This window comes from Oreochromis aureus, linkage group 7, assembly GCF_013358895.1.
Source record: "Oreochromis aureus strain Israel breed Guangdong linkage group 7, ZZ_aureus, whole genome shotgun sequence".
In the NCBI taxonomy this organism is placed as follows: domain Eukaryota; kingdom Metazoa; phylum Chordata; class Actinopteri; order Cichliformes; family Cichlidae; genus Oreochromis; species Oreochromis aureus.
In genome coordinates, this window is record NC_052948.1 from 64,189,414 (window position 1) to 64,261,502 (window position 72,089).

General features: G+C 41.7%; 3 protein-coding genes across 3 annotated transcripts in view; 1 reads left to right on the forward strand and 2 right to left on the reverse strand.

Annotated features, from left to right (window-relative positions):
* Positions 1-722: 722 nt before the first annotated feature.
* Positions 723-7,853, reverse strand: tmed6 (transmembrane p24 trafficking protein 6). The gene is made up of 4 exons (XM_039614201.1): positions 7,587-7,853; positions 7,239-7,365; positions 5,529-5,704; positions 723-1,102 (listed from the first exon to the last, which is right to left on the reverse strand). Exons 1-4 carry the CDS (start codon positions 7,797-7,799, stop codon positions 869-871), a joined length of 750 nt encoding a protein of 249 aa, XP_039470135.1. The 5' UTR covers positions 7,800-7,853; the 3' UTR covers positions 723-868.
* Positions 7,854-41,269: 33,416 nt separating this feature from the next.
* LOC120441003 lies at positions 41,270-48,761 on the forward strand. The gene is made up of 5 exons (XM_039614585.1): positions 41,270-41,531; positions 43,346-44,019; positions 44,222-44,267; positions 44,342-44,433; positions 48,571-48,761. The coding sequence occupies exons 1-5, from the start codon at positions 41,502-41,504 to the stop codon at positions 48,734-48,736; spliced, it is 1,008 nt and encodes a 335-aa protein (XP_039470519.1). The 5' UTR covers positions 41,270-41,501; the 3' UTR covers positions 48,737-48,761.
* Positions 48,762-66,911: 18,150 nt separating this feature from the next.
* LOC116315093 (mixed lineage kinase domain-like protein) overlaps positions 66,912-72,089 on the reverse strand; it is an 8,622-nt gene continuing 3,444 nt past the window's right edge. Inside the window, exons 6-11 of the mRNA XM_031733261.2 lie at positions 69,790-69,925; positions 68,825-68,909; positions 68,603-68,745; positions 68,273-68,322; positions 68,036-68,176; positions 66,912-67,935 (exon numbers count right to left, since the gene is read on the reverse strand). Of these exons, the coding sequence (XP_031589121.2) occupies positions 67,880-67,935; positions 68,036-68,176; positions 68,273-68,322; positions 68,603-68,745; positions 68,825-68,909; positions 69,790-69,925 (611 nt within the window). The 3' untranslated portion in view covers positions 66,912-67,879. The remainder of the gene's footprint in view (positions 67,936-68,035; positions 68,177-68,272; positions 68,323-68,602; positions 68,746-68,824; positions 68,910-69,789; positions 69,926-72,089) is intronic.

Sequence of the window (72,089 nt, forward strand, 5' to 3'; positions counted from 1 at the left end):
TTTTGTTTTGTTAACATTTAAAGACTAACCACCCCTGCATTTTGAATACATGCTGTCAGGTTTATTATACTTGGCTTCTAGTCTACTTCCTTAAGCAACATCTGCCTTTAGGTGAACTTCTGCTTCTCTGTCTTTCCCATCATATATTTTGTGTTCTGGTGGTGGATGTTCATGTGAAACATGGTTTAACATTTTTTATTTTACATTTTTAATAATAATGCCAGTGTATGTACGCTAAAAGCTCAGGCTTCAGACTGCTCGAAACACTCAATTTTGCAGTTTTTTTTTTGTTTTTGTTTTTTTTTGTCCTTGGAGTTTAATGTCATACAGAGCAGATGTGAACAGAGAAGTCCCATAACCTACTTGCGACACAATCTACTCATATTGTGTCACAAAGGCCCAGAGACCTGTAGGAAACCATCTAACCACCAACCATTCCCAACCTGTTGTAATTCCTTGGTGATTAGCTGCTATTGCCCAGTCATGCTCGCCTAGAGACCGGTCATTAACCCCTCGGCAACCACCCATTGCTATGCCAACGTGATGAATGGTTTCTGGAGAGTACTGGTAGCTATCAGTATAATATGTTTCCATATTTTAAAATCACCATCACATATATGTTATTGTTTTTATTTGTTATCAAACTGTATCAATGCAGTATACTGTGAAAAAAACGTGTTAAGATAACTGATCGAGTCTGTTTGGAAAAGCATCACAAAGTCTTAACATGATTATTTCTAATATTTATTCATTCAAGGAGAAGGAATCATCACTGCTTTTGAATTCGTTCGTGTCTGCTGTTCCTCCACACAAATCCAGACATTTTTATTTTTTTAATTCTTTTTCTTTTGGTTTTCGTTTGAGTCTATCAGCATCGAGGTTTCTCACCCTCTGTGCCGGTATTGCTGACAAAGAGGCTTTTGAGGAAGAGTAGCTGCAGGTACCCAGAGGTGACGATGAGGAGGCTGAGGGCCATCGACCACCAGGTGATGTACTTTGAGTTGGACTGCAGCAGGAAGTAGTCGACGCTCTTTCTCATTCGGCTGAAGCCGTAGTACCGGAACATGTGAAAGACGTAGGTCTCCACTTTGTGGGTCGTAATCTGACACAGCAGAACAGACGCAGGTATAAAAATCTGTTTATTCACTTTTGATGTGTCAAACTCCAACAATCCCGCCTCTGCTACCAGTTACTGTACTGTTTTTAATTTATTTTGTGAACCACTTTGAACTTAAGTGTGTGTGTGTGTGTGTGTGTGTGTGTGTGTGTGTGTGTGTGTGTGTGTGTGTGTGTGTGTGTGTGTGTTTAAATACATTTGACTTGTTTTGGCTCACCAACTGCTGTCAGTACTGCCACCGATACCACAATAAAGTTAGAAATATCCTGTCTCAGAGTGACGCTGAAAAACTAGTTCATGCATTTATTACTTCCAGGCTGGACTACTGTAATTCTTTATTATCAGGATGTCCTAAAAACTCACTGAAAAGTCTTCAGCTGATCCAAAATGCTGCAGCAAGAGTCCTGACAGGGACTAGAAAGAGAGAGCAGATTTCTCCTGTTTTGGCTTCCCTTCATTGGCTTCCTGTTAAATCCAGAATTGAATTCAAAATCCTGCTCCTCACATACAAGGTCTTAAATAATCAGGCCCCATCTTATCTTACAGTTTTTTCTGAATGCTTAAACCCTAACTGTGATTCTTATGGCACAATTTCTAAAACTATTAATACTTATAGCAAAACCACTCACTGAGTTTGCAAAACTAAAAGCACAAACACTGCTTTGCACTCAGTTTGCCATTTTGTAACACACACTTTGCAAAACTGTAGGCACAATTCACTGCACAACACTCTTTTTGCAGAACTTCAAACACAACTCACTGCTTACACTCAATTACCAAATTTCCAACACACTCCTAGCAAAATTATACACATGTATGGCTATCATTAACACTATTTTGCCAACTGTCTGGCACACTTTCACATGTGAAAACTGTTTTAGATAATTAGTCCACTTTGCAATCAGCCTAAGCACTATAAACAGGCCACAGGGAAGCTGTCTATGTGGAGTACAATGGAAGGAGCAGCAAGAGTGAGAAGAGTGAGAATCAGAGGAGGCCGAGGGAGAGGACGTGGAGGTGAAGAAGTTGGAGGAAGAGGACGTGGAGGAGCAAGAAGAGGACGAGGAGGGGAAAGAGGAAGGGTAAGAAGAGTAAGGAACAGAATAACTGATGACATCAGAGCTACAATAGTGGACCATGTCCAGTGTTGGGGAGTAACGGAATACATGTACCGCCGTTACGTATTCAGAATACAAAATATGAGTAACTGTATTCCGTTACAGTTACCGTTTAAAAAGGTGGTATTCAGAATACAGTTACTTTGTTGAAATAAATGGATTACACGGCGGTACTTCCCTGTTTCATATTATCGAGGGTCAGGACTGTTTGGGTTTGTTTGACAGCTACGTTCTGTTGTTCCAGGCGGCAGCGTTACGGTTGCCATGGTTACAGGGTGACGCTCTCTCTGCGTGTTTCCTGGGTGAGAGAGCGCCTTTTTGTTGTTGTTGTTGTGCTAAGCTAATAGGCAGAATGCTACAGGCATGGCCCTAAAGACTGTAGCTTCATGGGCAGTGTAGTCTGTGCTGCAGGGAGAATGGACTGCCATACCCGTTATGTGTCTGTGAGCGAGGGAGGAAGAGAAAGGAAAAGTCCGAGCTGTCACGGAGCAAAAACGGGAGCTGGAAGCATGTAAATATAATAATAACCACAGCAGCCAAGAAGAGTGCCTGAGGAGCCCATTTGTAAGTAAGCTATTAAGACTCAACTGTACACTGTGTTCGTGTTTTCCTCCGGAAAAAATAAGTTCCGTTGCAGCAGCCTTTCAACGCCTCTCTCTGTCTCCCGCAAGCAAAGTTGACCCAGACAACAAAGTAAAGCTAGTTTTCGGCTACCAGCCCGACACGAACCCGACGTATTAGCCAGAGGTCCCTTTACTACGTTTCGGAGCCGCGGACCTTCAGTAACAGTAATAAATCACAGCAATAGGACATTCATGTAGTTGTAAACAGCATGATAATATATTAAGTATTCCAAAGTATTCAGAATACGTTACTCTCATTGAGTAACGTAACGGAATACGTTACAGAATACATTTTGGGGCATGTATTCAGTATTCTGTAATGGAATACATTTTAAAAGTAACCTTCCCAACACTGACCATGTCATCAACCATGGGATGACCCTGAGGGAAGCTGGCCAACGGGTTCAGCCTAAACTGAGCCGCTACACTGTGGCAGGCATCATTAGGACATTTCGAAATGAGAATCGGTAAGTACTTTGTAGCACTGCCATACTCTAATGAGAAACACAACAGTACCATACATGCAAAAATACTGAAATTGTTACTTTACAGAATTGCTAGACGTCCAGATGTTGGGGGCAGAGGCAGAATGTTCACTGCAGAGCAAGAGACCCATATAGTGAACATGGTGATTGCCAATAATGCAATAAGACTGCGCGAAATACAGCAGCGCATAATTGATAATGACACCATCTTTCAAAATATACACAGTCCAAGCATTTCTGCACTAAGTCGTGTACTTGCGCGCCACAGAACAAGAATGAAGCAAATTTACAGAGTTCCTTTCGAGAGAAACACAGAACGTGTAAAGCAACTGCGATATGACTATGTGCAGGTAAGCTAGTGTCATTGGTTCTGAATTTGGAAGTGCATACTGTAGTGCTGTGCATGGGCCTGATGTGTTGCATTTGTTTTGTCTTGTCCAGAGAGTGATGGAACTAGAAGCAGATGCAATGGGACATGAGCTACTTTTTGTGGATGAGGCCGGTTTTAACCTCAGTAAAACCAGGAGACGTGGCAGGAACATTATTGGACACCGTGCCATCATCAATGTCCCAGGACAACGTGGTGGTAACATAACCATGTGTGCAGCTATAAGCCAAAATGGTGTTGTTCACCATCATGCAACCATACGCCCATAGAACACTGCACACATATATGACATGCTCACTGTTCAGAGACCAGAGCAGACCCGATATGTCATCATATGGGACAATGTTAGTTTCCATAGGGCTGCTTTGGTCTGCAACTGGTTTACAGACCACCCATCCTTCATGGCACTCAACCTCCCTCCATACTCTCCATTCTTAAATCCCATCGAGGAGTTCTTCTCTGCCTGGTGCTGGAAAGTGTACGACCGTCATCCTCATCAACAGGTAGCTCTTTTACAGGCAATGGAGGAGGCATGTGGAGATACTGACCAGGCATCATGTCAGGCCTGGATACGGCATTCAAGGAGATATTTTCCCCGGCGCCTTGGACTGGAGGATATCGCATGCGATGTGGACGAAATTTTGTGGCCGGACCCAGAAAGACGACATGATGTAGGCTGATTGTCTTTTTTTTTTCCTTTTTGTGGAATTCCTATTTTGTGTTCTGACTTTGTCTTGGGTTTGATGAGTGTGAATAAACACCAATACTTGAAGTTTGGATCCTTGTATGTTTACATGACACTATGACAAAAGTGTGACCTCAAACTGACATCTGTACACAGAGAAAGCAAAAGCCAGATGTGTTTTGTATTCATACCATCAGTGTGCAGTTGGCGCATTGTGTGCTTAGTAGATGTGTGTGTACTGTTTGATACGAAAACACCATTTTTACGAAGGTGTGAAGAGTTAATCTAGCTGTGTTCGCTTTTGCAAGAGAACTACAATGTTTTGATAATTGGGTGACAGGTTTTCTTATTTGTGTGTAGAGTTTTGCAAAAATAGCCAATAGTTACAAAAAATGTGCTTAAGCAATCAGAAAAAACTGTAATGACCTTGTAGTACCATATCACCCCATTAGAGCACTTCGCTCTCACACTGCAGGCTTACTTGTTGTTCCTAGAGTATTTAAAAGTAGAATGGGAGACAGAGCCTTCAGTTTTCAGGCCCCTCTTCTGTGGAACCAGCTTCCAGTTTGGATTCAGGAGACAGACACTATCTCTACTTTCAAGATTAGGCTTCAAACTTTCCTTTTTGCTAAAGCATATAGTTAGGGCTGGACCAGGTGATCCTGAATCCTCCCTTAGTTATGCTGCAATAGACGTAGGCTGCCGGGGATTCCCATGATGCATTGAGTTTTTCCTTTCCAGTCACCTTTCTCACTCACTATGTGTTAATAGACCTCTCTGCATCGAATCATATCTGTTATTAATCTCTGTCTCTCTTCCACAGCATGTCTTTATCCTGTTTTCCTTCTCTCACCCCAACCGGTCGCAGCAGATGGCCCCGCCCCTCCCTGAGCCTGGTTCTGCCGGAGGTTTCTTCCTGTTAAAAGGGAGTTTTTCCTTCCCACTGTCGCCAAAGTGCTTGCTCATAGGGGGTCATATGATTGTTGGGTTTTTCTCTGTACCTATGAAGCGCCTTGAGGCGACTTTTGTTGTGATTTGGCGCTATATAAATAAAATTGAATTGAATTGAATTGAACACTATAACAACTACATCAGCAGGTAGCTGTGTGTACCTCGATGACGCTCAGTGTGTTGTTCAGCTCTTTGCTGATCTCCTCCTTCTTCTTCTTCTCCTCCTCCTCGCTCTTTGAGGGATCTTGGTAGGTGTCATAGTAAACACCAAAGCTGAGGGAAATCTGCATCGCGCCAAAGCGGTTGTGGAAGTTGCTGAAGCACATCTGATAGAAACCTGGAAGTAGACAAGTCAAGATGTTTTTCTTTTTTTTCCATATAGCACAGTTAAAAGTAACACAGCAAACACAAAATGTTTTCCAGTTAAAGCAAACGCATTACGTATCACAGAATCCAGTAAAAATTGAGTTTATCCTTAATGTTTCCATAGGAATTAAAATCAGTTGTATTTGATTGGTGTATCCAACAGCAGATGTGAGAACCTTTGAAAATGCAGACGTTTTTGCAGTTTGCTGGTCTGCAGCATTCAGTTGTGTGTTAACACAATACTGCAATCATCTCAGGAGTGGATGTTCCGTGAAATTCAACCTAAGACCATCCAAATGCTCAGAAAAACTGCAAAACCCCAAGAATTGTCATTCTCAGACTCTACAGGCCTCATGTTAAATGTTAAAGTTCATGAGAGTACAAATAGAAACAGACTGAACAAGTGTGACTTGTTTGGAAGGGTTACCAGGAGGAAGCCTCTTCTCTTTAAATGAACACTGTAGCAGGGCTCAGGTTTCTTTGGACAGACAAAACCAAAGTGGACATGTTTGTCCATAAAGGAGAAAACGAAACACATCAGACCAGCTGTCAGTACTGTGGTGGAGGGATCTGGGCTCCATGCAGTGACTCAGTAAACCATGAACTCCTCTGTATACAAATGTATTCTAGAGTCCGATGTGAGGCCATCAGCACCACAGCTAAAGCTCAGGCCAAACTGGGTCACACACAGGACAATGATACCAAGAACAGTGCCAAATCTCCAAAAGAATGGTTGAAAAAGAAAAAGAATCAAAGTGGTGCAATGCTCCAGTCAGTCCAGACCTCAGCCTGACTGAGAAGCTGTGGTGGGACCTTCAGAGAACGGTGCTGAAACTGACTGAAGAGTTGAGATGGAGGAAATTCCTCCACAATGATGAGACTAATAACATCTACAGAGCTCACGCACGAAGCATTGACCATGTCGTGACCATGAGCAGAGACAAATAAATAATGAGAGGATGAGAAACAGGTGAAAACACGGCTGGAAGTAACTAAAGAAACAGGAAGTACACTCAACCTAACGAGCACAGGACAAAAGACTATCATAATAAAACAGGAAACAGACATAGGAAAACTAAACACTGACAAAATGTCCAAACTTAAAGCACTGGGTCAACCACCCAGGCACCATTACAGAAAAACATGATGAAAATTAGAAGATTTTATTGAACATTTCTGTAAAACTCCTGCAGGGTGAGATGCAGTGGGACGACATGTATCGTGAGAATAAAAGATGAAATCTCAATGGAAATCTCAAATGCTAATCTACCAGCTAACTCTAACAAGCTGTTTTTGTGTTGTTTTTATAATGTTTTAAAATTATTTGGCTGCTCACCTTTAAAACATGTATCTCTCTGACTTTATATCCTCTACGAGAGTTTGTGTTGTATCAACATTTAATGTTAAAGTGAATTACTAGTCATAATTTTCCTACAATCTGTTCATTGCATTCAGCTGAAGTGAAACAACAGCGTGGAAGAGCTATCCATCAGACAGACAGCTACCTGATTCTGCAGCCTCAAAGTTGATCTGGCCTTTTGCATCATCAATAGTAGACAGCAACAGATCACTCGGAGCGTTGACGGTGACAGACAGGTGTCTGTCATGACCGACTCCCATCACCCACTGGACCTACAAAACCAATACAGAGTTAAAAACCATACAGAGCGTCCACACACTGCAGGAATCACGAGCAGCTCTGTCAGTGTAAAATATCCTGTTTGATGTTACCACTGTGAGCTCTTTTCAACAGATGGTACCGATGCTGGTGACCATGCTAATCTGACATTTGTGGAAAAACAGACTACATGTCAGGTGGCTTCACTTAGCTTGACACAGAGTTTTCTTCTTACCATGAAGTTCAAGTAAAATCTCTCTCCATGGTGAGCAAAGTGCCAGAAACACTCCAACCCAGCAGCAGGAAGCACTATAGCAAAGTCGTACTGGTCAGAACCCCAGAACAGCTCCTGGTCTGTGACGTCGGGGCGGGCGTTTGTCTGGGGAACCCCATGAGCTGAGCCCCAAAATAAAAAGCCCAGAAAGAAGCAGGGAATCCAGCACAGCATGTCTAAAACATGGAAAGGTGAGAGTAGAGTCTGTGCTGCAGTGTGAATAGATCAAAAATGATTAACCACCCCTGAAATGTCTCCTCCTCTGGTGGGAAAACTGGACGGGCTGCACAGATGGAAGCACTGCTGATAGAGAGGAAAACCCTGCAGGAGGGAAACTCTCCAGGTGATCCAAACAAATGAACCTTGAAACTGTTCCACAGACAGATCCTGACTGCTTAAAGGCATCCTGCGGAGGTTTGGACCACCAGTTCAGTAATATTTGACCATGTGGTGGATGTACATTTAGATTATTCTCATGGCCGTCATTCACATTTCAACATTTACATGAATCCATTGATCCACTGGTGAACAGGAAACAGCAGACATATGCCAACAGGAGAGTGGGTGTGTAGTGCTGAGAAGAAGGTCTGTTTGATACATGTTTCAGATGATAAAACTTGTTTCCATTCTAGACAAAGATAATAAAGATAATACAAAAAGTATTGTTTAAATGATGCTTTCATTTATAAAGGGAAACACTCTCCAAACCTGCCCTGTGTGCAAAAGTAACTGCCCCCTAAACCGAATCACTGGTTGTTGCACCCTCTGCAGCAGGAACTGCAGTCACGTGTTTGTGATCCTTCAGTGAGTCTTTCACATCACTGCGGAGGAATCTTGGTCCACTCTTATTTGGAGGATTGTTGGAATTCAGACACATATTTAAGGTCACGCTGACGCACCTCAGTCTGATTTCAGTCCAGGCTTTGACTCGGCCACTCCAAACACTTCATCTGTTTTTGGACTCATTGAGAAGTGGACTTGCTGCTGATCATGGTGCTGCTGCATAACTGGAGTGCTTTTGAACTTCAGGGCACAAACTGATGGTCAGACATTCAGGACTGTCAGGTAGAGAGTAGAATTCAAAAGGGCCACAGCCTCTCTTTAAGAAATGTCACCTGACATCTGCAGCACTCAGTCTGCTGCAGCAAGCGTGCTGCTGCAGTCTGTTGGGGGGCATCATCAGAAACAAGGATGCAAGGAGAGGAGACAAACTAGTGAGGAATGCTGGCTCTGTAATTGGAGCTGCCACAAACACACACACACACACAGACGCACGCACACACACACAAACGCACACACATACACACACGCACACACACACACACACACAGACTCTGTGTGAAGCCCGTCTATATTATATTTGCTGATCTATCATACAGCTTAGTTATTCCTGGTTATATTCTGAGCAGTCAAACATAATTAATCATCAATAAAATCATATATGAATTATGATTCTGTGATTAACAATGAATACACTTACAGTTTTTTCTGAATGCTTAAACCCTAACTGTGATTCTTATGGCACAATTTCTAAAACTATTAATACTTATAGCAAAACCACTCACTGAGTTTGCAAAACTAAAAGCACAAACACTGCTTTGCACTCAGTTTGCCATTTTGTAACACACACTTTGCAAACCTGTAGCTACAATCCACTGCACAACACTCTTTTTGCAGAACTGTAAACACAACTCACGGCTTTACACTCAATTTGCAAATGATCAACACACTCCTAGCAAAACTATACACATTTAAGGCCATTATTTACACTATTTTGCCAACTGTCTGGCACACTGTCACATGTGAAAACTTTTTTAGATAATTAGTTCACTTTGCAATCAGCCTACGCACTATAATACAGGTAAGCTGTGTGTGTGGAGTACAATGGAGGGAGCAGGAAGAGTGAGAAGTAGAGGAGGCCGAGGAAGAGGACGTGGAGGTGAAGAAGTAGGATGAAGAGGACGACAAGGACAAGGAGGAGCAAGAGGAGGACGAGGAGGGGGGAGAGGAGGACGAGGAGGGGGGAGAGGAAGGGTAAGAAGAGTAAGAAATAGAATTGCTGATGACATCAGAGCTACAATAGTGGACCATGTAATCAACCATGGAGTGACCCTGAGGGAAGCTGGCCAACGGGTTCAGCCTAACTCGAGCCGCTACACTGTAGCAAGCATCATAAGGACATTTTGAAATGAGAATCGGTTAGTACAGTCACTTTGTACTAAGACTTGTAGCACTGCCATGCTAATGAGAAACACAACAATACCATAAATGTAAAAATACTGAAATTTTTACTTTACAGAATTGCTAGACGACCAGATGCTGGGGGCAGAGGAAGAATGTTCACTGCAGACCAAGAAACGCATATAGTCAATATGGCGATTGCAAATAATCCTATACTTGAAATAAACACTCGTGTTTGTTTTTGATGTGTGAATAAACACCAGTACTTGAAGTTTGGATCCCTCTATGCTTACGGATCTATGACAAAAGTATGACCTTAAACTGACATAGCCTACCTTGTGCACAGAGAAAGCAAAAGCCAGATGTGTTTTTTAGTCATACCATCAGTGTGTAGTTGGTGCATTGTGTGCTTATTAATGTGATGGCTTGTGTTAACTGTTGGATACGAAAATACCATTTTTACAAAGGTGTGGAGAGTTAAGCAAAGGTTATTCGCTTTTACAAGAAAACTACAATGTTTTGCTGATTGGGTGAAGAGTTTTCTTATTTGTGTGTAGAGTTTTGCAAAAATAGCCAACAGTTACAAAAAATGTGCTCAAGCCATCAGAAAAAACTGTAATATCACTTCTCATTTTCAAAATCATGTCGTTTAGCTTTGAAATGTCTGCATTTGTGAATAAAACATTTTCTTAGTAACAACATTTGTTAAGATCCAACCAAGCAAAATATGATTTTTGTCATTTTCAAGTGGTCTTAAACCTTTAATCAGGACTGTATCTTATATCACTTCCATTTAATGTGAAAAAGCTGCATCAGTGTTTTGCTGGGATGTGTCTGCTCCTCTGGCTTTCCTGTTAGCAGTGAGTGCAACGATGTCACAGAGGTTTTAGTGCAGCATAAACTCCAGCAGATATTTTTGTCACTCTGGAGCACATTTTAGGAAAATAACAAGAAGTAAATGAAGGAAACCGACAGAAGCAGACAGGATAAGACGAGCGTCATATCTGAGACAATAACCAGGGCTGGACCGTTTCTGACACCTGCATCATTTTTATTGTGCAAAAACACGGCAGCAGAGGACGATTTGATTTTGTCTTGGGAATAAATCACTACTAGAAATCACAAGACTCAGATTGTACAAAAGGGTTAGGTTCGTGTATGGGATTTCCTATGCCCCCTGAAAGCACCATAGGTGTGCGTGTCCGCAGCTTCAGTTCAGAGACAAACGGCAGCTGAACAACGGACAGTGTGTGCGTTCATAAGACCGTGAGTTAATGTTTTACTTCACTCAGTTATGTTGGTGTTCAGACATGAGTGTATTTGATGACTTAGCAGCAGTTTCTGCTTCTGTTTAAGTGACGTTATGCATTAGTGGCAGTTCGCTAGCATAACAGATTTGTTCGCTAATTAGCTTCTAGCAGAGAGATTCGTTGTTATCGTGTTGTTGATTCTGTGCTCTGTGTAACAGATGATAAAACAATGTAAAGTTGCCTTCAGTGCATGGTTGTATGCGGTGTGTTAATGCATAATGTCTGACTTTAAGTTTATGTAACCAGTCTGAAGTATAATGTCAGCTTATTTAGTTATATACTGTACTTGAGTACACCTCAGTTGTATCTTTATGTTTATTATATAATTTGATTTCTAATTGATTTGTATCATTATGCTTTGTCTGCAGAAACCATACACACACACACACACACACTCTTTCGCCCAGCTGCGGGCACATTCTCAATTGGAAATAGAAAGAATGACAACTTTATTCCTGGACTCTGCCTGTTTGTTCCTCTCACATCTGAACATTTGCAAGTGTTCTGACCCGATACTCTGAAGTGATTGCTGCCAGCTATGAAGCGCCTTGAGGCGACTTTTGTTGTAATTTGGCGCTATATAAATAAAATTGAATTGAATTGAATTGAGCTCAGATTTCTTTCACCCTTCTAAACACAGATCAACACACGTTCTGCTCTCCAGAACCAGGACAACGTGCTGAGATCACGGAGGGCGACAAATGTTCATCAGCAGAACGATGAGACAGAAACACAGAAGAGCCGTTTGGAAAGGCAGGAGGTACGGTGTTAACAGGCTGCAAGAAATATAAATACAGACTCACATCTGTCTCTATCAGTAATTATCACACAAAAGATACAACACACATCTTAAGTCACGTCCTTAAGAAACAGGAAAAGAGTTCAGCACTGACGTGACATAATGATATATATCAGTCATGGTCTGGCATTCCCAGAGCACAAAGCTCAGCAGGACATAAACAGTGTGGAGTCATCAACATCATCAACAGAAGGCAGAAGAGCTTTGAATGTCCTTCAAGAAGTCTGGAGAAGTGTTCCTGCAGGTCCTCACAGAGACGACAGAGAGCTGCTCAGAGAGTTCAGAGTGAGCTGAAGGATGAAGGTCAGACTATAACATTCCTCCAAAAGTGCCTTCATGGACCTGCAGCCGAAAACAGAAACCGATGCAAAGTGTTTATGCAGGTGAGAGAAGTTCACCTGAGGGCTCTTTCAGCGTGCATGCCGAGCACTGAGAGGCGGAGGCTGTGCTGCAGGCAGACGTTTGGACGGCGACTCAGACTTCTCTTCTAGACGTCGTCAAATATTTGGCTATGAGATGACGACATGGACAGGTACCGTCCTCCCGAGTGCCAGAAAACACAAGTGAACACAGCAGCACACAAATCCACATGTCTGTGGACACGTCAGTGCCTGCAGACACTTTAGAAACGGCTGTGCTTCACTCCAACACTTTAACACTAAAGAACACTGAGGAAATGAACAAACTGACAGTTAACAATATGGGAAGGAAAAATGATCTCTCTGCTGCTAAAAAGTGTGAAATAGCTAAATGCCTTGGACACGTAGTGAAAACCTTAGATATTTCATGAAAACGTAATCGTGATCACCGTAACGTTAGGAGATCTGTGGCTGAGTCAGAGCACACACGGGTTCGTGCAGATAAAGGCTCAGTGAGGAAGGTTTCTGCAGGACAAATACATCCGATTAGGAGAGCAGCTGCTAAAAGGCCATTACAAAGCAGCAAACACATATTTGAAGCTGCTGGTGCCTCTGGAGCCCCACCAACATCAAGGTGTAGGATATTTTGGACAATCTATAATCTTCTAACACAAAAACATACAAGTGTTCATTGACGTAAACACACAGAGCAGTAGTGATTTTTTTAAAATTAGTTTTCTTTATTTTGATTTGTTGCTAACTGCCTTGTTTTCATTTGTAGTTTTTGTAGTAGGAAGAACTAAAAAAAAAACTACAAATAAAAAAGGCTCAGGGAGGGGCAGTCTTCTGCCATGACTGGTTGGGGGGTGAGGGGCAAAATAAAATCAAACATAAAGGAGAGCACAGTGTATTTATGACAGGTCGGTGGACTGTGGCTCGAGTTCAAAAGATGCTCGAATCCCGCCTGAGATGGTATGGACATGTGATTCGAAGCGATGACAACTCAGCAAAAACGGCTAAGAGGATCAACCCAGACGGATGCCGGCCTCGAGGCAGACCGAAAAAACGGTGGATGGACAAAATCAAGGAAGACATTAAGACCGCCAACGCGTCACCTGAGGACGCCTTGGACAGAACCAAATGGAGAAACCTTTGCTGAGAAGCGGACCCTGCTCCAGCGGGAACAACGCCAGGATGAAGGTGGACTGTGGCTGGAAAACATCATTACTGTTTTTAAAGGGTAACTGGCCCACATCCACAATTACAGTAGAGCTGTAATTGTGGATGTGGACCACAATCCACAATTGTCGATGGGACGTGTGCATGCAAGCGATCCCCCACAGAGCGGGACATTCACTTCAGCCGAAAATCTTAGAGGCGACCCAGAAAGCTGCAGGAAGAGCAATGACCCATCCAGCAATACTTAAACCCTACTTCAAGTAGGTTTACACACCACGAACCAAGGGTCTTAGCCTCATGTACCGTTGGGCGCCGAAAATTTTCCACAGTTTGTCTGAGTTCTGCGTTCTCTTGCCTGAATTGTGTGTTTTCTTGCCTGAGTTTTGTGTTTTCTTGCCTGAGTTTTGCGTTAAATTCAATGAGGTCTGCGTTTTGTCTCCTAATACTACGTAGAACTTCAACTGCCGTACGCTGCAGTGGGGCTGACTGATCTCTGCTTCCAGATAAATTATTCAATGTTCCCTGTGACATTTCTTTAAAGGTTTAAAGCTCAAAAAAAGGGTCAAAAAAGTTAAATACGTTCTCTGAAGTATTTAGATGCAAAAGTTAGCTATGTCAAAAACAACTGGCTCTTTCTGAAAATTCTCCAATGTAAACTGTTAAAAGAGCTCCCCTATTTACCCTACTGATGCGTAAGACACCGAGTGCCCTCTGCTGGCGGAACTTATATTACAGACATTAACAGTAGTCAAAGGAGTTTGCAAAGAAAAGCGTCTGGACTTCTTTAAGTTGCTTGAAGACGTTTCACCTCTCATCCGAGAAGCTTCTTCAGTTCTAAGGTCAAATGGCCGAGAGTCCCAGATTTAAACCCAGTGGGAGTGTCCCCCAAAGAGGGACAAAGGACCCCTGGTGATCCTCTAATCACATGAGCCAAGGTGTGAAAGCGGGTGTGGGACCCAGGGGGTCCTTTGTCCCTCTTTGGGGGGACACTCCCACTGGGTTTAAATCTGGGACTCTCGGCCATTTGACCTTAGAACTGAAGAAGCTTCTCGGATGAGAGGTGAAACGCCTTCAAGCAACTTAAAGAAGTCCAGACGCTTTTCTTTGCAAACTCCTTTGACTACGATGACCTGGATGACTGAGAACCTTCACAGAGACATTAACAGTAGTTTTCCCCAAAAGAAAGTGACTTGAAGCATAAAAATAAAATGGGAGGCTGCAATTTTCATGTATTCATCTATATCATAGTGCCACACAAGCCCAAAACTTAATTTATCACATTAAATAAATGTGAATGGCTAGAAAAAGTAGTTTCCTAAAGAAAACTGTGCAAAGTCAAAGTTTGACACTCCAAAATAAAATGTATTAAAAGCCACTGAGGTTACAGTGATCCTGAATTATATGTGCATGTGCTTTGCAGTACATTAGGCAGGTCAGTTCTTTGTTAACGAGGCCACATATTACTGAATAAAGTGAATAATATATGGATCCACATCCATAAGCACGTCTCCATTTGTTTTACGTTTTTAAACCAGGACATATTTTATTCTACACAATGAAACCAGAGTCTGCAAGCTTTTTGTTTTGAAAGAAGAACCCTTTAATCTGAGCGAATCCCTCCTGCCTCCCATCATCCCAGGACCTGAAGGCGTTTCACAACATCAGCTTCTCTCTGGTGCTTTCAGGGAATAAATGAGGACACTGAGCTCGAGCGCTGCTCCACCAGCTACAGGTTTAATATCAGATCAACAACAGTAGAAAAACAGAGGCAGAGACTACCAGACAAAAAGAAGAGTAGGAAATCCAACATCATCCAACAGGCTCTTTAAAATAATTCCTCTGTACAGTATTTACACACACACACAGCAGCTGCAGGCTCAGAGTGGTGAGGTGGGCGGGCTCAGAGGATCCCTTTCCAGCTGTGAGTCATGGGAGGAGGGGTCAACTTGGTTTGGGGTAACCTTCAGCACCAGGCATTACCCCGTCCTCCTCTGCTACAAATGTTTTCAGCGAGTGTATGAACACACTGCAAGGCTGACATCACACTGCAGGGCTGACATCATCTACCTGCATTTACACCTGAAACAGGTCTGTGTCTGACATCACCATGGCTGTGTGACATCACCATGGCTGTGTGGCCTGTCACTAAACTGAGCAGGTTGTCCTCCAGTCTGAGAACACCTGAGCTAAAGAGGATTTAAAGGCAGCAGGCGAGAATCACCTGAGGGGTAGGACAGGTCATACAGAGTGTTTTGGAGGAAGGAAGGCTCAGGGTTTAAGTAGTCATCATCATGGGCTCATCCGATTAGAATGAGATTAAGCAGTCATCAGTCATTTGCAGGTTGTTAGAGTGAATTGTTAAATGTTTGTCATTTTTATTCGTACCATTTGTACTTTAACTGTGTGTTGAAAGGAATTCTTTTGTTCTCCCCTCCCCAGATTCTCGAGGTTCTGAGTGGGGGGCTGTAGTGTTTTATCACAGGCAACATCCTTGTGAAGGTCTGTTTGATGTGGTAAAACTTCCTGCCCTTTGTATGGCTTCACTGTGTTATCTAGGTGAACCATAGATTGGGTGTGGGGAGGTTACCCTCTTTATGACCTAGGATGTTGTTCCTGCTGTGTGACCCTTTTTGGTCAGCAATACACACACACACACACACACACACACACACACACACACACACACACACACACTTTGCAAAACCACAGGCAAGGTACCCTTTGTGTGTATGTATACATCATATGTTAATGACCCTATGCATATTCAAGTAACCTCAATAAAAGGAGTGCTATGGGGAACCTGGCTGAGAGTCTGATGGAGGTCAAGTAGGTGGAACGACACTTGGCTCCAGGCAGGCCTCCCTCATGCATGAGTAACCCAAAGAACTTTGCCTACTTCGTGTCTTGCTTGCTGTGTTATTACATTGCCTTTAACGTTCCAGCGAATAGGTTTAAGCACAAGAACCTATCATTAATTGGTCCTTCTTGAGCCGGAGCCCTGGAGTCGGCATTCACCGAGGAGAGAACCCTGACGTCAGCGAGACGTGAGAATTTGTCATCGGGCCAGTGGATTAGCTGTCTGTTTTCTCTCCCCGACGAATGACGATCGGCGGGATCCGAGGCTGATATTACACGCTAAGCAACGCCGAGTAAGTTGAGAGAGCGACTCTATAGCCGCAGAACTGGGTTAGGGTCCCGAGAGAGAGGTTTTGGTAAAATCGCCCAAGCGTCCGGTGAGTGTCCGGTTTTGAAATCGCCCTGGGTTTGTGTCCCGAGCGTCCCTTCACTGGGTTTTGAGTCGCGCGACTGGGTTAGGGTCCCAGAGGAGTGTTGCTGTGTTTGCGTGAATGACTGCGGAGCAGGCGCGGTCTGTGACACGGGTGTTGTTGTTATCATGGGTTCCCGAGCAAGTAAGACTGCCTCACAGGGAGATGACACATTCATGCAAGAATTCACTCCCGGCAGCGCGAGCCATTTATATTCTCATAATTGTTATGAGCGTAAACTGGTCGCGGATGAGATTCAAATGTTAGAAGTTTTCAGGAAAACAGCAGCCTTGAAGAGCGTGTGGAGAAGGCCAGTCCACATCAGCAGCAGTTAAGCTATGCTCTGGTGAATGGCTTCCCCCACTCCTTGCTGACACACAATGTTTAGATGATTCTTTAGAGTGCCCTGATCAACAACAGCCTGTGCTCCAGACCATTAGTTTAACCAGTTGTTAAAAGTAACCTGCATTAAGCTTAAGGTTGCTCAAATTCAGTACAATGACATATGAGATGAAGTAAAATAGGCAAATATTTTACCTAATTACGTGCATAGAGGCACTTGACCTGTTTGAAAACTGTCATCCTAATATGAGCCATTGTTGAGATATAGAGCACACCTGTGAAAACAACTATTATGCTGAACCCTGTGTGAAACAGCTGAAAACTACATGATGGAGAAGCTGAGTTGAATATGAAAATGTAAGTCTTTATCACTGTGTGCGATAAAGCGTGTAGTCACTGTGTGCGACTATCCAAGTCTTTGCCACTGTGGGCAAAGCACGCAACCACTGTGTGAGGTTGCGTTGTGGTCTCTTCTGAGCTGATGAGCAAGCTACACATTATCAGATCAGGAGCTGGCTGAGAACTCATCAAAGAGAGAGAAACAGAACTATGATACCTCGAGTATGTAGCGTATCCGTGAGTTCAGCTTCTTCTTTCAGATGCGCAGCAGTTTTCCTGGATCTTGATTCATGTGTGTAGAGTGTTCATAGCATCAGCATCATGTTTTTGTTTATTTGTTTTGTTGGGTTGAAAAATAATTAAATAAACTTGTGATCATACTTATGGGTCACCATGGCACATATCATCAGCCATATGATTTATTTATGCAGATGGAAAAAAGTGTAGAGTAAAAAACGAGTAAAACAGAGACAAAATCTACATTGTAGGTGGAAAATAATAGGAAAAAGGTTTTGTGTTTATTAGCCAAGAACAACTACAATCTTATTTTCTGCTTTTAAGAAAGGAGAGTTCTGTGTGTTGGTTAAGCAGTGAGAATAATGATCAAAATGTCTCAGTGTGTCACTTGCAGGTGAGGAGCAGACCCGGATCAATTTCCCATATGCAGCAGTCGGAAGAAAGTTATAGTTTAACACTATTGGAAACATTCAGGCCAATTTTTGGCTAATTTCTTTACAGCACCATGTGTCCCTCATCCTCACAAGCGAGCTCTCGCTCCTCCCTGAAGACAAGGAATGCAGTTCCAAAGAGCAATAACATGGCAGATAAAGAGACAGCAGCGAATTCCTGAGCAAAGAGTCCCAGCAAGCAGCAGCAGTGTGGACAAACAGCATCGGAGAAGAAGAGCAAACCCATCATCCTGACTGATCGGATGAATGACACTGTGTTTCCAACAAGCTGCAAAGTCACTGTGCTTGTGAAAAGGACTTTTGAGGAGAACTGAGGAGACTGTTGGAGGTTGACATTTGCCACTTTCGGAGTAAAATGGCAAGAAGAGACAGTGAAACACAGGACAAAGCTGAAGAAGAACTGCCGGCTGTTGGACTGTTGAAGTGGGAGAGGACAACAGAGTGAGAGCAGGTGAGAACACAGAGAGCGCTGTTGTTTAATGTGGGAAATCAAAATTTGGGTTAGCAAACCTGGGGAAAAGAACACTGACTGCTTAAGTGGAGAATTGTGAAGGAATCTGAAACACTGCAAAAAGAAACACAAAATCACACACACAAGCAGAACATGCATTAACCCTACTAACACAAACACAAGAGAGCCCATGAAGATTAGACAACATCTTAAGCATGTGAGTCTGTTTATCATCTTGTCCAAGTCACTTCGTGTGATGAGAAGTGATGCAAAGATCAGTGGACTCATAGCACATTGGTTACAAAATGATCAATTAATAGCAGAGAAGTGTGTAGGAAAGGCAGCTTTAAGAACATGCCCTGTTGGAGATGCAACTCCACAGGCACATTGATTAAACCTGCCTAATAACACAAACATACATGCAATGAAGATCAGCTTGTTATCTCTCATCAGTGCTAAAATAATGTAAATTTAAGAGACACTTGTTATCAAATGCTGAATTTATCCAATGCTGACAGTTAACTCTCTAGGTTGCAGGACAACAGTTTAACTTTTGTGGGAAAAGAAAAGATTCTGGTTTGACCAACCAGTGATCAGACAATAAATTTAGTTGTTAATATAGTAAATTGGGAGATGCTTTCTGCCTGATTGATGCAGCACAAAATATTTTACTGTATGAGGGAAATTCTATTTTTGTGATAATATTTTGAACATGCATTTCTGTTGTCCTGTCATCTTAGTGGGTTAATAGCTGATATGCAAATTAGTTGGTTGTTCTTAGATTAATGAAAGGTGATTGAATTCTAGTACGAGTGAATGAGACGTGTTGGAGTTTGTTAGAATGGAGACTCTAAAACACTAAGTTTCCTGTTGTGATGTGCGAGTGAATCCTGCATCCAATTACACAACTCTGAATACATAAGAACAAACTTCTTTTGCGAAATGTATGACAACATGTCACATGTTTTATGATGAAGGGGAAAAAAGGAAAACTAAATAAAATCTGTGGCCTAAATGAGTAAAAAGTACAGTCCTGGGGATTAAAATTCATAGCTAATGAGACATGAGGCTTATGTTGTGTGTTGTGCGGCTGATGGTTGGTTTGGAGTTTATCTAGCTGATGATTTTTCTTTTGTTGTGAAGTTGAGCCTGCCAATTAGTATGATGGTATGATAAACCATGCTAATGGTATGATTTACCCTCCTGAGATGAGGAGTGTGTGTCATGACTTAACGAGGCCTTTTTATTTTGATACTTTCACAGTGCACTGAAAGTTGTTTGATAACCTCTGTTTGAGCAGATCTGCACGATTAGAACTGAAGCGCTATACGACACGTCGAGAAAATTGTTGCAAGTGAGTTTCTCCAAAAGATTACAATGGGCTCTGGGGAAAGCCACTTATATGGGACAATTAGAAAATAGGTCCCTACCCAAAAAAGGATTAAGCGAGATAATCCAATATAAAGTTCTTCTTTTCTTTTTGAAATGACGTCATTTTGCTGAGAAGTGGAAATGAAAATGCGACAATAATTTCCACTGTCAGCAAAGAAAGAATGAATGAAGGAGTGAGAGAAAATAAAATTGACTGACTGGTAAAAGCGGACGGAAGCTGACAGACTGACTGACATCACTGTGCGAAGTTAACCCCCACCTGACAAAGGTGCAGATGAATCTATGTGTGTCTCTTTTTTTTTTTGGAGCAGAAAGAGGACAACAACATTTGAGGTTCCGTGAGCTTTGGCTGTACCGATTTAACCTTTTAAATGCCACTTTCTGTGTCTGTGCATCTACCAGGGGTGTTATTCACTACCTTGTGTTGCTCACAGAGGTAACTGTGAGAAAGTGTGTATACACCTGCGCAGCGCTAACTTTTCTACAGCATCACAGTCTTCATGTGATTTGATCATGTGATTTATACCAGGATAGCTGGTTGATGTTTTCTACTACAGGATTTCTGGGTTCATGTGTGAAGAAAACTGTGTTTACAGGTTATGAGTTGGTGATGCTGTTACACTGTGTTGTTGGGGAAATGTAAAGGTTACTTTGATGATATGAATAACATGTGAGACATTCCCGGTGTTGAAACTAGTGTCACTTCTTTCCACGGCTATGGATGGCTAACTTTATGGTCTATTTATAGCACCTCTGGAACCTGTCAATTTGTGCCTGATCACCAGGATTGTCCATGTGTGTTGTTAATGTTTGTTTTTCTAAGAGTGCATGTAGAGGATTCAGCAGAGACGGACAAGTAACATGAGAAAGCAACTAAGAGATGCAGTGTTTGTGGAATAGTTTAAAATGGGCTCATTAGCTGGCCACTACTGAGCTCCTAGTGTTAAATACATGGAGTGACTTTGCTTAAGGGAAGTCACCGATTACATTAATATTAACTGAGTACATGGGATGATCCATGTTTGGGGCAAATTATGCCAATAATTGTAGTTTACTGATTTGAGAAAACCTGCACATGATACTTGTCCTGCTGATGCTGAGTGCTTTATTACTCTAAAGATTCAATTGTTTATAAGTGTGAAGGTTGATTTTACTTCCAGATCTTGTTTTCCAGGCCATGATGGTGTGTGTGCAGGCTCCAGGCGGAGCCAGGTTTTGAACAGACTTACTGTGCAAAACACACTAACGTCTTTTATTGCAGGGTTACGGAGCTGCTCCAGAGGAGATGCCCTGATGTTGCCTGGGACATGATCTAGCTAACCTTTTTCTTTTAGACAGGAATCTGGTTTTGATGAGTTGACTCATGGGAGTGTCCATGCGTCAAGGGGAGGGGTCCAGAATTATAGAGTTACATGAAACTATCTTTTTTATGTTTTCTAAACTATGTTTTTATGATTTTTGTGTGATTAACAGTTCATTTACGGGTATTAAACTTATGTAAAGTGGTGCATCTATGTTCAGATGAGGCTTTGATGGTCCATAGATGAAGCTCACTGAACTAAAGAATGTGGTTTGATGATAGTTTACATGCTTTCCAGAGATAGGTTTTTCCTCCTAGCAAGGAAATACAGGTGCAGCAGTCAGAGTATTGCTGAAAGGAACCTCCTGAGAAATCTTCAGAGGCCCAGTGAGAAGCAAGAACCCATTCCAGGCAGAGCTGACAGTCCAGGCAGTGGTTGAGGTCAAAGGTCGAGCTGTTTGGGGCCCATCATGAGATCAGACTTCGGAGCCACAGCAAGGACCACGAAGCTGCGTTGGAATGAGAGCTGTGCCAAGGGGGCTTTTCAGAGGCCAACAGAAGAGATTGTGGACGACAGATGGGCACCTGAAGGATGAGGGAGCGTGCCAAGCTCCAATCGACAGCGCAGAAGGAGTCCAAGGATGGCATCATGATTCTGTGAGAAGCACAGGAACCAGAAGCTATGGTGGTGATGATAGCAGTTTCCTATGAACATCACCTAATGCTGTGTCACTGTACTGTGCATACGATGGCACACTGAAGACTGCTGGGATCATAGCAGCAGTAAGATAACTGGATCCAGCACCCTTTCCACAGAGGATTTTTCCTGCAGAGGATGGACAATGGAGGAGTCATAAATATCCCCACAGGACGGAGGCCTGAAGTGAGGTGATGGGGTTGGCAGAGAGGCCATAAAACTAAAGTGTTGACGAGGTCTGCAGCTTTGAAGATGAGACCCATGTTGACAAGCAATAAAACCACCTGGTATGTTTGACTGTTTATTCTACATACATTTGGACTCTGGTCCTATGAACAGTGATGGGAACATCTGGAAGAGACAATTATGACGCCCTATAGAGCTTAAACCACTCTACAGAGAGACATGCTCTTTACATGTCTTATGGAGGAGCACCACCAAGCTGGAGTGGTTTTGAAGTGTTGCTTTCTTATTTTAACTATTAAAGTAACAATTCATTTGTTTGCTTATGTATAGGATGCATTTTACCATGTATAAGATCACGGTTAACTAAAATGATTTCTGATACATTTGTTAATTATGTACTTTTACAACAATATGAAATGACTGAAATGAATGACATGACAGAGGCCTATGTATGAATGACGCCTGCACTGAAAATGTTAAGCAAGAGGTGCATTACTGAGAATATACTACATAGGAATAATTTGGAGCATAAAAATCACAAAACAGGAGGGAAATGTTAGAGTGAATTGTTAAATGTTTGTCATTTTTATTCGTACCATTTGTACTTTAACTGTGTTGAAAGGAATTCTTTTGTTCTCCCCTCCCCAGATTCTCGAGGTTCTGAGTGGGGGGCTGTAGTGTTTTATCACAGGCAACATCCTTGTGAAGGTCTGTTTGATGTGGTAAAACTTCCTGCCCTTTGTATGGCTTCACTGTGTTATCTAGGTGAACCATAGATTGGGTGTGGGAGGTTACCCTCTTTATGACCTAGGATGTTGTTCCTGCTGTGTGACCCTTTTGGTCAGCACCACACACACACACACACACACACACACACACACACACACACACACACACACACACACTTTGCAAAACCACAGGCAAGGTACCCTTTGTGTGTATGTATACATCATATGTTAATGACCCTATGCATATTCAAGTAACCTCAATAAAAGGAGTGCTATGGGGAACCTGGCTGAGAGTCTGATGGAGGTCAAGTAGGTGGAACGACACTTGGCTCCAGGCAGGCCTCCCTCATGCATGAGTAACCCAAAGAACTTTGCCTACTTCGTGTCTTGCTTGCTGTGTTATTACATTGCCTTTAACGTTCCAGCGAATAGGTTTAAGCACAAGAACCTATCACAGGTTTTGTCCTTTTATTGGATAATGGGTAAAGGAAAGAAAGACACACAGAAAGACACACATACTTTATGTCCTTTTTAGGACATAAAGTATGATTTAAGTAACTCAAAATAATACATGAACTCAGGAGACTCAAAGAGATACTCACCTCAGCTGCCGCCCCATGTGGGAGTGAAGAAAGAGTGAGTGGTAGGTGAGTGCAGTCCTTATATAACGAGTGACAGGTGAGTGCAATTAAGAGCAAGCACCACACCCAATCAAAGGTGAGGAAAAGAAACAAGGTGCATCTGGTGAAGTGAATGTGCTGAAAGGTGAGCCTTTACAACAGCCGCCCCCATATTTCTACTGAGAAATATGTTCAAAGGGTTAGAGTTGTTCTTTTTCACAAAGCGGGGGCAGAGGGATCAGATATGCTACAGGTCTAATATAGGTTCAGGGGGTCGACCTAGAGGTCGACAGCGCAGGCCAGACAGTTCAGGGGGCCGATCATGTAGCCAGCGGTGGCGGCGAAGTAGGTCCAAATGCCAACCGCGTGGGATGCAGCGGCAGGCCCAGACCTGCAGACCGTCGGGCAGTTGTGCAGGTGCTGGGGGCAATGTACGGGGCTTGGCAGAGGTAGGACCAGGTGATGCAGGAGCAGGCGGTGCATTGACCACTGGCGGAATGGCAGCCACAGGCGGTGGAACTAGTGATAGTGGCACTGCCGGTGATGACGTAGGTACTGCTGATGGTAGAGTAGGAGGTGGCTGTATGAATTCAGAGCCATCAGCGGACACAAGGATGTGCTGGAGCGGTTCTCCTGAACCTGAACTGGAAGATGTGAACAAACATTGGGCATGCGTGGAACTGCTCTGGGGTTGGAAGTCTGTGATTGGACCTTGGAGTGTCCATCCTAAGCGGGTTTTGACTGCTGCAGGAGATCCAGATGGTCCATGTCTAACTGGTGCAATAGACGTAATAAGGTGGGTATGATCAGAGCCTATGAGCAGTAGTGGAGCTGCTTTGTTAATAAAGGGTAATGGGATACCTTGAAGATGCTTGTATCTTCGTTGGAGAAATGATACGGGGTAGGTGTGGTCTGAAAGTGCTAAGCGACTTGTAGCGAAGGCATTATTAATTGTGTAAGTTTTCTCTGGATGTGCAATGGGAGAAATCTGGAAACTTACAGAAGAACCTTTCAACTTCTTGATGGACAGTTCTGAGTGATAATTTTTCAGCTTTCCCAGTTAGGTTAGGTAGAGATGCTGAGCTGCTGATGTCAGAAGCATGGTACGTTGGGAGCCATCGTCAAGTACGGCATATGTTTCAAGAGTTCTTTTGCCATTTCGCAGGAGCACTTTCACAACTTTTAATAGTACACTGGGACAGTCACTAGGTTTATCAAAATACAGTGTCCTCACTACAGGATTAACTTCAGTTCTAGGTCTCTGATTCACCTCACATAGGATCTGTAGATGTCGTCCTATGCAGGAGGCACATGCTTTCCTCAGATCACACTTCGCAGCCTGATGAGTTCTAGCACAACGGCAACACCGTTTGTTTCTCTTTATCCAGTTTATTTTCTCATCCTTTGTCTTGTTAATGAACTCAGGGCACTTGCTAATGTGGTGTTCAGGTGAGCAGCAATATGCACATCTTGCCTTAGTCATTATGATGGGTTGTGCTGCCTGTACAGGATCGGATGCATTTGTCCCATGTAATATTGTTGTGAGTGGAGAGGTGTACTGTTAGATTTGTATTGTTTATTGCCATTTATGCTTAGAAATATTTACTCATATATGCTTAGAAGTATATAATCGATTGTGTAGTGATAGGAGGTTTGATCTTTAATAGTCTGTAACAACTCTGTGTAGCATGAAGAGGGGAGTGTGTTCACTCCTCTTCAGAGTGTTCTGGCATAGATCACACACCTCCTAGGAGAGGTCGTATCTTCTCTTGCTGATATATGGTATAACAAACACACGTATATCTGTTTGAGTCTAAGAGCCTTTTGTTCAGATGGACCGCTAGACTCCTGGCACCAGCTTTGGGGAGTCACATTCCACACACACACACACACACACACACACACACAGCAGTAATGGGTACCGAAGGTTTTTGTGCACTCAAAACATCAGATGTAGCTGGTTGCAGCTTTACAGGAGGGTGCTGCCTTGGTTCTGGAATGCAAACGAGAGGTTGAGCGGGGTCTTCATCTAGAGGAACAGCAGGTTGAACACATGAAATCTGGTGGGGACCTTGCAGTGGTGTGGCCAGGAAATTAAAAGGAGTCTCATCTGGTGTAGGAAAAACTGGTCTAGGCAAACCACTTGAAGGAACTGCAGCATCTAATATTGTTGAATTAGGGAAAGGAGGGCTAGCAGCCGGAACTGCACCAGAGTGACGGCTAACCTGTGGGGGCTGAGAGGGTGACTGACATGTTGCTGGATCAATCACTGGGAACTGCTCATGTTGCTGATGCGTTTGGGGAATGGCTTGTAAACCGCATACAGATGATTTGCTTTCATCAGATGAGACAGTGTGAATTGAAGATCTGGAGGAACTTCGAGAATGGGGAGGAGGTAATTGAATCATGAGTTGCCTAATCTCCCTCATCGTCATCAGGAGTTCCCTCATCACCTCATCTTGATTGGTGGGTAAAGGAGCAGGGGATGTCTCTGGTTGACTTTCTGACTCCCTGTCAGGATCCTGCAGCCCATGTGTGTCTGTGTCACTATGCTGGCATTCTGTTTGACTCCCTGTATCACATCTAGCACTTCTACTTCCAGGGTACTGAACGTCATACTGCAGGTGGGTAGGAGGTCAACTATCACGACTGGAACGTCTCAAACCTTCAGTCAATGGCTGCTGTGAATCCATGATGATAACACTACTCCGGCTCGGAGGACCATGTTTTGGAGGAAGGAAGGCTCAGGGTTTAAGTAGTCATCATCATGGGCTCATCCGATTAGAATGAGATTAAGCAGTCATCAGTCATTTGCAGGTTTTGTCCTTTTATTGGATAATGGGTAAAGGAAAGAAAGACACACATGGACTGCTATCTCTAAAAAGGACAAAGTATGATTTAAGTAACTCAAAATAATACATGAACTCAGGAGACTCAAAGAGATACTCACCTCAGCTGCCGCCCCATGTGGGAGTGAAGAAAGAGTGAGCGGTAGGTGAGTGCAGTCCTTATATAACGAATGACAGGTGAGTGCAATTAAGAGCAAGCACCACACCCAATCAAAGGTGAGGAAAAGAAACAAGGTGCATCTGGTGAAGTGAATGTGCTGAAAGGTGAGCCTTTACAACACAGAGGGTATCTCAGGTGGTGATGGGACTGCATGATGCGCTGCGAGGAGCGTGGCCGGTCGCCCTTTCTTTCTTTCTCCCGTTCCCGGTCATGTGGCGTCTTGCTGTCCTGGATTGACGGCGACTTGCTTTTGTACTGGCTGGTGTAGAATTATAGGAATTATTTTAGGGTTACTGTTCATAACCATCATCTTTATCATTGCATTAATTATCATTTCATCCAAGCATTTATTGAAGTTGTTGGCATTATGTTATAATTTGTATTACAGGGGTTATCATAATCTAATATTAACATGTTTATTACAGGTGCAGTTACAACCACTTAAATTGTTGAGTTAAATCTATAATCTTAACAGCTTATAGGCTGAGTATATTGTTACAGTAAAATAGTAGCTGAGCAAAGGCCTGAATGTATTCAGCTTCTTGTTGCATTTGAGTTTGCTTAGTTACAGGTGACGGAAGGATGTCCAGTCCATGGTGACCTCAAAGGCCTTAGGTCATCACCATATTCGGAAGAGTATGCCACAAGGAGGAACCTCTATGTTGCATTTAATTCTTAAAATACATGAATGTTCTGTACATGCAAATTATGTGCTTGTAAACGCAAGAAGGGCGTTACAATACCCTGATGTTATAAAAGCAATCTAGAGTGTATTTTGGGTAGAGATGTACAACTGTTTTGCAGTTTGCACCTCTCCACGCTGCGTGTATTCATTAAAATCAATTGTTTGATTGACCTCTTCTGGACCATCATTGTTTTACTCTCATCCTCAATTTCGAACCCATAACATTTGGTGCATTGGCCGAGGTTGAGTAGAGAGAGTTGGAGGTTGAGACTGAGAGGGTCCAAGGTGCTCAAACAGGCAGACACGAGTCAGTGGTCGAAGTGAGTGGACATAAGTCGGCTTATTCAAAGGTAAGGCACTACCTGTTGAATTATTTCCAAACAGTGCTGAATTGGTTCTGACAAAATTGAAAGTCTACTCACTGAAAATTACTGGTAAAGGTCTGTTTTGATTTTGGTGAAAATCTCATGAGAATTGAAGTTGAAGTAATGATAATGTAAGGTTAAGTGACAGTACTGATTAAAGGAAATGCAGTTGGACTGCTAAGGAAAGAGAATTTAAAGTAGTTGGACTACTGAATTTAGGAAATAGGTCATTTGAAATCTGTATATGGTCATACAGTTATAATTGAATATAAAGCTGGGCTTGGACATCAATATAGTCGGTTTTGTGGTTTCACAGGATGTCTTTAAAACACGATTAAATTTCTGTAGGACGGAACTGTGGGAAGTTCTAGGAAGTGCATCGCCCAGAGGTAACGCTTGCCGGAGTCGGGGACACTTAGACTCCGTCCTCTATGAGGATAGTCAGTTGGTCACTGTGGAGCTTGGGGCACTCCAGAATAACTAGTGGTTGGACCACTTTGCCGTTTGGAACGGTTTATGCACTTTTTGGGCAGTAAAGCTTGGAGCTTGGGCGTTGGATGCTTTTAAATTTACTTAGGATATTTAGGGATTAGAGCAGATACAGTTTGGAACTGAGACTGTCATTGATGATCAAAAACTTGGAGTTTGTCCCTTGGAGGGTTAATTCAAATTTTGTCTAAATTATGTAGGTTGTGCAATTTAAGGCCTTGTAAATATTATTTAATTTATCAGACGTCTCTGTGTTATAATTTCTATGTTTGTATATACGCTCTGTCTGCCACGGGCACTGCAGCAGGCTGGTTATTTTGAGAGTGTGTCTGTGTCTATGTAAATGAGATGCCTGTGACTTATTTAGAGTGACATTTCCTGTTTACTAATGAGTGGCTAATGACTGACTGCAGAGCCTGGGTTAAGGACGACTTCAATCTGTGTTTTAAGGAAGAAATGCAGTTTATGTTTATTATATTTGTGTGACTGTTGTTGATTATGATAAGTATTTCATGATAACTGTAGAATATGAGTATGGGGTTTGCTTGACACGTGTCTGTACTAGGTAAAACTGTGTAAGACTGATAGGAAGTTTATAGAGACTGCTACACATGGCTGATGCCTGTATTTAAGACGCTGGTTTTGTTTATTACAAGACTGTAAGTAAAGTTTTATTTCTTGCCATGACTGTATGAATTTTTGCTGGGTTTTGAGATAGGATACATAAACTGTTGATACTTAAGACCGTTATCTGGGTTCTAAGAACTGAAATTGAATTTGAGATAATTTAATTAAAAAGATGTCTGTGTTTATGTGTGTTTTGGGGTGTCAAGTAAGATGTTTTAGGATTTTTAGATGGGTTCTGTTTCAGTTTGAGATAATATATACAGTTACATTTTCTGTGTGTGTGTTGTTGAGTGACAACATGCGCAGTTTAAATTGGGCGCTGTTCCTTCCTCTTTTAGTTTCAAAACACAAAGGCTGTTAGATTAAAAATTACTGTGAGTAACGGTTTGACTTTTGACTAGGGAAATAATATGCTTACTTTTGGGTCTATGAAGATATTTGACCTTGACTGATGTTATGAGAGGTTGAGTTTATTTTTCTGTTTAAAAACACATAAGTATATGCACTTAGTACACCCACTCAAGAAATGATTGTGTGACTGATGCTACAAAACTGACCTAAAGAATGGTGATGTGTGGAGAAGTCTTAGTTGTCCTGATGTGTGAAAGAGCGCTATTAAAATGTGTGTGAGTGAAATGAAGGCATATTGCTTTTAGATAAAGATTTAGTAGAATTACTGATTATTTGTAGACTGTGAAATTAAAAGGAAGTCTCTGCAGAAGCTGTAGAAACAGGAAACCGTGTGTGTGTCTGCGACAGGAAATGCATGCCCATAAAAGGGAAGCTCACGGTGACAAGTGTGCACCCAGAGTAGAGAGAGAGATTTAACTCTGGGCAGATGAAGCAAATCGAGGTTTTAAGATAAAAAATGAATATAATACTAATTGTATGCTTTAGTGTGCCAATACAGGTGGAATTCTCTCAACATTGAACCTTGAGTAACCGGCAGAAAGTATAGAGGAACAATTGGGAAAAACAGGCCACTTTTTGGCTGAAAATCTACAGCTTCACCTGTCACTTTGTCCCTAAACTGAGAAGAAGTTCAAAGGACAGTCAATCGCCTGATGAAGACCGACAGAACATCGCGGACTCGAATACAGCAGGCAAACGACAGTACCACTGATCCATTAACACTGATGACGACTGACGACCAGCAGCAGCATGTAAGAAAAGCAACATGTACTGTGAAAATACAGGCTGGGCAGTTGAACAGTGGGATAAAGAATTGTGGAAGAGCACTGGACATTGAGTGTGATATTTGCCATGCTTGAAGTAATCTTGGAAGAGAAGACTGAAAAGCCGGACGGGAACTTAACGTCGAAGAAGAATACGGAAAGACCAAAACAGAGAGGAAACAGACTGTGTTTGCTGGAGCTTTGAAGCCCGAACAGGACACTATGAGAAAGGGATAGGGTCCAGTCTCAGGTGAAGCTGGACGAGTTGGACTGCGAGAATATAGGATATAATTGGATTGAAAGTTGAAAGCCTGAACTCATGACTGTTTAGGGATGTCCACCACAGCATAACAAAGAGGTAAACACTAGAAAAGGTGAGAATAATGAAAGAAATAATTGTCATTACCTTAAGGAATAGAAAACACACATACAAATTGTTACATGTGAGATTATTTTTGAAATGAATTAGAAGTGAGATAGTTTGAATCTAAAGCTCAGTGGTGAAATGCATAAATTAAATATGAATATATAGGATGCAATGAAGAAGCAGTTTACACTCAATTAACATAAAATGCAAGGAAGAACACGCTTACATGCATGGCATAATTGGTGTTTCTGATCAGAGATAGAGAAATGGGTTATTTAGGCACTTGTGATAATAATGAAAATGTCTTAGTTTTGTTATTTTCAGGAGTAAAGCAGAACCGGACAAATTCTCCACAGCAGCAGTCGGAAGAAAATTATAGGTTAACATCAATGGATATGTTAAGGCAAGTTTCTGGTTGAATTGTTCACAGAATGATGTGTCCAGGAACCTGAAAAGTAGCCCTAACTCCTGGCTGAAGACCAGGAGTGCTTTTATTTAAGGTGGGAGATCAAAAGTTTGGGCTAGTAATTCGGGAAAGAAAAACTGACTGCTTAACTGGAGAATTGGGAAGGAGTCTGGGAGACTGCGAAGCCATAGATGCAAAATACCACACACAAACAGAAAATGCATTAACCTTACAAAGACAAGCTCATGAAGCTTGTCTAATCAAAGCTTAATGCATAGAGACATTGATTAAAAACCTGGCTAAGAACACAAGCATATGCAATGAAGATCAGCTTGCTGGTTGTATGAGTGAGAGAATGGTGTGAATGTTTAATAAAATAAATGGAAATTAACAGAAGAAAAGTGATTAAAGCAGTTTTATAAGAGTGAGTTAGGAGTGCTTTTGCACTGATTGATAAAAGTAAGTGATTAGTATAGAAAGAAAATGAAAATAATTCAATAAGGTGTTAAGGTTTCAACATGTATTTCTGTTGAAGGTGCAGATTTGGACAAGAAATTTATAATTTAGTGTTGACACATTGTTATAACGTGTTTATATTTTAGGCTGAATCTAAGTATGGTGAAGTGTCTAAGGGGACATGGTTGTGTGTAAAACAGTTGTGCAGTTTGGACAAGGTTTTCAGTGCGTTGAATGGGTGAAATTTAAGATGGTTTAAGATTTTTGGGGCTGTTGTTTTCATTTTAATAGAGGGAGTTTTGATAAACATGGACATGTCTAAAAGGGCCCATAGTTTTTATAACAGTGCACTTAGAAAAAACCTGTCAGGTGATTTTGTTTTGTACTTTGATGAGCTAACAATCAGCTCTCTTTTTTCTCATTTTTGCTCTAAGCAGGCCTGGAAGAGAGTGAACTGACGGCGCGGACAAATTACCAAGTAAGGATTGCAGCGAGTCAATCCAGTCAAAAGTATAGAGAACTATTTTCCTAAAAAGGAAAACGAAATAAAACAAAAGATTGAGCTCATTTTGCTGATGTGGAGCATCTGATGACGTGCGCAGAAGGCTGCAGTATCAGCAAAAAATATCATGTGTGAATGCATGTGAGTGAATGCGAGTGATCGGACCAAGAGGGGAAATAAATAAAAGGTTGACAAACAGGAGGAGTGGAAGACTTAATTCTGGGGATGTTGATGTTTGTTTTGAGAAAATTATTTACTGGGGTTGGATTATGTTATTACATTATAGAATGCCAAATGCTAAAAGGGAAACATTGTTTGAGGTAACTCAAGTTACCATTAACTGAGGTAACACATGATTAATAACTGTTCTGTTTAAGTTTATTTTGTGTTATAACACAGGTTGGATCATAAGTGGGGAAATTGAGTATGAAATGTGAAGTTCTGGTTAACACACAGGTTTTTGTTTCTAGGACGTTCCAAGGATGCAGGCTGTGGATGGAGCCAAGAAAAGATTTGACATGATGATTAATTTGATTTCATTCCTTAAAAACAGGTTTGAAGGTCCGGAGCATGTAGACTTAATATGATATGACTAACCTTTTCTTTTAATGCCCTAACCTGAGTGAAGGATTTTGAGTTTGTAACACATGAGATGTGTCACAAAAAGGGGGGAGTTACAGGATTTAAGGTTTAATTTGAAAGGGGTTTTAGGATTACTTGATGATGTTTAGGTTTTTTGATAATTTAGGTATGGTAAAACTGAGGCAGAAAGTGTTATTTTCAGGTTATTTTTGATTTCTAGAATAAGAGGTTATAATTTAGGCGTGCACATACAGATATGTCAAAGGAAAATTGTATATATGTTATTAGCTACATGAAATGTGTCTACGTGACTTTTACCTAATAACTTATGTGATGATAAAGTTGTTTACCGACTAGCAGCTTGCTCTCTTCTTGAACATACAGACTTAGAAAAGGGGAACTTAAGCTCTGAGTTATGAGAATAACTCTGGTATTTTTGTAAGTAGACAGGAAACACGTCGAGACCGCCGTATAGGGCAAATGTGTTAGAGCTTGTAATTAAATGTGGGCTTGAAAAGAGGAAGCAAATTTGGTACAGGACGTGCTTGAGATGATCAGATGAGAGAAGGGGAAGGTCAGGAATAGTTTAAACTAAGATTGAGAAATTAAATTGGGTGAAAGGGGGTGTAGCAAGTAGATTCAGGGCAGCTCACAGCCTGGTAAAACGCAAGGTGCCATCACACAGCTTAAGTTATTTGTTTGATTTATTTTATGACAAAATAATAAGGAAACATTGAAAACATACAACCTGTTGAGGAGACAGATAGGGTTGGGGAATTGAAAGGGTTGGTTTGTTTAGCATAATGCACTACAAAGTATACAAAGTTTATATAACATGATGCAAACACACGAATCAGAGACACGTAATGAGAAAACTGATTAGAATGTTCCTTACAACTACATGTTTATTGTATGCAATGATATTAACTATGGCTGTGTTGTTTATTGTCTATATTTTGCAGGGCACTCCGAACCACTTGTCTGAACACGGAGGCCAGTCCAGCCCAGCACTTCCTGAGACTGTAGTTGCTAAAACAGGATCGGTAAAAAAGACAAAAGCGCGAGGGGTCAGGTAAAGGTGATGAGTGTCTCAGCAGGAATAAGGGCATAGGGTTGAATTATGGTAAAGGGTCTACCAGCTCATTCACATTTGATTTGTGTGACGTCATTAAGTGTACAGGAGCTAGTAGTAGCTGGAGAGCGTATGATGTACGGGTCTGCAATCACCCCATGATATGCTTAGGGTAAATTTAGTTGATGCAAAGTCTAAGCCGCCGCAGAAAGCTTAATCACCATTCTGACTGATCAGATGGTAACTTCGGGAACAGTAGCTCAAAAGGAACAGGAACCAAAAGGAGAGTACTTCTGACAACAGATTACTTTAGACTGAAGCTTAAAGAGTTGATAAAAGCGCGCCACGGGTTTCAAGGACAGTAACCTCTGGCTTGATTGGGTGGCTCAAGATGCTAGAGAACAACATGTATCTGACTGTGTTGTCTGTGCTTCAGCTAGGTCACGGTTGTTTACAGAGCCCGCACCATTGCATTAGAGGATGAGTGGGGCTATGATTGTATGTTACAGTTAACTAGAAGTGAAGTGACTACTGGCAACTGTACTTTGTTGTCCAGACTTTTCCTGCCATTTCAAAGCATACAGCAGTGGGACCATTTATGCTAAAATAAGATAATTACATGTTTCAAGTTTTCTACAGATAATGAAAAGTACAAGGTGGGAGAGATCGACCCAACTAGGTGTGCTGTCACACTCACAGGACGAACCACCAACAATGTAAGCGACCCTACCACGGTAATTGGAACATGGGCAAGAAGTGGGCTCTACTAATACTGTGGGAAGATATTCGTGTTCCTATGGGAAGCGTGAGGGACATGTGCGATGGTGCGATTGGGAGCTCCGATCATGCTTATTGGAAACCAGGTAAAGGCTATTCCACAACATAACACGTGAACTTTAGCTGCCATACGTAAGAGATACATTTTGGCCAAAGAGGGACCCAGACTACCCATGCATATGATCCTCGTTTGAACTCGCCGACCTGGATAGACTCCATAGGAGTGCCCAGGGAGTTCTAATGAGTGCAAGCTGGTAAGTCAGGTAGTTGCAGGATTGAGAGTATATTTCTTTGCGTAATGCCTAAGAAAAATGTTGGCCGCATTATGTTCATTACAACCTGCTGAGACTCTCTAACCAAACCAGGGACGCCATGATGGGGTTCGCAGAACAATTAGGTCCGAGTTCACTGACGGAGAGCAAAATCGAATTATCTAAAACCATGCATGAGCACTCAGGTATCGAAAATCTGCTGGCGCCCTGGATGACATCTGTGTTTGGACAATGGAAAGGTGTGGCTAAGTAAACTTGGCAAGTGTCAGTGATGTTTTCTTTGACTGTATTTTTGGGAATATTGGTCATCGCTAGTTGTGGTATCATTCCTTGTGTCAGAGGATGGTTGGTAAAGATAATGGCGAGGGTTGCGAACCCTGCCTGGGTTGAGGGAAATTCTTTATTCCTATTATATAATCTGCATTATTATGATTGCATTAAGAACATGTTTTACAGCATTGTTTACCAGTAATATTGTCTACAGGGTTCATATTGCATTGAATAGGGTTGTCATCACATTCATTCTATTCACAGGTTTAGTTCATTTTATACACATTGCATAACTGTGCTTGTTTAGAGTTGATGTTCCGTCCAAGAGGGTTTTAAGCTTCACTGGTGAGAGTGTCCAGGTGATACATGTTGAGGGAAGATGAGAACATAGCAGGTTAATTGCATGCATGCTTACAATACACATAAATCTAGTAGCAGGCCTGAGCGAAGGCCCAAGTGTCTTCTACGTCTTATTTGAGACCCGCGCCAATTCAGTTTACTTAGTGATTGATGACGAGGGTCCATTCCACTAGATTTCCACTAGAGAGGGACCCAGGAAAGGAGCAGAGACCACTTAAGCATGAAGTGTTTTCAAGTGGGAGCTGGCGTTTTATTACTGGACCACCTAGATGACGTGAGGTTATTGTCTGGTTTGCTGAGTCAGGGGGGACGGCTAGAGAGGGTCAGAGCGAAGGCAGTAGACCTGGGAATGGTGGTTTCGGGGCCCATGATGCCATTAATGGATCTAGAGGTGACAGAGTGGGTCAGGAGTGACGTCTCTGGAAGAGACGTCAAGAGAGGGAATTGTAGAATTATAGGAATTATTTTAGGGTTACTGTTCATAACCATCATCTTTATCATTGCATTAATTATCATTTCATCCAAGCATTTATTGAAGTTGTTGGCATTATGTTATAATTTGTATTACAGGGGTTATCATAATCTAATATTAACATGTTTATTACAGGTGCAGTTACAACCACTTAAATTGTTGAGTTAAATCTATAATCTTAAAAGCTTATAGGCTGAGTATATTGTTACAGTAAAATAGTAGCTGAGCAAAGGCCTGAATGTATTCAGCTTCTTGTTGCATTTGAGTTTGCTTAGTTACAGGTGACGGAAGGATGTCCAGTCCATGGTGACCTCAAAGGCCTTAGGTCATCACCATATTCGGAAGAGTATGCCACAAGGAGGAACCTCTATGTTGCATTTAATTCTTAAAATACATGAATGTTCTGTACATGCAAATTATGTGCTTGTAAACGCAAGAAGGGGCGTTACAATACCCTGATGTTATAAAAGCAATCTAGAGTGTATTTTGGGTAGAGATGTACAACTGTTTTGCAGTTTGCACCTCTCCACGCTGCGTGTATTCATTAAAATCAATTGTTTGATTGACCTCTTCTGGACCATCATTGTTTTACTCTCATCCTCAATTTCGAACCCATAACACTGGCGTGCAGCTGCAGCAGGTCCAGAGCTTTGGCCTCGCTGGACGGCTTCACCGACGGACTCGACCTGGAGGGCTTCTCGCTGTCCTCGCCCGCCCCCACCTTCCCGCCATATGAGGAGGCGTAGTAACTGGCTGGCAGGTACGAGCCTGGAGAGACAAACGTAAAAAACAACATAGTTCGGCGGACGGTTCGACATGATGACGTGGCGACAGCTTGAGGCAGTGAAGTTTCAGGCAGCAGCTCTAAAGGTACAGTACGCCATTTTTCAGGTCATTTAATGGAAAAACAACTAAAAGTGGTGATTAGTGTGTAACTGTGTTCTCCAACAAACTTAGGAATTCTCACAAACTCAGAATGAATCCACTAAAAATACAAAGGAGCTCCGTGTTACCCCCACCAGCTTTGAACAAAATTTTGGTCAGCAGCTCACTGCTGAGGGACATTTCAGACACTGAGATTCACCCTATAGCTGTCAGCGATCATGCTCCTGTATCTTTAGCACTAATGCACAAGAATAATACTACGCCAAGTAAAAACTGGAGATTTAATACATCACTGCTTAAAGATGAAGACTTTATTAAATATTTTAAAAAGAGTGGACTTCATATTTAGACTTTAATGACACTCCGGAACATCAGCTTCTGTTCTATGGGAAGCAGGAAAGCTGTGATGAGAGGTAAAATAATTTCTTTCTCATCACATAAAAGAAAAAAGAAAACAAAAATATTCAGGAATTAGAAAAAACCATCAAATCACTAGAAGAAGCCTACGCGTCCCACCAAGATCAGGAAACATTGAACAAAATACGCAAAACAAAACTAGAATTAAATGAGATAACTGAAAAAAACCCCAAAATTCTTAGTACAAAGGCTACGCTTACAAAATTATGAACATATTTATAAATCCGGTTAATTTCTAGCAAACCAGCTAAAAATAAAGAAAGAAAGAACAACTATATGTGCTGTTCAAGATTCATCTGGGAACACAATAACAACATTTTTAGGGATTTCTATAAAACGTTGTATTCACCACAAATAAACCCATCTAAAAAGGAAATTGATCAGTTTTTAGACAACATAACTCTCCCAAAATTATTAGACTCTCAAGCAATGGCGCTGGATTCGCCACTGACATCAGGTGAACTCCAGGAAGCCCTGATAAGTATGCCCAATAATAAGGCTCCAGGTCCAGATGGCTTTCCTGCAGAATTCTACAAAGAATTCTGGACGATTCTAGCACCAGTTTTTTACAGAATGTTGTTGGAAATCAAAGAAAATGGCAGACTTCCATCAAATATGAATTCTGCAAACATTAATCTCCTGCTAAAACCAGGCAAAGACCCTGTATATCCCTCAAGCTATCGTCCAATATCCCTTATAAATGTAGACCTTAAAATAATCTGCAAAGCTCTCTCGAAGAGACTAGAGAAAATAACCCCCCTCTTTATTCATCCTGACCAAACTGGTTTCATAAAAGGTAGGCACTCATCAACAAATACACGTAGATTACTTAATTTGATAGACTACTCATACAGAAAAAACATCGAAACTACAATATTTTCTTTAGATGCAGAAAAAACGTTTGACAGAGTTAACTGGAAATTTCTATTTGCAACTTTACACAAATTTGGTTTTGGATCTTCTTTCATCAACTGGTTAAAAATATTATATAATTCCCCAACAGCTTGTGTCAGAACAAATGACCAGACATCCTCCAGCTTCTGTCTCCTGAGGGGCACCAGGCAGGGATGCCCACTCTCCCCTTCACTGTTTGCAATTTTTATTGAACCACTAGCAGCAGCAATTAGACAGAATTCAGTAATTAAGGGCATAAAATGCAAGAACGTGGAACATAAAATCAGTCTTTATGCGGATGATGTGTTACTTTTTCTCCAAAACTCACAAACCAATATCTCTGGGGTGATTGAATTGATAAACTCTTTTGCAAGAATATCAGATTACTCAATTAACTGGTCAAAATCTACAGTCCTTCCGATTAATTGCTCCTTCCATAATTCCTCTTCTACTCCACTGCAATCGGGAAATATAAAATATTTAGGTATTAATGTTTCTCCCAAGCTTGCAGATCTAACTAAATTAAACCATATCCCACTTTTAAAGAAAGTAGAAGGTGATCTGGCTAGGTGGAAATGTCTAGACCTACCTAGACCCGGTTCTTAGAGTACACTTGGGGAGTGTGATTGTGTGTACAGTGTCTCTTTATGTCTGTCTCCACGTTGGTTGAGTGTGGAGTAATTGGTTATGAGAGCATGAGGGTGGGAATGGATGTTTGTATTTGTGTGTGCCTGTATGTCTGTGTCTATATGTCAGGTTGAGTATCAGACGCCACCTCTCTGGGGACATCTCAGGCCCTCCAAGGTTTGGAGGCCTATCTCCCCCCACCACTTCCCCTGCCGGTGGCGGACGCCCTCAGACATCGGTGCGTTGGTGGTTCTTTGTGTCCGGGGATGGGCATCCAGGTACACACCGGTTCACTCCTTGGTGGCTGCTTGCCGGGGCCTGGAGCCTGGGGCTCGCTCGGGCCACTTCGGGGGTGGGGTGCCCTCAGCCTCTCGGCCTGGGGCTCGGTCACTCAGGCACAGCTGGCTGCCGGCGGAGCTCACGGGCACGTCACTGCAACCCCCCCTGGCTTCTGCTCCGCGGTTGCTGAGTGACCCCTCATCTGGGACTCTCCTCAGCTCTTTCTGGGATAGTGGCGCGGCTGCCCCTCTGTTGGTCTTCCTTGGTCTCTTGTGTTCTGGGGGCCTCTGGATGTCTGGAGTTTTGATCTCCTCAATACCTGCTTCATACCCTGGAGGACGGGGCAGTGGCCCCCCCACACCCTCTAGCAGATCATTACATGAAGGAACCTTTTAAATACAAGCGTGTCCATGCTCACAGGTGTACACACGGGTGCTCACACACACAAACTACACCCTTTTTGGCTCCTACCTCAAAGCACACTGCGCTGTCAATCTTACGTGCTGCACAATAATGTTTAATATTTAGTATTTACTGTCATATTCCCATATATCATTGTGATGTTGTTTATTCTATTACTGTCGTTTTCTTCTGCTTGTTTTCTTTTTTCTTTCTCAACAGGTGATCCAGGTGATCGATATATGTATTTTTTGTCTGCTTATTCTGTTGGTTTTTGTTTTTGCCCTTTTTCCCGTCCCTCTTCTCAGCTGTTTTTCTTTCCCTCTTTCTTTCTCCCCTTTCTTTCCTCCAGTCAAGTCTGTCCCGTATTCAGCAAGTGAAAATAAAATAAACAATAAAAGGTGAATCAAATAGACCATTACGGCAAGGCTGGGATGGTCCATTTGGTAAAGTAAATCCGTTGGGCATCTTTCTTCGCCTTTAGACAATAATTCTGATGGCAAAAGAGCCAAACGGGACAGGCGCAAAAAAAAAAAGAAAGAAAATTGGTGGTTTATAGAGGAAGTTGCACGTTGAAGTGCGGCTTCCTGAAGTCTTATCACCGTGAACAGCTGGCAGGTTTGGTACCGGCGAGCCTAAACAGAAACCAAAACCAACAGCTGGCACTTGTCCCTCGGAAACCACAAAGAAACGTGGCTTTTTACATTTCGGTCAAACCAAAACACTCGCGCTCCTCGCTGGTTTTCACTCTCCAGCCCTCGGCGCCCTCGCGCTCTCTTTGGTGCAACGTGCACCTGCTTTATGTCATGTGTGAGTTTCTCACCTGTGTAATTTTGCATCATGACCGAGGACATACCTCTGTACCCGGGGTGGCTTGGCTCGTAGCCCTGGCTGTAGGCGTACAGTCCGTGCATGCAGGGCACGTAGACCTGATGCTGGGCCAGCGGCGAGGGGAATTGCATGTGAGGCGGACGAGTCTCCTTCCCGCCCCCACGGAGCTTCTTGGGGGGCAGCTGTGTCCTGCCCTCCGTCGCTTCCCTCACCGCCTCGTCTTTCTGGACGCTCTCCTTGGGCCGTGACCTCTCTTCCGTCACCTTCCTCTCCCGCTCCTCCTTCCACCTGTCGTCCTCCTGCGGTTTCGCAGCCTCCGAGTATTTGCTGGCGGGCTCTGGAGAGAGTGGGCAGTACCGACGCCTTCTGCTTCCACTCTTCTTTCACGGAAGCCTCGCGCTCTTTGCTCTCCGCCTTCTTGCCATGTGGTGATGTCGCTGCTCCTCATACTGTTGACGGTAGGCGGGGTTAGAGGCCAAGAGGTGGGCGTGGTAGGCCTGCTTGTGGGAGTAGGGAGGGACGTAGTACTAGTTGTAATAGAGCGGCTGGATTTACATGTTGGAGCGCTGCTGGATGACTGATGGCTGCGGAGGCCCTGGCTCCACCTTTCTCTCCTCCTGAGGCTCCTCCTTCAGTTTTCCCTTCTCTCCCACCTCCAGCTCCTCCTCTTTTTTTCACTTTCACTTGTGCTATCTCACCATGAGGTGGTGCTGCAGGCGCTGGTCCCGGGCTGGGGTTGGCATAGGTGGGGGAGTAGTAGGCGTCGTAGCTGAGGTAGTACGGCGAATCTTTATTGGATGCCTGAGGGGGAAACAGTGCCTTCTTGGCACCCTCACGAGGTCCCTGGTCAGGCTCTGGCTTGACCTTTACCCCCTCTGCCTTACCCTTGCCATCCTCCCCAGCATCAGAGATGTCAGAGTAGGCGGGGCTACCGGTCTTGACTGACGTGTTGTCGTCTCTGTTCTGGTTCATGTGGAGCGTGGGCGCCAGGACAGCCTCCATCCTGCTGGCCATGCCTATAAATGGCCTGTATTTATATAGCGCCTTAACAGTCCCTAAGGACCCCAAAGCGCTTTACATATCCAGTCATCCACCCATTCACACATACATTCACACACTGGTGATGGCAAGCTACATTGTAGCCACAGCCACCCTGGGGCGCACTGACAGAGGCGAGGCTGCCGAACACTGGCGCCACTGGGCCCTCTGACCACCACCAGTAGGCAACGGGTGAAGTGTCTTGCCCAAGGACACAACCAAATTTCCCCTGCAAAAATATTCACCTGCAAAAATTCACCTGCAAAAAATTCAACTGCAAAAATTCACCTGCAAAAAATTCACCATCAAATATTCACCTGCAAAAAATTCACCTGCAAAAATTCACCTGCAAAAAATTCAACTACAAAAATTCACCTGCAAAAAATTCACCATCAAATATTCACCTGCAAAAAATTCACCTGCAAAAATTCACCTCCAAAAATTCAACTGCAAAAGTGATGAACTTAAATGACCCAAGCCAGAGCAATCAGCACTAGATCGAGTCGAGCGGCTCTCAGCCAATTAAATTACGCTGTTTGATCACATGACACCGTTAGCCAGCAGTGTGTCTCCTGAAAAGAGAGCTGTTTAGAGGTGAGTGATTAAGTTTTTCTCCTAAATAGAGATCATTACAGAACGCCTAGTCCTACTTAAAATCCCATTCATTTTTATTTTATTTTATCATCTACTCGAACTGAGGAAAACGTTTGACTAACTCAAAGAAAATTTCCGCGCCTCCCCTGCCTGTCTGCAGAGGCAGTTTTGAATTTAGGAGCGGCAAGATGGCAGCGGCAAACCCTGGCGGTTCTCCGGTAAGTGTATTGTGTTCTATCTTCAAGTTTGTCTTTTGAAACGTTAATTTTATTTAAATCAGTTGGTCACGTATAAAGTACACAGACGGGGTCTTTGCTCAACTCGTCTGAGGCGTGTCTCACTAAGCGCTACATGCTAGCATCCTGCTAACCGAGCTAACCTTTACATGCTGTGCTCTACAAAATAGGATACTCGGTACAAAACCATACTCCGCAGATATTGATAGATAGACGAACACTGCAAATATAATGTGGGAAACGAGAACGGCATTTGGTGAAGGGATAAAATACACCATGAATAAAGCCATAGAGTGAATGGCTGCCATGGTTGCAGAACGGCTTGATTTAATGACTAGAATGGGGAAGCGTGAGGTGAAGTGAACCAAAGCCACAAAACACGGTCAGACAAGGCGGGAATAGGGCAGTGATCTGTCCGTCAGTATGAAGTTGGTGTGTGCTTTGGTGAACAAAAACTCGAGACCGGTAGCAGGAAGATGGGAGACTCGTGTTTCACTGGAATAGTGGTGAATTAAAACATCCTTTGTTGGGGAAATTTAGGTGTAAATGCAGCCATACAGGCGAGACAGAGGCAGACCAGGAAGTGCAGAAAGCAAGGCAAACATTAGAAATATTAAAACGCAAATATAGGATTAATATAACATACAATTAGGGAAAATTTAAGGAGCACAATGTAAATTATATTGTAAAGTCATTAAAACAGCACAACCTGATTAAAAGGAACATGTAATTGGGTAGGATGATGAAAATAATAATAATATTATTAAAAACATGTGTACAATATGGGCATGTATACTTGTACCCAGAATTTAACAACTATAAAGTTGTAGCATGCCAGTACCTTACCCCATCCATTATATCCACACTTTCAGAAAAGGATATGGTCAATATCTTTACAAATACTATCTAAACTTAAACAGATAGCATAAGTTAAATGGGATATTCCTTCTGCTTCTCGTATACACCCTCAGGGTTTGTGGTCAGCCAGCGGTTGATATGAAAATTAGTCCTGTAAAATAATCTTTCGGTTTATGAATCTGTTTACGTGGATTTCTCAATCCGTTTCCACTGTTAGCAAAAGTTGTTCATGCAGTTTTGGCATGCTGCTCTCCAAGACTACAAGCTGCGTTAAAGTTGGAAGTAACTGGCCGATGTTCCACTCTTGAAGATCAGCTGTGCCCATTTGTTGCACATTGTGGGAATGGAGAAGTTGAGGCCCTTGCAGGCTACCCACAAATTCCCCAAACTGAGCGACCCATTAAGAAATTCATGCTCACTGTTTCATAAACAAAAGAGATTAAATTTGACAATATCAAATTTAAATTTCTGACCTTTTCATAAATGAAACACACCGCCAGGTAATCTGTTTTCATTTTTTTTCATCCATTCAGAGTATTCCTTGGGAACACTAAACTCAAAAATCAGTTCCAGCTTTCTTCAGTAAGGTTTGGTTTGGCTTTGTTCTCAAAAACATTTAAATAAAAAAGATAAAATAGGGGAAAAAAAAGCTTTTTCTCTTGCGAGCTCAATTTTTAAATAAACTGTGCTATTAAAACAAAAGATGTAAGAAAAGAATAAATAAAATCCTAACCAGAAAATCAAAATACTACAACAAATGGCATGAATTACAAAATAAACTTTTTTTGAAAGAACCATAAGGAAATATGATAAAATAAACTTTAGAATCTTATAGCCTAAGAATATTCAGTTAACGTAACTAACATTGTGTTTTTAACTCACTTTTTGTTGGTGATTTAAAAATTACAAAAATAATTCTACCTTTTCCTCTTTCTTAGGATCTTCTCCTACATCATATTCTTCAGAGACTGCGTTCACGTTTAGAACATTGTCTTGAACACCTTCCCCTGGATCTGGACTTTTTAGATTTCATTCGCACCCAGGAACTAGTTTTTCTACAAGCTTTGTCCGGTCAAGTTGAGGTTTGCCCTGTCCTCTTAGATGCATCATGTAGTTTACATACTCTGATAAACAGAGAAAAGGATAAAATGACTCTACATAGTGCTGTCATTCAGTTTGAGTGGGGACCTACTGGGCGACTAAGAATGGCTCTTTCCCCCTATCATCTTAACAGCCTTCTGGAACTGAACTTGTCCATCCCAGCCATTGCTAAAATTTTGGGAATGTCCAGAAGCACAGTATTCCGACGCATGAATGAGTTCAATCTTTCAGTCAAAGCACTCTATAGCAGCCTGTCAGATGAAGAGTTGGACCAATGCATTACAGACATAAAATCCAGGCAGCCTCACGCTGGATACCGGATGGTGAAAGCACTTCTTCAGGCCAGAGGACACAGAATCCAGTACCAAAGGGTTCGAAGTTCTATGCACCGTGTTGACACAGCTGGTGTTGTGTCAAGGATGGTTTCCTTGGGATGCATTGCTCGACGTGTTTATTCCGTCCCAGGACCACAGTCTCTAATGCATATTGACACAAACCATAAACTGATACGGTAAATTATTTGATCTTTTGAAGTGAACGATATTCCTGAGAATTTTTTCAGCTGCAAATGTTCATAACTGTATTTTGTTATCTTACTCATTACTATATTTGCATCTGGACGGACATAAATTACATCTTGCATTGCTTACATTGAAACACTTCAAAGTGATAATTCAAAAAAAGATAAAAAATATTTTGTTTTCCCCATTCAGCTATAACATTGTGATCTTTGGAGGTATTGATGGCTTTTCTTGTAAGGTAAGTTTAGTTTAGTAAGTAAATCAAATGCAGTATTTACATGGAAGTTGCTCATTGTTCTTTTTCCTCTAAAGATTATGTATCTCGGTGCTGCTTCCAACAATCTGGCATCAACAACACTGGCATTCTTCCAAAAATCAGTCGAGAAGTTTGGTTTTCCTCTCAGGTAATAAGTGATGCATTTTATTCTGTGTTAGGTCTTTTCTTACATACCTTTGTAAGACTACCTGTGGATATTTCATTAAAAGTTGTTTAAGATGATTCTAACTTCCCTCAAAATAAATAAATATATATATCTATATCTATATATATAGATATAGATATATATATATTAAAAAACAAACAAAAAAAAACACCCAGCACGCCCCTGCAGGTGGTTTATCATTCAAGCTCGGGTCCTCTACCAGAGGCCTGGGAGCTTGAGGGTCCTGCGCAGTATCTTAGCTGTTCCCAGGACTGCGCTCTTCTGGACAGAGATCTCCGATGTTGTTCCCGGGATCTGCTGGAGCCACTCGCCTAGCTTGGGAGTCACCGCACCTAGTGCTCCGATTACCACGGGGACCACCGTTACCTTCACCCTCCAGATCCTCTCGAGCTCTTCTCTGAGCCCTTGGTATTTCTCCAGCTTCTCGTGTTCCTTCTTCCTGATATTGCTGTCATTCGGAACCGCTACATCGATCACTACAGCCGTCTTCTTCTGTTTGTCTACCACCACTATGTCCGGTTGGTTAGCCACCACCATTTTGTCCGTCTGCATCTGGAAGTCCCACAGGATCTTAGCTCGGTCATTCTCCATCACCCTTGGGGCATCTCCCATTTTGACCTTGGGACTTCCAGGTTATACTCGGCACAGATGTTCCTGTACACTGTGCCGGCCACTTGGTTATGGCATTCCATGTATGCCTTGCCTGCTAGCATCTTGCACCCTGCTGTTATGTGCTGGATTGTCTCTGGGGCATCTTTACACAGCCTGCACCTGGGGTCTTGCCTGGTGTGATAGACCCCAGCCTCTATGGATCTTGTACTCAGAGCTTGTTCTTGTGCTGCCATGATTAGTGCCTCTGTGCTGTCTTTCAGTCCAGCTTTGTCCAGCCACTGGTAGGATTTCTGGATATCAGCCACCTCCTCTATCTGCCGGTGGTACATACCATGCAGGGGCCTGTCCTTCCATGATGGTTCCTCGCCTTCCTCCTCTTTCTTGGGTTTCTGCTGCCTGAGGTATTCACTGAGCACGCTGTCAGTTGGGGCCATCTTCGTGATGTATTCGTGGATGTTTCTTGTCTCATCCTGGACTGTGGTGCTAACACTCACCAGTCCCCGGCCCCCTTCCTTCCGCTTAGCGTACAGTAGGGCTGGGTATCGTCACTGATTTCTAGAATCGATTCGTTTCCGATTCACAAGGTCCCGAATCGATTCGATCCACGATTCGATTTAATTCGATTCGATCCGATTCGATTCGATCCGATTCGATTAAATTCAATTTGAATCTGGGAAATTTTGACAGTCAGAAATATTATAATTCAGATCAGTACATTTACATATTTTTGTATCTATAAAAAGGAAGCTGACACACGCAAGACTTTATCAAAGGTGTGAGCGTCACAGCAGATGCCTTTGTGTCAAAGTAGCTGAAGATAAAACACAGAAAACCATGAAGGTGGTTTTCCTGGCCTGGGATTTTATAAAAATATTCTGCAGTACATCAAAAACGAAAGAAAACCATTAATCAACATATGAACGTTACCTCTGACGTTACAGTGGTTTTATTAGAGACACGGTTAAGCGTTTTGCATTTTGCATAATTTTAAAAAGTTTAAATTTGTTCAGTATTGAACGGCAGAAATTAGGTTTTCTTTTCGGAAGTATGTAAAACGAAAAAAAAAAAAAACCAGTGGCCGACAGCGCTGTAAACAACAGTAGACTTGTGCGTAACAAGCGAGCGAATAATGCAGAAAACAGATTTTTAGACGGGAAACTGTTCTTGAAGTACAGAGAGAGAGAGAGAGAGAGAGCTGTGCATGAAGTGTGATTTTATCATGGTGGAAGCAAAACAGTAAAAGTCAGAGTGATTTCATGACGATGTTTATGTGAAGCGTAGTTTGGATCTTCTTTTGCTGCTGGTTCAGTCAATATTGTTTGGAGAGAGATAAAACTAAGCTTTAGAATCAGCGCAAAAAGGACGTGAACACAAAGCGCGGACCCGCCGAAACATCAGAATCAGCGAGCTGTCGGCTTTCAGCCCCGACCGTGTCCGTGCAGTTGTTGTGCCAAAAGTGATTGTCTGCCAGAAAGTGATTGCCGTCCGCGGGGAGCGCGCGCGCAGCCGCTTAAAGCTGCAGCGCCCGTCGGGTGAGAAAGGCGACATCTCACTGATTCTGATCCGCGGGTCCGCGCTGTGTGTTTACGTCCTTGTGCAGAATCCCTGTACCTGCTCTCATTTACTGTTTTGGCTGTTTGGTGGTTGTTGAAATTTTGTGAGGTTTCACCTGAGATTCTGGCGTTTCGGGCAAAATAAATTTATATTAAAAAATCGATTCAGGATTTTAATGAATCGATTTCACGTTATCCAAGCCAGAATCGATTTTAATCGATGAATCGATTATTAAAACCCACCCCTAGCGTACAGCCTCAGGGTGCTGGACTTGGGGTGAAACCCTCCATGCATGGTAAGGAGCTTTCTTGTCTTTATGTCAGTGGCTTCTATCTCCTCCTTTGGCCAGCCTATTACCCCAGCAGGGTACCTGATCACGGGCAGGGCGTAGGTGTTGATGGCCCGGATCTTGTTCTTACCGTCCAGCTGACTCCTCAGGACTTGCCTGACCCTCTGCAGGTACTTGGTGGTTGCAGCTTTCCTAGCGGCCTCTTCATGGTTCCCATTCGCTTGCGGGATCCCCAGGTACTTGTAACTGTCCTCTATATCTGCAATGTTGCCTTCTGGTAGTTCAATCCCCTCAGTTCTGACTACCTTCCCTCTCTTTGTTACCATCCGACTACACTTCTCCAGTCCGAACGACATTCCAATGTCATTGCTGTATATCCTGGTAGTGTGTATCAGTGAATCGAGTGTTGTACGCCACATCCCCATTGAGTTCCTGATGAAGGCTCTTAGGGTCCTGTTGATCTTGTACAGTTCTAGGCATTCCAGTATCCAGCTGTGGGGCATTCTTGTACTCAATCCAGGCTGTGCACAGGTTGGTCAGTCTGGTCTTACAGTCTCGGCTGACTCTTCTGTCTGCCAGTAGCTGGTGTTTTGCGCCTCTGGTATTCTTGCCAATCCCTTTCTGTGCCCCGCTCATGTATTGACCCATGTGCCTGTTCATCTTAGCCGATATGATGCCTGACAGGAGCTTCCATGTAGTACTGAGGCAGGTTATTGGTCGGTAGTTGGATGGGACCGGTCCCTTCTTGGGGTCCTTGGGGATCAGGATGGTTACCGGACCCTGTTCAGGGAGGTCGCTATGGTCTGCCCTCAGATCCACTAGCCACTGAGCATTGCCGTTATGGGTTGCGTCCTTCTCCCATATGCTCTTCCAGTATTGCTCCGTCTCCAGCCTTGGTGGTGCTGTTCTGCTATTGTTCCTCTGCCACTGAGAGTACACCTTTGCTGGTTCTGTGGAGAACAGCTGGTTTATTCTCCTGCCTTCGATCTCTCTGGTGTACCTCCTCAAGCGGCTGGCCAAGGCTGTGAGTCTTTGCTTGGCAGTTTCCAAGGCCTCAGGTATGGACAGCTTGCTGTATTTCTTATGCACCTTCTTTGTCGCGCCTTTCTGCAACTCCGTTAGTTGGCTAACCTCCCTCCGTGCTACTTTGATCTTGCCCTCTAGCCTCCTTCTCCATGGAGGGTACTGCCCCTTGTGGCTGTTCAACTTGTAGACAAGCATCTCACTGATCACTGCTGCCGTAGTGTAGATCAGCTTGTTAGTGTCGGTAATCGTGGTTGTAGGTATCATCCGTAGTGCTGCATTAACATCATTTAGCAGACCTTCTTTAAATTTTTGTAATACTTATGATAATAACTCACTTAATTTATTCTGTCACCATAAATGCCTGGTGGCATTGTTTTGATTGATGTAGGATTGACTGAGATTGCTAATCAAGCACGTTTGAAACATAATAGCCTCTACCTGGAATTAGATTGGCCAGAGTTATCCTCAAGTTTTGGATATAATGTCTAAGCATAAAGTGGAGCATTTTGATTTAATAAACTGTAAAAAGGTGAGCTGTGAAGACTAAGGACAAGTGGAGTTCACAAGTTTTCTATCTAAGAAATCCCAGAAAATTGCATGGTCTCATTGCCCAGCAGTTGTTCCCAGGACATATGGACTCAACCTCAACAATCCCTTACACTGAGCAGCATGAAGCGACAGTGCAGAGGAAAAGCAGAACCCGGCTCAGTACCAGCAGCCATCTGGGTTTGGAGGAGAGAGACAGAGACACAGAACTACCAAAAGTATTTTTTATGTGATTGACTGTTGTTGTAATTCAAGCCCTGAGTGTAGAGCAGGTAAGATATAAAGTGCATCGTAAATTTCATGCTCATGCAGAATGTTTAGTTTACGACTTTTTCACCTGGTCATTTCTTGCTGAACGGATGGTCTTTCAGGGTTGACCGAGCTGGTACCCTGGCCACCTTGACTCTGTTCTCTGCAAGATGTTGCAAAAAACAAAATCATATAGAGACAATATATATATATATATATATATATATATATCAATTTAGTTACATGTAGCATTAAGTCATAAGTCTTGCTAAAGTAAACCTTGTATTCTGATTCATCACAGCAGCAGTTCGGTTGGATGATGTCAGCAACTGCAGCAAGTGTCTTGCTGACTGAATAATTTCATCTTGCATAATCTGAAACAAACACATACAGACAGAAAAAATTTATAAATTAATGTTTGATAAAATCTAAGAATTAATCATTTATTAGATACCAATATGAATATGTCTACCATAAAACTTGTGTGGAGCGAAGTTACATTCAATCAAGATGGTCTCTCAATGTCTTTGATGGAGATGTAATAATTGGCTTGTTTGTCATTGCGCATTTCTTTACCCTCAAAGTCTTATTTTTAACTTATGCTATCTGTTTAAGTTTAGATAGTATTTGTAAAGATATTGACCATATCCTTTTCTGAAAGTGTGGATATAATGGATGGGGTAAGGTACTGGCATGCTACAACTTTATAGTTGTTAAATTCTGGGTACAAGTATACATGCCCATATTGTACATGTTTTTTAATAATATTATTATTATTTTCATCATCCTACCCAATTACATGTTCCTTTTAATCAGGTTGTGCTGTTTTAATGACTTTACAATATAATTTACATTGTGCTCCTTAAATTTTCCCTAATTGTATGTTATATTAATCCTATATTTGCGTTTTAATATTTCTAATGTTTGCCTTGCTTTCTGCACTTCCTGGTCTGCCTCTGTCTCGCCTGTATGGATGCATTTACACCTAAATTTCCCCAACAAAGGATGTTTTAATTCACCACTATTCCAGTGAAACACGAGTCTCCCATCTTCCTGCTACCGGTCTCGAGTTTTTGTTCACCAAAGCACACACCAACTTCATACTGACGGACAGATCACTGCCCTATTCCCGCCTTGTCTGACCGTGTTTTGTGGCTTTGGTTCACTTCACCTCACTCTTCCCCATTCTAGTCATTAAATCAGGCCGTTCTGCAACCATAGCAGCCATTCACTTTATGGTTTTATTCATGGTGTATTTTATCCCTTCACCAAATGCCGTTCTTGTTTCCCACATTATATTTGCAGTGTTCGTCTATCTATCAATATCTGCGGAGTATGGTTTTGTACCGAGTATCCTATTTTGTAGAGCACAGCATGTAAAGGTTAGCTCGGTTAGCAGGATGCTAGCATGTAGCGCTTAGTGAGACACGCCTCAGACGAGTTGAGCAAAGACCCCGTCTGTGTACTTTATACGTGACCAACTGATTTAAATAAAATTAACGTTTCAAAAGACAAACTTGAAGATAGAACACAATACACCGCCAGGGTTTGCCGCTGCCATCTTGCCGCTCCTAAATTCAAAACTGCCTCTGCAGACAGGCAGGGGAGGCGCGGAAATTTTCTTTGAGTTAGTCAAACGTTTTCCTCAGTTCGAGTAGATGATAAAATAAAATAAAAATGAATGGGATTTTAAGTAGGACTAGGCGTTCTGTAATGATCTCTATTTAGGAGAAAAACTTAATCACTCACCTCTAAACAGCTCTCTTTTCAGGAGACACACTGCTGGCTAACGGTGTCATGTGATCAAACAGCGTAATTTAATTGGCTGAGAGCTGCTCGACTCGATCTAGTGCTGATTGCTCTGGCTTGGGTCATTTAAGTTCATCACTTTTGCAGTTGAATTTTTGGAGGTGAATTTTTGCAGGTGAATTTTTTGCAGGTGAATATTTGATGGTGAATTTTTTGCAGGTGAATTTTTGCAGTTGAATTTTTTGCAGGTGAATTTTTGCAGGGGAAATTTGGAGGATAAAAATTCAATGTTAGAAATTCAATGTCTAAAAATAGTTGGATTCTGATGATACTATATTTCTTCCATAGTTTGTGGAGGTAAAATACATCTACACATGACTCTGTTTAGGCTCAGCCATTGTTGTGAGTGCGCACGCCAGGGGCAGTGTTGCCAACTTAGCGACTTTGTCACTATATTTAGCGAGTTTTCAGAGCCACTTTGCGACTTTTTTTCTAAAAAGCGACCTGCGACAAATCTGGTGACTTTTTCTGGTGTTACTGGAGACTTATTTATGACAACTTTTTGACGTGAATGCGTGTATCACTCTTCTCAACAAGCAGCGGGTGCTGCTGTGGGCACCTCACCCGTGCCAAAGTGCTCATGGGCGGAGGATAGTCCTCCCCCAGCTGCTATCAGGACAGGAGATGTTCACCCCTATGCGTCCAAACTGCAAATGAATCGCGCATGAGCGAAGCCGCTGCTCCCGCACTGACTGTAACGCAGTCAGTTCTTCTTTTACTGTTATGCTGTTTTGTGGATCACAAGGTTTAAAAATACTTACACACACACACAAAGTAACTCCCCCAGAGTGCCTATTTCGGGTCACTTTTGCCGGTCCAAGCCCAGATGAAGGAGTAGGGATGGAATTGTGAGATAAAAAAAACCAATAATCGCTAAAAGAAATGTAAGTTGTAGTTCTAGATCAATTCTAAATGCATGGACGTTTTTTTTACTCACTTTATGTCTCTTCTTTTTTTCTCTCCTACAACGTGGAGAAATTAGGCGATGGCATCATTTAGCGACTTCTAGAGACTTTAAGGATAGCCAATACCAATTTTCCTAACTGAGGAGTTGGCAACACTGGCCAGGGGCTGCAACACATTTATACAGCCGTATTTCACATATGACTATGAAAGGCGTAAGAGGAAGTAGTTCCTTCCAATTTAGACAATCCGAATGATATAGTTTCTTTCCACTGTGTTCCTGTTAATAAAAAACTGCAATTTACCCTAAAGTACTAAAATATCGATATTTTAATATGAGAATCGATTCTAGAACATAAATTACTGGTATCGGAAGGATCCCCACACCATTACTATCCAATCAGAGAACAGACGGGTTTGGCTGTCGGAGGGGCGCTTTTTTGAACTGAAGGTCCTTGAAGGGTAATACAGTTTGAAGCTGGAGGATCTCTATATAAATATCCGATAGAAGCTAGGTCCCCAAACTTTCAGTAGCTGTTGAAAGGGTAAAGTTGTGATAAATCAGTGGTTAGAAATACCATTATTACTTTAGGATTAGTTTAACACAAAGTCAGGGCTGACCCGGGAACATTGCTGTGAGTCACAGTGCGCAGCATAAAGGTCCTTTCACATCGGCTGCAGCATGTTTTGCTAATGCTAACTAAAAGCCAAGGATCCAGAATTTGTTGCGCTGGCTGCTGAGCTCTGTGGGTTTTTGCGGCAGCTCTACCTGTACTAGATGCACCTGCACCTTTCTATCTCTGACTTTATGTCCTCTACAAGAGTTTGTTTTTTTTCTTCAAATGTATTGCTAATTCATAACAAAGAAAGCTTTGTAACTATCCCCACTGGTGAAGACTATCCGGTCTTTAAGTCTGACGTCACTAGCCGTGTCTGGGCTTAAACTCCGCCGCAGGTCCCAAAGTCAAACGATCACTGTGGCATCACTGAGAGTTGAAAAACTCTCTAAAGTCTTTCATCTGTAATAAAATGATCAGTGTTCTGCTCTACCAGGTGTAACAATTGAGTTTAACATCCAGGCATCCATGAAAACTGAATTTATGACATTTAACGGAGTTAGAAATTAGCAGGAAGTTAGCTCGCTAGCTTCCATCTAAATACAATATAACATGTCCTGACTGAGGGATTTTGGAAACAAATTCAAACGTACAGCTCTGCTATCACTTCCAACATAAATGAAGACAGAAAACTAAACAGCAGTGACGTTTGTAGGGTTACTGAAGTTTGGCTAGCTGGTATATAATGATGTGCTACGTGACCGCTAGCGACACAGCTATGTGAGCATAATATAAACACGCTAACTTTTTTCCACTTGATAAAAGTTAATGTGAGGATTCTCGGTGGTCAGGACCCAATGTAATCGCATGGCGTAAAACTCCGTTTTGCGTAACTATTTTTAAATCCCGGTAGAACTGCAACCACGTAAGCTAGCGCAATAATTTTTTTTGCATATGAAACCGGAGGAGTTGTACTTACATCTTATGCCATCAGCTTGTCCTAGGTCACGGTTTCCTTCCACATATAGCTTTGCAAAAATTGCATAAAAACCACTTGCAGCAACAAAAACATAATATTCCAGAAACACGCTTTGCCGATCCGATCAGCTGTTCGTAACACTTCCTACCTTGGAATAGATCATCAGCGCAAACTATCGCATGTCCGCCATTACCTGCCCGAAACTGGAAGTGACGTCATTTTCGCGGAAATGTAGTTTTTTACCTTCAGGGCCTCATCAGCCTAAACTGGTGTTTTTAACAGTTATGTTTGACTTTATGACTTTCTGAATAGTTTCTGGGATGCTTAGAACTCAAATTGCACTGCTGGAAATAGTTTATTTTGATGCACATGCTGTTTGTTTTTTTTTGCAAATTTGCATTATAATATTTATTTTCGTTTTTCCTGCAGTATATAAAAATTGGTGTATTTCAAAAATAAAACTATGAAGACACTCAAAATAACTTTCCTGTGGTGGGAAACTATTTTGTGCAACTTTTTTGTATTTACAGTTTTGAGCGATAAGCCTCTGAAATTTCTCTAACTAGAAATATATGTTAAAAAAACAAAAACGACTTTCAATTTTTTTGTAGTTTATTGCACTTTTTTGCAATTTATGTAATTACTATGCACTTAATGCACCCATATTATTAAAATTTGGGCTATAATGGTTGTATTGATGTATAGCAACTTGAAATGCTCCCAAAAATGGCACTACAGCATGTAAAAATATAATATAAGCTCTGGTGGACTTGGTTCTATGGTAGGGTAGGTCTTAAAGGGTTAAACATGTTAACAACACAAAAGCCATATTACACGCAGACTACTTTAGGCCTGGAAGCAGGATTCGTCACGTCATTACTTAAAGACCGGATAAAGCAGGGGGTGCCATGTAAAGAAAAACAAAGATGAAATCAATAACAAGGGGTCACGATAAACAAACAAAGATAGAAAAAGGGAAAAGACACGAAAGTCACAAGTAAACTAAGGCTACGTTCACACTGCAGGTCTTAATGCTCAATTCCGATTTTTTGATCAAATCCGATTTGTTTCCCATATGGAAAAGATATATATAAATCTTATAAAGTTTGTATCTGTCTTGTGTGAAACTTGTATGAAAAGCATACAAGAGTGAAAACAGATATAAGATCCCTTGAAAAATCATATAAATGAAACTTGAATGTTTTGGATACTTACTAAAAGAATATATGAAAGTAATGAGAAAGTGGCCACTTTGATGAGTAAATCATAAAAGCCTTATATGATTCACTATATGAAGTAGGCCACATCTTATGCAAGTCTTTTATAAGATTTTTTTTTTTTTTTTTTTTTTAATATATATATTTATTGAGATTTTTTGATATAAGAAAAAACAAACAAACAAACGAAAAAGCAACAGACAACACAACAGCAAGGGCTAAAACACACAAATAAGACAAAAGTTTACACTGCAACAACGAAAATACTGCTTCAACACTGGCAATAAACAAAAATAAAACGCTAAGGTGGAAGGCTAAGTTATTGGTAATCGATCAAATAGGACTTTGTTTTAATACATGATCTAAAAATGGCTGCCACACATCAAAGAAATTACTAAGTTTGTCCGCTAATATATACCTAATTCTCTCCATATGTAGTAGAGCAGTCAGTTCTGTGAGCCACATTTTGAATTGAGGTACAATATCCGTCTTCCAAAGAGTCAAAATCATTTTTTTAGCAATTACCATTCCGAACAAAACTGTGGTTTGTGCAGCAGAGCTAAGGTGTAAAAGGGAAGAGGAAGATCCAAACAATGCAATTATTGGGTCCGGCTCTAATGTGCAATTATAGATATCAGAAAAACACTTAAAAATATTCAACCAATAGTTATACAATTTGGGACAAGTCCAAAACAAATGAGTAAGAGAGCCTTCTCCAAGTTTACAACGATCGCATATCGAACTGATAGAAGGAAAGATCCTGTGCAGTTTAGTTTTTGAATAATGAAGTCTGTGAAGCACGTTAAATTGAATTAACTGATGCCTTGCATTTATAGAGCAAGAATGGATCCTACACAGACTCCTCTCCCACACCTCATCTCCAATCAGCAAACCAAGCTCTTCCTCCCATGCCATCTTCAAAAAGTCAGATTTAGAATTTAAATACTCAGAAAAGGCTTTCACAAAACCAGAAACCAACTTTTTAGAATCCGGGGAACTCAGAAGAAGTGTAAAAATTGACCCCTCTTCCGGAAGAGATGGAAAATTAGCAATACTCTGACGGACATAGTTTCTTATCTGTAAATAATGAAAAAAATGTGACGCAGGGAGAGAGAACTTGTTCTGCAACTGAGTAAATGATGCAAACTGCCTGTCAATATATAAATCTTTGAGAGTAATAATACCTTTCTGTGTCCAGATATCAAAAGAGGCGTCTAAACATGAGGGTGGAAATGCATGATTACCGTATATTGGAGTGTGGATCGAAGTGTCTGGTAGACCACAACCTTTTTTGATCTGACTAAAGATTTTAACACAGTTCGAAACTATAAAATTATTGACCTTGGTTCGCGAATTAGAGGATGAAAAAAGAAGAGCAGGGAGGGAACTATTCTCAACCCCACCACTCTCTATGACCACCCAAGGTGGGGTATCGGCAGACTTAATTTTTTTGTACCCTTCCTGCCAGTAAGCAAGAGTTCTAGCATTTGCAGCCCAGTAATAAAACTGAAACACTGGCAAAGCAAATCCACCCTTAAGTTTTGACTTACATAGATGAACTTTTGATATCCTGTGAGTTTTAAAGCCCCAGACAAATGGTAATACTACTGAGTCGATCACTTTAAAAAATTGCTTATTCAGAAAAATAGGTAAGTTTAAAAATCTTAAAAATCCCCAATCTGACAGGGTCAATACAGGGAGTGCAGAATTATTAGGCAAATGAGTATTTTGTCCACATCATCCTCTTCATGCATGTTGTCTTACTCCAAGCTGTATAGGCTCGAAAGCCTACTACCAATTAAGCATATTAGGTGATGTGCATCTCTGTCTGTAATGAAAGGGTGTGGTCTAATGACATCAACACCCTATATCAGGTGTGCATAATTATTAGGCAACTTCCTTTCCTCTGGCAAAATGGGTCAAAAGAAGGACTTGACAGGCTCAGAAAAGTCAAAAATAGTGAGATATCTTGCAGAGGGATGCAGCAGTCTTAAAATTGCAAAGCTTCTGAAGCGTGATCATCGAACAATCAAGCGTTTCATTCAAAATAGTCAACAGGGTCGCAAGAAGCGTGTGGAAAAACCAAGGCGCAAAATAACTGCCCATGAACTGAGAAAAGTCAAGCGTGCAGCTGCCAAGATGCCACTTGCCACCAGTTTGGCCATATTTCAGAGCTGCAACATCACTGGAGTGCCCAAAAGCACAAGGTGTGCAATACTCAGAGACATGGCCAAGGTAAGAAAGGCTGAAAGGCGACCACCACTGAACAAGACACACAAGCTGAAACGTCAAGACTGGGCCAAGAAATATCTCAAGACTGATTTTTCTAAGGTTTTATGGGTTGATGAAATGAGAGTGAGTCTTGATGGGCCAGATGGATGGGCCCGTGGCTGGATTGGTAAAGGGCAGAGAGCTCCAGTCCGACTCAGGCGCCAGCAAGGTGGAGGTGGAGTACTGGTTTGGGCTGGTATCATCAAAGATGAGCTTGTGGGGTCTTTTCGGGTTGAGGATGGAGTCAAGCTCAACTCCCAGTCCTACTGCCAGTTTCTGGAAGACACCTTCTTCAAGCAGTGGTACAGGAAGAAGTCTGCATCCTTCAAGAAAAACATGATTTTCATGCAGGACAATGCTCCATCACACGCGCCGCGTCCAAGTACACAGTGTGGCTGGCAAGAAAGGGTATAAAGAAGAAAAAACTAATGACATGGCCTCCTTGTTCACCTGATCTGAACCCCATTGAGAACCTGTGGTCCATCATCAAATGTGAGATTTACAAGGAGGAAAACAGTACACCTCTCTGAACAGTGTCTGGGAGGCTGTGGTTGCTGCTGCACGCATAATGTTGATGGTGAACAGATCAAAACACTGACAGAATCCATGGATGGCAGGCTTTTGAGTGTCCTTGCAAAGAAAGGTGGCTATATTGGTCGCTGATTTGTTTTTGTTTTGTTTTTGAATGTCAGAAATGTATATTTGTGAATGTGGAGATGTTATATTGGTTTCACTGGTAAAATAAATAATTGAAATGGGTATATATTTGTTTTTGTTAAGTTGCCTAATAATTATGCACAGTAATAGTCTCCTGCACACACAGATATCCCCCTAAAATAGCTAAAACTAAAAACAAACTAAAAACTACTTCCAAAAACATTCAGCTTTGATATTAATGAGTTTTTTTGGGTTCATTGAGAACATGGTTGTTGTTCAATAATAAAATTATTCCTCAAAAATACAACTTGCCTAATAATTCTGCACTCCCTGTAGAGGGCTCATTCCTAATGGCTACTGCAAGAGGTTCAATAGAAATTGCAAAGAGCAAAGGGCTCAAAGGGCAGCCTTGTCGTGTCCCGCGGTGTAAAAAAAAAGGCGCTGATCTATCTTGGTTAGTAAGAATGGAAGAAGAGGGATGCCTATATATCATATCAACCCATGATATAAACTGTTCGCCTAAACCGAACTTCTCCAGTACCCGGAGCATATAGGCCCACTCGACCTGGTCAAACGCCTTTTCGGCATCTAAGCTCAGTACTGCGATCTTGGAAGCTCCCCAATGCCTATGATACATAATATTCATCAATCTTCGAACATTAAAGAAGGAAAACCTCTGAGGAATAAACCCAGTTTGATCCGGATGGATAATTGATCCAACATGTCCATTTAATCTGTTTGCCAAAATTTTAGTGAAAATTTTCATATCCAAATTCAACAAAGCAATAGGTCGATAAGAGGAACATTCTGTTTCATCCTTTCCTTCTTTCAATAACAAAGAAATATTAGCTTCATATAGCGTACGAGGAAATGCTTGAGTATGGAAAGAATGCTTAAACATTCTCAATAAAAGCGGGGCCACCTTTTCAGAATATTTTTTATACAATTCAATGCCAAAACCATCTGGGCCTGGGGACTTTCCATTGGGAATGACTTAATAGCTTTGAAACTTCTTCAATAGTAATATCTGAGTTTAAAGCCTCTCGTGCAGCATCATTCATTTTCGGAGATCCAACTTCCCTAACCAATCAGAAATATTGCCCCAAGATTTTGACATATAGAGCTCTTCATAATATTCTCTAAATCGCTCATTAATAGCTTTAGGGCTAATTAAAATTTCACCTGATCTTGATTTAATTTTATGTATAGCCCTACTGGCTTGTAGGCCTCTCAGCTGCCGAGAAAAGAAGCTTATGGGGCTTATCTCCAAACTCAAAATGCTTCTGTCTGATCCTAAATAGCTGATCTGTTACTTGACTAGATAAAATTGTGTTATACTCAAACTTCCTTTTAATGATATCTTGAAACAAAGAGGGACAAGAAGAAACCTTATGGTCCTGTTCTAACTGTGTTAATTCAGTTTCTATTTCGAACAGGCGTTTCCGTCATTCTTTTTTTAACGAAGATTCAAATGAAATAATTTCTCCTCGCATTACCACTTTAAATGTTTCCCATAGAATCGAATCAGAAACGTCTTGTTTATCATTAGTTTCCAAGAATTCTGATATTTTAGTTGTCATAAATTGGCAAAAGGATGTCTCAGACAGGAGTGACGGGTGAAAACGCCAGTTACCCTGTTGTTTCGTACCACAGAAGTCCAGGACTAAAGAGGTTGGAGAGTGATCCGAGATCAAGATATTATGATAAGTTGAGCATACAACTTTAGACATCAATTTAGAGTCAAGGAAAAAAGAATCTATTCTGGAGTACGATTTGTGCACTTGTGAAAAATAAGAGTAATCTCTACCAGTAGGGTTACACAGTCTCCAAACATCAACTAGGTTAGATCTTTTATAAGATTTTACTATTTCTTTTCCATGTGGGTTGTGAACCCTCAAAGCGGCCCACATGCGCAAAAGAAGACGTCACACACAACGCGCTCTGTTTAGATCCAGACCAAACACTGTTTGACTGTTTCGGACTTTACGTTTCCCAATTTTGCTTAGTGAGCCTGAGGAAGGCTACACCCAGCCAAAACGTCGCGATGGCCCAACGGCAGTGCACTACAGCCGCTAAGGGTAATTTTTTGAACAAGGGGCACCGACCCCAATCCCATTGATGGACCGTGCACTAGTGATGTGTCGGTCACGAACGAAACGGCTCTTAGAGTCGACTCTTTGAAGTAAACGACGCGGGCTGGCTCCTTATTGGGAGCCGTGGGTTTTTTTTCTTTCTCTCACCCTCTCTCTCGCACGTTTTTTTCGCTTCACTCCGCACGCGAGACTTGTGCTTTGCGCTGGGAAGAGGGGGGAGGGGCGCTAGTTACACTCGCGGTAGCACAGGAACAGAGCAGGAGGGAGAGACAGAGAAAGAGAGCCAGGGACAACAACGTCACATTAGAAAGGTATAGTAATCATCCACAACTATTTTCAGTTGCGCATGATAAAGGATTCAGAAAGTTTATTCATGCAGGCCAATATGACAGAGAATGTATATTTAAAGTATATTTACGGCACGTAGAAAACCCCGAAGCACGTAAAAACTCTAAAACATGTACAAAAGACAATAGAAGTGCTCCAGGATGCTAGGCGCAGTGTTGAGCTTTTGTTACCTAGTGGCTACACGAGCCAGGAAGTACCAACGACCAGATTTGGTGTGTGGTAGGAACAGGTAAATGAACATTTTTTTGAATTATTTGAATATATATGAGTGCTTGTGTATAAATACACAAACAATACACATATGCTTTCAATTGTGTAATTTAAGTGATCTAGGTAGCTCTGTTTTGGAAGTTCAGTTAACGCTAGAAATGTGTTTTGGAATTTGTACGTGCTTTGTTTCTAGGGGCCACTGCATATATTTATATTTAAGCATATATAAATAAAACCAATTTTTTTTTTACATTAGTAATTCCTTTTCTGCACAATTTTATATTGTCGTTAATAATAAATTAATTAAAGCAACAAAACAACCTGAAGAGCTGGTTGGGAGCCGAAAGAGCCGGTTCTCTAAAAAGAGCCGGAAATCCCATCACTATTCAGTTACTCTGTGACTGAGTACATGTTTACTGTCACGGTGAGACTGAAGTTTCTGTTCATTATTACAGTTTTGATATTTTCTCCTGTGCAGTGCTGCTGGATAAACTGCGCACTGTGGGGACACAAATGAAGGAACAACAAGACTGATTAGAATCATCCTGAGAAGGAAACAACGCGGAATAAAACCCGAAGATAACTGTCATGATCCGTGGGCGTTGACCCAGCACTTTAATATTTTAGTTTTCTTCATTATTATATTTTCTACATATTCTGCTCTTTATGTGGGGTGCCAACACTACAGAGGTGACAAAGAGGGCACTGCTGCGTCTGCTTCACATCTCCAGCTGCACCACAGCAGAAAAGAAGGCACTTCAGAGGGTTGTCACAGCTGCCCAAGGAACAACAAAGGCAAAAAACATGATCTTTTTAGTGAGCTGAGCCGAAAGAGCCGGTTCCCTAAAAAGAGCCAGAAATCCCATCACTACCGTGCACTTCAGGTTCCGGCAATAGCCGGACCTGGTCCTTACTCAAAACCTGATGCTTTTCCTAACCCTAACTTCCTATCCCCTCCCACTACCTTTCCCTAACCCCAACCCTTTACCTATTCCTAACCCCACCCATGATCCCTTTCCCTAACCTTAACCTTTCCTTTTTTTTTAAAAAAAAGCCTTTATTTTCAAAATTCATGGCAAATTCACAGGCAAACGACACATAAAAACTTTACATCAATATACATGGCAATACACATAATAATTTACAATAGATACACAAACACAAAATCCAAATTACCCCCCCCCCCCTAAAAAAAACCCCTCAAACATTTTAACATTAATTAAATCTTCAAAAGGTCCCAAGGTAAAGGGCTATTCTTTTTTGTTCTAAAGTTTTCCTCCTTCTCAGGTCTGTAAGGATATTCTTGCACACAGCCACACTATCTATCATTTTTTGCTCGATGACCACTTTGGCTCTCGTTTTCCAAATGTGGGCATTAATGACACACATGATGAGCCAAAAGAGGCGTCTTTTACTGTCGTACATTTTTTCTTTAAACAGACCATATTTTATAGCTTGTATGTTGTTATCAATTTCAAACCCTACTTTAGTCATTTGCTGTCTGATCTCAACTGTTCTATAACAGGATAACAGTAAATGTTCAAGGGTTTCATCTTCGGCACACCGTGGCATTGGACATTCTTTGGTGGTAACATAACAGCTCCACTGAACCACCGCTCTAACAGAAATCAGCCACACCGTATCTCTCATATTTTCAGAGATTAATTTGTCACGGATATTTTTAACTATTAACGGGTATTGTTCTGCGCCCGCGTCTTTATATTTTATCTGTCCTTCATTATTTTTATTAATAATTATATTATATACTTGTTTTGTGCTTACTTGTGTCCAATTAATGTTAAGGTCTTTCCACTGTTCTGTAGTGTCGCCAAAAAAAAGCTTATAATAAGGTATATTTGATCTAGCCCTACCTTTTAATTTTTTCCATTGTGCTACATTAACTCTAATCAACGGAGCTTCCCTATTAAGAGCGCTAAAAACATTTTTAATAAAAGGAATTCATAGAGTGATGCGGAGATCTGGAGCCCCCAATCCACCACACTCTTTGCCTGTATACATCAAGGTTCGTTTCGTTACCTCTCGGTTTGTTCCCCATATTAATTTGACACACAATTTGTTTAAAAGTATAAAAGTTTTATGGGGAGGAGGAAAAACCGTGGCAAGGAAAAGAAGTTTCGATACTATATGGGTTTTAACTATATTAACTCGCGCTTTATAGTTAGTATTTTTATTTTCCCATTTGACTACTTCTTCTTTAATTTCACATTCCTTTTTAGACCAGTTTAACAAACAGGGGTCCCCTTTGTTGATCCAAATTCCCAAGACTTTCATTTCGTCATATACTTGTATGTTTATTTCCGGCTTTTGTAATGAGGAACCAAACCACACGCCCTCTGTTTTTTCTGGGTTCAATTTTGCCCCTGATGCCAATTCGTATTGTTTGAGGTGAGAAAGTAACCTGTCTAACTCGTCCTGGTTCCTAATAATAACTGTAACGTCATCGGCATAAGCCATGGCTGTCACTCTATAGCCATCATTAAAACAGTATCCTTTAATATTAGGGTCATTATTGATTAGTTTCAATAAAGGATTGATGGCTAAAACATACAAAGCAGCGCTTAGTGGGCATCCCTGTTTCACTCCACACGAAGCATGGAATTGTTCGGTCAAACTTCCATTTACCTTGACTTGTATGATGGATTTCTTGTATAACAATTTTACCATTGCAATGAAACTGTCCGGCATCCCATAGGCTTTCATAACTGCCCATATATATGAATGGGAGAGATAATCAAAGGCCTTCTTTTGATCTAAACCAAGAATAAAAAATTCAGAGTCTCTTCTGGAGTATATTACCTCTCTCGGAGTGCACAGATTATCCCACATCTGGCGACCCTTTATAGCACATGTCTGTTCCTTCACAACAATTTTATCTAATATATCTTCTAATCTGGCGACCTGTCCAGGGTGTACCCCGCCTCTCGCCCTATGACAGCTGGGATAGGCTCCAGCGCCCCCCGCGACCCTGGAAAGGATAAGCGGAAGCGAATGGATGGATGGATGGATATCTTCTAATCTGTTCATTATTATCTTAGCTAATATTTTGTAATCAACGTTCATTATTGTTAATTGTCTATAATTATTTATATCACTTTTATCACCTTTTTTATATAATAAACACATCAAACCAAAATAAAAAGAATCACATAATACTCCTTTTTCAAGACCTGAATTCAATGCTGAGGTTAAAAGTTCGTTTACTTCCTCTATACCCAACTTGTAAAACTCAGCTGGGAGACCATCTAGACCTGGAGTTTTATTGTTATTCAGTTGCTCTATAGCAGCTGTGACCTCTTCTTTTCTTATCACCCCAAAGAGTGGATCAAAAACAGAAGGTTCAAGAGGTTCAATAACATTTAACAATGATCTTAAAGCATTGCTGTCTGAAGGTAATGCCGAAAACATGGAAGAGCATTGTTCTTTGACTGCGTGTCTTTTCTCGCTCTCATTGAGGGTTAATTTTCCACTTCCATCCTTAATAGAGGGGATAAAGTTGCTACCACGTCTCCTCTGACCAGAGACAATCGCAAAGTCAGTGTTTCCATTTCCATCACACCCTGCTGTTATCTGCATATTAAATAATAATTCATTATTGATCAATTCTATTCCTTTTTTCAATTCATCCATCTGATGTTCCTCTTCTTCGTTTCTTTTTTTATATTTCAGACTTATATATGTTTTTACATCTTCATTATATTTCATATTCTTAGCATGATTTAGCTCCCGACATTTGAACTTGAAATCTTTCAATCGGCTTTTAAGCAAATCCCACAGTTCTATCTCAGAACTTACCAGAGCTCTTAATTGCAATATTTTTTTAATTTCACATTTTAGTTCTTGTATTAGCGATAGATTCCTCAAACACGCCGTATTTAATTTCCAATAACTTTTAGGATAGTCAAGACCACACTGCATTGTAGCTTTAACAATCATATGATCAGATAGATCAGTCATATAGGTATCATAATTAAGGGCGCGTATTGAAGAGGAAATATAGATCCTATCTATTCTAGTTTGGACATTTGTGTCAAATCTAGTAAAATGAATCTTTGTGGGATGTAGTATTCTATAAAGATCTCTAAGGGAAGCATCTGTGCAAACTTGCGCTAGAAATTTACCTTCACGATTGATCTTAAAAGGCGTTGTAGCAACTCTATCACTTTCTTCCGTTACAATATTAAAATCGCCACATATTATTAAATTAAAACCCACTTCCAAAAGCTGCTTCATTTTTTTTAACAGCCTCATTTTCTTTGTCCTTTCAGGTGCAGTATAAACATTAATGATCCGCATCTTCTGTCCATGATAAAAACAGTCAACTAAAAGAAGTCTTCCAGGAATAATGTCTCTTCTTTTAATTATGTTCACATTTGAGTCATTAAAGAAAATACCAACTCCATCTGCTTTATCCTCCCCGATTGAAACTATAGAGTGCCCTGGACACCACATTTGAGTTAGGGCAGATATATCATTATCACTTTTCAGTCTCATTTCTTGTAGACAGAGGATATCATAATTTAGCTTTAATAAATAATCAACTTTCTTTTTTCTGTTTCTTTCTGACTGTAAGCCTCTAATATTCCAGGTTAGTATTCTGAGGAGACTTATATTCGAGATTAGTGTAAAGCAAGTTACTTACGACGGGCTGGGTCGGACGTCTTTCCGTTTCTCCCTACTATAGGAGGCCACAGAGACACTCCTCTTTCTGCATACACTAGGGGAGTCATTAATCAGCTCACCCATTGCAGGGTGATCCTTATCGGAAAAAACTGCCCACCATAGCTCTGCTTCCGTCTGATCATCATCATAGCTTACTGCAATATTTCCCGTTGGCATTTCCCCAGGAGATCCTTCGCTCTCACTCGCGCTTTCATAGCTCTCAGATGTGATGTCCTCATCGCTTTCGTCGTCATTTCCTTCCTTGTTGGCATCATTCTCACTGACAATCTCTGATGACATTGAGTTGGATCCATTTGTATCCCGTGTGTCTACTTGCTCCTCCTCACAACCTTCCTCGCTTTCCTGCTGTTCTAAGTGTAGATCCAGATGCTCCTCTTCCTCCGGTACAGCCGGTTCAGTAGGTCCTTCTGTTGTGATGGTTGCATTTTGTTCAGTCGGAGGAGGCACTTGAGACCCAGGTTCTGGAAGGTTTCCTGATTGTACTGGAAGCATTTGTTCTTCTGCTGGAGCTTGAGACATAATCGAATGGACCTCATTAGAGTGCTCTAGAGTTCCTGCTGTCTGCTGTAGACCAGATGTCTCAAAAGCAGAAAGAGATTGATGTTGATTCTTAGCCATATTTGCATATGATCTCGGACATTTGAAAAAAGTATGCCCTTTCTGACCACAAAGAGAGCATTCACTTTCATTTTGACGTTTTAGCTTTATGTCCCAGATTTCCGCATTTCCAGCACTTGATCGTGGGACATTCTTTAACTTGGTGATCGGAAGCCTGGCAAATAAAGCATCTAGTCGCTTGACCGGGATAGATAACTTGACCATTGTACGGGCCCAGGGAGATGGAATTGGGGATTTGGATGAAATGTCCATCTTCATCCCTCCGAAGGCGAACTTTAAACTTCCGAACCCCATACCACAGGCCGAATGTGTCCACCGGCTTCATAGGCGGATGTAACACCTCACAATATCTTTTCAAATATAATTCGATGTCATGATCAGGAATTCTTCCTGTCCAAAATTTGACCACAAGGGTGGTCATTTCAATTTGAAGAGATGATTCTACCGTCCACTCTTTCCATTTTGGTTGGCTAGAGTTTGAAAGAACAATCTCCATGAAACGTCGAAGAGGAGCTTCCTGGAAAAAACACAGTTCGAAGTCCCTTCTGTTTGGGAGGGAGATGAAAGAATAAATGTCACGAGGATTTACCCAAGAGGACTGAAAAAGCAATTCCTCCGCAACAAAATCCCTAGTGGGAAGTTCTCCTTCGCCAACATATTTCAATCTGACCCATAAGTTGCCAAACTTGGAGGCATAGGGTGCAGGTGTATAAGGCGGCATGATAGACTGTGACACTGGGCACAATAGGAGCAGAAGGGAAGGGATAAACTCAGGCGTTGCCACCCTTGCCCCTTCCACTCATAGTTACAGGTCTTTCTTTGAACGATCAAAGTTGAGTTAACCTTAACCTTTCCCCCTCCCCGTAATAACCCAAATTGGCTTTATGTCTAACCCTAATTTTAATTTTGTTTAAAAGATATTGTTATATTTTCCCCTAATTAATTTTATAAAGTACAATCTTAAAATATATCAATTTCATTTAAAAGTGTTAAACTAATAGAACTAAATTCATTATTATAATCTCAAAGAATAAATATTAACTTATACACCTGAATATTAAATAAGCATTAACAATGATAAATTCCTCGCAGCAGGAATCAATTCCCCTAACCCTAAAAACAAACATATAATAAAAATACACCTCCATAAAAACAATAAAAGGACAATCACACACTTTCATCTTTCTGCCTATTACACTTTTAACTATTTAAATTTTCAGCTTTTTCCTTTTAAACAAGTTTAAAGTGAAACAATACAAAACACTGCAAACCACAGCCAATTAAATATAAATTAAAATATGAAAACAAAAAGAAGATGCATATTCTCTGTCATATGGGCCTGCATGAATAAACTTTCTGAATCCTTGGCTTGTGTAGCCATAAAAGCTTAACACTGCGCCTAGCATCCTGGAGCACTTCTGTTGTCTTTTGTACGTGTTTTGGAGTTTGTACATGCTTCTGGGTTTTTACGTGCTTCTGGATTTGTATGTGCTTCGGGGTTTGTACGTGCTATGGAGTTTTTACATGTTTTGGTGTTTGTACGTGCTTTGTCTCTAGGGGCCACCGTAAATATACTTTTATTTATTCACTCCACATAAAATGTAATAAATAAATCATATAATACAAAAACCAACTATTTACATTTCAGCTTTTATTTAAATTTCCATCTTTTTCCTTTTAAACAAATTTAAAGTGAAACAACATAAAACACTGCAAACCACAGCGCAATTAAATATAAATTAAAATATGAAAACAAAAAGAAGTTGCATATTCTCTGTCATATGGGCCTGCATGAATAAACTTTCTGAATCCTTTATCATCCGCAACTGAAAATAGTTGTGGATGATTACTATACCTTTCTAATAAGAGGGTGAGAGAAAGGGGGGGAAAAAACCCACGGCTCACATCGTTCACTTCAAAGATCCGGATCTAGGAGCCGTTTCGTTCTCGAACGACACATCACTAAGAGAGAGCTTATTTTGCTTTCGACAGCCAAACGGTGCACATCTCCAGGAGCCAGCCATTGTTTTGACAGCGCTTTTATTTTATTTTATTTTATTTCGTGCCTCACAGGCCTGATGAAGACCTTTTAAGGTTGAAACGTTGCCTGAGGCACGTTTGAATTTTTTTTGAACCGAAGTAGACGGATTTTTGTTTTTAAGCCTCTGTGCTCTCTTTTAGTTGTTTAAGCCCCTTTTGGATTATTCCTTTCAGTTTGAAAACATTTCATTCATTTTTTCAGTTCTTTTTACATTTCATAATATCATTTAATTTTTTTAAACAAAAAGCCGAATAGACGTTTTTTGTTATCAGGGGGTCTTCAGGCCTTTGTGCTCTCTTTTAGTTGTTTAAGCCCCTTTTGGGTTTCATGTTTAGTTTTAAAAAAAGGAACTTCATCAACTCTTTTTGTCCCTGCTTTAATAGCCCTGAACCTCCTGCCAGAGAGTAAAAGCTCAAACAGGGATGGGCCTGGGTGAGCTGGGTCCTTGATCATGTTTTTTGCCTTTGTTGTTCCTTGGGCAGCTGTGACAACCCTCTGAAGGGCCTACTTTTCTGCTGTGGTGCATCTGGAGATGTGATGTAGACGCAGCAGTGCCCTCTTTGTCACCTCTGTAGTGTTGGCACGCCGGATAAAGAACAGAATATGTAGAAAATATAATAATGAAAAAAAAACTAAAATATTAACGCGCTGGGTCAACGCCCACGGATCATGACAGTTATCTTCGGGTTTTATTCCGAGTTGTGTTTCCTTCTCAGGATGATTCTAATCAGTCTTGTTGTTCCTCCATTTGTGTCACCACACTGCGCAGTTTATCCAGCAGCACTGCACAGGAGAAAATATCAAAACTGTAATAATGAACAGAAACTTCAGTCTCACCGTGACAGTAAACACATGTAATCAGTCACAGAGTAACTGAAATCACCTCCAGCTGATGGCCTCTGGAAGCCGTCGTAGGCCCGGCACTCGTTGATCAGCTGTCCCAGTTCTGCAGGACAGTCATCAGGAAGCTGCTCTCGATACTTCTCTTTACACACCTTCTGATAAATTTCTTCATCTGAAAAACCTACGAGACATTTGAAGACACGTCAGGAGGAGAAGTCGATGGAGAGGACTCCAAATCTTAGTTTAAATCTTCAGTGAGTGTAGTTTAGATACAAACCTTCAAAAGGATTCTTACAGGTTACAATTTCCCACAGGATGATTCCAAAACTGAAACAAGTTCAAAAGGAAATGTTATCATTTTACAAACCACAGCAGGTTTGAAATTAGTGACTGAGACCATGAGCTCATCAGTAAAGTGTTCTGAGATCAGCCAGGAGCTGTTTTCACATAAACCCCCAACCAGAGGAGTCTCGCTCTGATGGCACATGTAAGTCGCTTCTACATCCGCTTCACTTTTCAGACCCACAAGCTACGTCCATCTTTTAGAAAGCTTATGAATGAGGGCCTTTGAGCACACCTCTGTGGAGCGACAGCCGTGGGGTCTCACCTGTACATCTCCCACTCTTTGCAGTAGCTGAAGCTGGCGTTGTGGAGCTTCTCAGGACAGTAGTAGCACAGCGACCTCATGGCTCTGTCCTCCGTCTGCCTTTTCAGAGACGTCTCTGTTTTCGACAGCCTGAAACCTCCCAGCTGGAAACAACAACCAAACGGTCATATGAAGCAAATATGTTCAGCCGCAAGAAATCCCAGCATGCATTGCCTTCAGTACCTTGACGGTGTAGTCTTTAGTCACCAGGAACTTGCTGCTGTTGATGGACCCGTGAACCTTCCATTTTTCTTCTGTGTTGTGCAGTCTAAGATACGACAGGTAAACTCACGAACATGAATCTATGAACGACACGGTCACTGTGAAGCTGCTCAACTCTAAAGAAGATGCAATGATTTGCAGATCTCATAAACGCAGACTTTACTCACAGTAGAACTCAGAAAACATTTCAAAGGTTTCAGCTGAGAAACTTTACAATGCAAAGAAAAAGTATTGGCTCATTTTGAACTTGAGGGCAGGAACATATCTCCTAAAAAGTTGGACCGTGTTTCCTGCTGTGTAGAATTCTCTCTTCTTTTAACAACAGCCTGAAACTTTCTGTGAACCGAGGACAGAAGCTGCCGTGCTTCTGGGAGAGGAACACTCCCGGGTCTCCTTCGTTCTGGTTTTGGTTTCAGGATGCTCCAGATGTTCTCAGCTGGTAGGCCGCTTCACCACCTGCACTCTTCTACTGAGAAGCCGTGCTGGTGGAACGGATGCAGTCTGTGGTTCAGCATCATCCTGCAGAAATATAAAGGCCTTCCCTGGACGGAGCATATGTTGCTCTAAAGCCTGTATATACCTTTCAGCACTGATGGAGCCTCTCCAGATGTGCCAGCTGCCAGTTTCCTTGATACAATCCCCAACCCATCAGAGACGCAGGCTTTGAACGAAGCACTGATAACGAGCGGGCTGGTCCCTCGCCTCTTCATTAACCCGATTAGGTGCAAATTGTTCCTCCATCTTTTCCTCGTAGCACCACTTACTCTTCCAGCCTCCAACTTTTTCTATGTGCTATTGTAAATAAAATAACTCTGACCCTGATGAGATCTGCAGATCATTGCATTCTGTCTTCATTTACATTTTACACAGGGTCCCAACTTGTTTGGAGTTTAGGTTGGAATCTGTAATAAAGCAGACACACTGACCGATAGAGTCCTCGTGCTGCATCCAAACACATGTGAGCTTTCCTGATCCAGGTCAGAGTGTAGTCAGAATCCAGAACCTGGCGAAGACTTCCTTTCTCACAGTACTCCATGATGATGAAGAACTGAGGGTGGGGTCCTACAGGCAGGCACAAGGACAAGTTATTACAGGTTTGTCACTGAGTGTATTTATCTGTGATGTTTTCACGTATTTATATCTGGGGATAGCGTGTAACAGACACTCTGGTCCACCGTGAGGATCCCCCCCCCCCGACGTGGACACACATGCTTCAGTTGCAGTACCAGCAGGGGGAGATAATATACAGTGGCTTGCAAAAGTATTCGGCCCCCTTGAACTTTTCCACATTTTGTCACATTACAGCCACAAACATTAATCAATTTTATTGGAATTCCAGGTGAAAGACCAATACAAAGTGGTGTACACGTGAGAAGTGGATCGAAAATCATACATGATTCCAAACATTTTTTACAAATAAATAACTGCAAAGTGGGGTGTGCGTAATTATTCAGCCCCCTGAGTCAATACTTTGTAGAACCACCTTTTGCTGCAGTTACAGCTGCCAGTCTTTTAGGGTATGTCTCTACCAGCTTTGCACATCTACAGACTGAAATTCTTGCCCATTCTTCTTTGCAAAACAGCTCCAGCTCAGTCAGATTAGATGGACAGCGTTTGTCAACAGCAGGTTTCAGATCTTGCCACAGATTCTCGATTGGATTTAGACACCAGACAGGTCAGGGATAAAGTTATTGAGAAATTTAAAGCTGGCTTGGGCTACAAAAAGATTTCTCAAGCCTTGAACATCCCACGGAGCACTGTTCAAGTGATCATTCAGAAATGGAAGGAGTATGGCACAACTGTAAACCTACCAAGACAAGGCCGTCCACCTAAACTCACAGGCCGAACAAGGAGAGCGCTGATCAGAAATGCAGCCAAGAGGCCCATGGTGACTCTGGACGAGCTGCAGAGGTCTACAGCTCAGGTGGGGGAATCTGTCCATAGGACAACTATTAGTCGTGCACTGCATAAAGTTGGCCTTTATGGAAGAGTGGCAAGAAGAAAGCCATTGTTAACAGGAAACCATAAGAAGTCCCGTTTGCAGTTTGCCACAAGTCATGTGGGGGACACGGCAAACATGTGGAAGAAGGTGCTCTGGTCAGATGAGACCAAAATGGAACTTTTTGGCCAAAATGCAAAACGCTATGTGTGGCGGAAAACTACCACTGCACATCACTCTGAACACACCATCCCCACTGTCAAATATGGTGGTGGCAGCATCATGCTCTGGGGGTGCTTCTCTTCAGCAGGGACAGGGAAGCTGGTCAGAGTTGATGGGAAGATGGATGGAGCCAAATACAGGGCAATCTTGGAAGAAAACCTCTGGGAGTCTGCAAAAGACTTGAGACTGGGGCGGAGGTTCACCTTCCAGCAGGACAACGACCCTGAACATAAAGCCAGGGCAACAATGGAATGGTTTAAAACAAAACATATCCATGTGTTAGAATGGCCCAGTCAAAGTCCAGATCTAAATCCAATCGAGAATCTGTGGCAAGATCTGAAAACTGCTGTTCACAAACGCTGTCCATCTAATCTGACTGAGCTGGAGCTGTTTTGCAAAGAAGAATGGGCAAGGATTTCAGTCTGTAGATGTGCAAAGCTGGTAGAGACATACCCTAAAAGACTGGCAGCTGTAATTGCAGCAAAAGGTGGTTCTACAAAGTATTGACTCAGGGGGCTGAATAATTACGCACACCCCACTTTGCAGTTATTTATTTGTAAAAAATGTTTGGAATCATGTATGATTTTCGTTCCACTTCTCACGTGTACACCACTTTGTGTTGGTCTTTCACCTGGAATTCCAATAAAATTGATTAATGTTTGTGGCTGTAATGTGACAAAATGTGGGAAAGTTCAAGGGGGCCGAATACTTTTGCAAGCCACTGTATTTAAAGCCAAGAAATCACTGGTGACCAAGCAAGCTATGAAGTCCATTCCTTCTGTGCCAGGTACGACTGAGCCAGGTGGCTGATATGTATTTACTTGTAAATGTGTTAGTATTGTCTATTAGTTCCTGTTTTAATTTTAGGGTTTGCCCCTCGTGTGGATTTCTGTTTTCATCTGTCCTTTTTACTTTTTTGAACCCTCCTTATCTACGTGTAAAGTGATGAACTTGATGACGCTCCCGTTTTAATGCGCTGCAGTTCTTTTTTCAGGTTTGGCTCAAATACAAGTGCTCGTTCAAAAAAATATGCACCTCTGTGTTATTCACACGCTTTGGTCCGCT

Coding starts and splice junctions, on each gene's coding strand:
- tmed6 (XM_039614201.1), bottom strand. CDS start 7,799: ATGCTGTGCTGGATTCCCTGCTTCTTTCTGGGCTTTTTATTTTGGGGC. Junction 7,366..7,586: donor GATTTTACTTGAACTTCATG/GTAAGAAGAAAA, acceptor TTGGTTTTGTAG/GTCCAGTGGGTGATGGGAGT. Junction 5,705..7,238: donor CTTTGAGGCTGCAGAATCAG/GTAGCTGTCTGT, acceptor GTCTACTTCCAG/GTTTCTATCAGATGTGCTTC.
- LOC120441003 (XM_039614585.1), top strand. CDS start 41,502: ATGGCAGCGGCAAACCCTGGCGGTTCTCCG. Junction 44,020..44,221: donor ACAAACCATAAACTGATACG/GTAAATTATTTG, acceptor TTCCCCATTCAG/CTATAACATTGTGATCTTTG. Junction 44,434..48,570: donor AAGTTTGGTTTTCCTCTCAG/GTAATAAGTGAT, acceptor ATTGCCCAGCAG/TTGTTCCCAGGACATATGGA.